The sequence below is a fragment of the Hyla sarda genome, chromosome 2, assembly GCF_029499605.1.
Source record: "Hyla sarda isolate aHylSar1 chromosome 2, aHylSar1.hap1, whole genome shotgun sequence".
NCBI lineage: Eukaryota > Metazoa > Chordata > Amphibia > Anura > Hylidae > Hyla > Hyla sarda.
In genome coordinates this window covers 306,306,230-306,378,318 of record NC_079190.1, presented here as the reverse complement: position 1 = coordinate 306,378,318, position 72,089 = coordinate 306,306,230, and positions in this window count along the sequence as shown.

Here is a 72,089-nt window from a genome sequence, read left to right as displayed (position 1 = left end):
GACACCATTTTAGAAACTTCAACCCTCAATGAACGTAACAAGGGGTACAGTGGGAAATAACACCTCACAGTTTTTTTTTTAAAAGTGGGCGATAAATAGAAAAATTTGATTTTTTTACAGTAAAATGCTGGGGTTACCCAATTATTAACATAATATGAGAAATTGGGTTACAAATTTTGGAGGGCTTTTCCCCCTGACTATAAAAATACATCCACATATGGGGTAACATGCTGGGCGGGCGCACAACAAGGCTCAGAAGTCATAGAGGTCACTTTGTATTTGTGGCCTTTGGCATATCAGTAGCTGACGGTTACATACATTCCGAGGAAAATACAAAAATGAAACACCCACATGTGACACCATTACAGAAAGTACCCACCCTGAGGAAAGGGTATAGGGGTAATTTTTAATGCACAGGTGTTTCCTAAATTTATTTTCCAGGAATGGATGAAGGGTAGCTTTTGAAAATTGCAATTTTCAACCTATGCTCTGCTTCATCTTTCTGGGAACAACTAACATGTGACTCCGAATTGTCGCCTGAAAATACGACAGAGCTCAGCGAGAACTCTTGCATTTGAGGCGGATGTTTGTTATGGACCTAAGTTACATACATTCAGAGGAAAATACAAGAAAGGAACACCCACATGTGAGAATACTACAAACAGTACACCCCCTAGGGAAGGTGTATAGGGTGAAGTGGAGATTTGGAACAAACGGGTGTTCCCTTCATTTATTTTCCAGGAATGGATGAAGTGTACTATGGGGGGAAGAAAATTGCAATTTTAGTACTGATATGCCAATTATTTTCCCAGAATGATGACCCAGAGTACAGCCAAAAGTAAAAATTATGCCCGCCCCAAACCCTATACTCTGAATCATCATTCTGGGAAGGGGATGTGTGGGGCCGTCCCTATTCTGTTACCTCAAATGCGCAACCCGCTCAGGTGGGGTGAGAGAGCGTTGCGCAATTGAGGCAACTGCAAACCTCCAATGCTGTTGACTCTGTGTCCCATGACCCATTTTTTAGGGGGAAGAAAAAAAAAAAAGATATTGGGCTATTGGGAAAAAGGTTTTGTTTTTTGGGGGTGTGTTTTGGTTTAAAATTTGGAAGTCAATGTACCCTGGACTGGTACATTGGAGCCGAATTCTGGGGAATGAAAATTAGGGCAAAGGATGGAAAATTTAGTACTCCATGGAAGTGTGATACTCCCTGAAGCAGCCTATGCAGAGGCCCGGATGATCGGGGCAAGTGTCACATTGAGTGGTGGTGTCCCTCCGTCTCCCCTTCTTGTGACACACTCTGCATTTCTTCTGGGTTCGTCCCGTCCTTCCAGTGTTGGGGATCACACCTGGAAAGTGTTGGCCGGGGACGATCCGGGGACCTAAAGTTCCAGAGGTGCTCTGACCCGCTCTTTGGCGGTCACCATAGATGAGGGCCTTTAGAATTACCTCTTGGAACTCCAGGTATGTCCCTGTGTTGCCAGCGTTCTGGTACAGTATAAAAGAGTTGTACATGGCAACCTGTACCATGTAGACCGCAACCTTTTTATACCATACGCGTGTTTTCCGCATGGCGTTATATGGCTTGAGGACTTGATCAGAAAGATCAACTCCCCCCATATACCAATTGTAGTCCAGAATACAATCGGGCTTGAGGACCGGTCCCACGGTACCTCGCACAGGGACAGGGGTGCTGCCATTCCCATGAATTGTGGTGAGCATAAAGACATCCCTCTTGTCCTTATACAGGACCAACAACAGGTTCTCATGGGAAAAGGCACGGGACTCACCCCGGGGGATAGGAGCATGTAGGGGATGGGGCGGAAGGCCTCTTTGATTCTTCTGGACTGTCCCACAAGCGACCGTGGATCTGGCGGCGAGGGACGTGAAGAGAGGGATACTAGTATAAAAGTTATCCACGTAAAGGTGGTAACCTTTATCTAGCAATGGGTGCAAAAGGCCCCAAACGATTTTCCCGCTAACACCCAGAGTGGGGGGACATTCTGGGGGTTCAAAACGGGAATCTGGTCCCTCATACACTATAAACTTGCAAGTGTACCCGGAGGTACTCTCGCAAAGTTTATACATCTTCACGCCATACCGCGCCCGCTTGGTCGGGATGTATTGCCGGAAGCTGAGTCTCCCCTTCAAGCTGATGAGAGACTCATCAATAGAGACCTCCCGCCCCGGGACATAGGCCTCCCAAAATCTGGCCCCGAAGTGATTGATGACCGGCCTGATTTTATACAGGCGGTCATACGCGGGATCAGTTCGGGGGGGACATGCCGCATTATCAGCATAATGCAAACCTCTCCGAATGGCCTCGAACCGGGAGCGTGCCATGGCCATACTGTAGAGGGGTGTCTGGTAAAAGACGTCCCCACTCCAATATTGCCTGACACTGGGTTTTTTAACTATACCCATATGCAGCGCGAGGCCCCAAAAGGTCCTCATTTCGGCTGCATCGACTGGAGTCCAGCCGCCGGGTCTAGCTAAAAGTGAGCCCGGGTTAGCGGCGACGAACTGTTGGGCGTACAGATTCGTCTGTGTAACCATCAAATTAACAAAGTCGTCACTGAAAAAATGACCGAAAAAGTCCTTTTCAGTGAACCCGGCGATGTTAATTTTGATTCCTGAGTCGCCAACAAACTCAGGAATCACGGGCTCGTGGTCCGCTGGCTCAGCCCAGTCAAGTTCTCCGGTACGATGTACCAGTGATCTTGGCAGGGGGGCTTCACTAGTATGAGCGCCAGGGGGACTCATACTAGCATGGGGCACAGGGTCAAGGGCAGAGGAGGTTTGCGGCACCGCACGGCGGCGTCTCCGCCGCCTTGGTGGCTCATCATCAGAACTAGATGATGAGGAGGACGATGAAATAAGGAAGGTGGGGTCTTCATCGTCCTCTGAGCCGCTCTCGGTGTCGGAGGCAATTAGGTCATATGCCTCCTCCGCCGAAAACACTCTGCGGGCCATTTCCCTACTCTAATGTGGATACGGGGGGGGGGGGGGGGAAACTTTATTGGTGTGTGTGCTGCGTGTGGTGTGGTGCGATATTACCTCCCTAACCCGCCCTAACCCTCCCTAACCTAACCTAACTAAACTAACCCGCCCTAACAGAAAAAAATATAAAATAAAAAGGAGCCTTTTTAAAAAAAAAAAGGGGGGGACTTCTAGCGCAAAAAAGCCCTGCACCAAAAAAAAGCGTTTATCTAATCAGTGGTGTGCGCACTGATTAGCGCTTGTGGCGGCAGGGGGCGCAGAAGTCAGTGGGGGGTCTGGCCACTGACCCCCACACAAAAAAAAAACTGAAAAAAAAAAACGCTTTACCCCGAAAAAAATGCACCCACCTGAACCCCAAAAAAAAAACGCTGATCAGTGATAAATCACCGACAGCGGTGAGGCACGCCGCACACACACAGGTAAGGTCCGGCCACACAGTACACGCCTGCTACTGGTGGCACGGACCGCCTATGGGTGCAAAAACACGCTAGAAAACCCGAAAAAAAGCGCCGGCACCACAAAAAAAAACGCTGATCAGTACTACGGGACTGATCAGCGGCGGGTGGGCTTTAACAAACGGTGGCGGACCGCTCTTTTATAACTAAGAGGGTCCGCACACACGCTTAGTGAAAAAAAAAAAAAAAGATCTGCGCCAAAAAAAAAAAGGCTGGCGGCAGACCACAGCGACCCAGCAGGGTCGGGGTCACGCAGCTAAAGGTGCTACGGACCCACGGACACCCACTGAGGTACGCTGAAAAAAAAGACAAAAAAAAACTTTTTTTTTTTTTTAACCCTAACCTGTCCCTACCTAATCTAAAGCTATCCCTGGCGATTTCTGTGCCAAGGGGCCACAGAAAGGGGGCAAGGGGCACTTTTTTTTGGACTCAGGGGATGGTGGGCAGCAAGGGGCTCCGTCCTGCACACCAGATCTCTGTGGAATGGTGGGCAGAACGGAGCAACGTGCTCCTAGCCCCCACCATCCCCTCCCATTACTATGTGATTGGTGTGGCCACTTTGGCCACCCAATCACAACTGTACTGAGGGGGGTGGCCACAATGCCAGCCCCCAGTACAGCATGGATGGTGATTGGTGGTGTATACTACACCACCAGTCACCATCTATAGCCGGGTCACAGGGTCACACGTGACCCTGATGACCCGGAACCGCTGCAGAACGCCGGTAAGTAGTTACCGGCGTCCTGCAGCGATCGCAGGTATAGGAGGTCCTCCGGACCTCCTCCTGCACACTGCCGGGATGTCTGCTGATAGAAATCAGCAGACATCCGGCTCCGATCCCCGCCCGGCGAGCGGCGGGGAACGGAATCGCAGCGCATCGCTCGTCTGAATTGACGAGCAATGCGCTGCGATCGCCGACATGGGGGGGCATAATGACCCCCCTGGGCGTTATGCCGCGATGCCTGCTGAACGATTTCAGCAGGCATCGGGCACCGGCTCCCCTCCGGCTAGCGGTGGGGGGCTGGGAATGGACAGGACGTACTCCTCCGGACCTCCTCCTGCACACTGCCGGGATGTCTGCTGATAGAAATCAGCAGACATCCGGCTCCGATCCCCGCCCGGCGAGCGGCGGGGAACGGAATCGCAGCGCATCGCTCGTCTGAATTGACGAGCAATGCGCTGCGATCGCCGACATGGGGGGGCATAATGACCCCCCTGGGCGTTATGCCGCGATGCCTGCTGAACGATTTCAGCAGGCATCGGGCACCGACTCCCCTCCGGCTAGCGGTGGGGGGCTGGGAATGGACAGGACGTACTCCTACGTCCTCGGTCCTTAAGGACTCGGAAACGGGGGTGTAGGAGTACGTCCATTGTCCTTAAGGGGTTAAAGGGGTACTCTGGTGGAAAGCTGTTTTTATTTATTTTTTATCAGCTGATGCCAGAAAGTTAAACAGATTTGTAAATTACTTATTTAAAAATGTAAATCCTTCCAGTACTTATTAGCTGGTGAATACTACAGAGGAAATTCTTTTCTTTTTGGAACACAGTGCTCTCTGCTGACACTTCTGTCCATTTTAAGAACTGTCCAGAGTAGGAGAAAATCCCCATAGGAAACATATGCTTCTCTGGACAGTTCCTAAAATGGACAGAGATGTCAGCAGAGAGCACTGTGTTCCAAAAAGATAATATTTTTTTATGTAGTATTCAGCAGCTAATAAGTACTGGAAGGATTGATTTTTTTTTTTTTTTTTTTTATAAATTTACACCGGAGTACCCCTTTTCCACCGGAGTACCCCTTTAACCCCTTAAGGACCCTTGACGTATGCCTACGTCATGACACCCTGGTACTTAAGGACCCATGACGTAGGCGTACGTCATGGAGAATTCCGGCCCCTGCCGTGCGCCGGACGGGGATCGGACCGGGATGCCTGCTGAAATCATTCAGCAGGCATCCCGTGCAAACACCCAGTGGGGTCATCAGACCCCCCCCCCCCCCCCCCATGTCGGCGATCGCGGAAAATTGCAAGTGAATTCACACTTGAGATTCTGGGTCATTACGGGTCTATGGTGACCCGGAATATAAGGGGGAGCGCAGTTGTCTAAGACACCCAGGATCCCCCTGAAGGGATAGGAGTGAGGTGGCAGGGGTGCCACTCCTCCTATCCCCGCTATTGGTGGTCTAGACGCGACCACCAATAGCAGATTGAGGGGGGGGGGTTAACTTTTGTTTTCACCCGTTCTGCCCACCCACAATTGGCGGGGCAGGACGGGGACCGGCGCCGAAGATCCACTTACCCATCAGGGTGGGAGACTGAGGCTGCGGGCAACGGAGATCGGCCAGCGGCGATGTCGTGCGGCTGGATCGTACGGAAGCCGGTGAGTTGCCTAGCAACATCTGGAGGGTACAGTTTGAGACCACTATACAGTGGTCTCTAACTGTAGCCCTCCAGATCTTGCAAAACTACAACTCCTAGCATGCCCAAACAGCTGTTTGCTGTGTGGGCATGCTGGGATTTGTGGTTTTGCAACAGCTGGAGGACCACAGTTTGGAGATCACTTTGCAGTGTTCTCTAAAATTGTAGCCCTCCAGATGCTGCAAAACTGCAAATCCCAGAATGCCCAAACAGCTGTCTCGGCATGCTGGGAGTTGTAGTTGTGTACCTCCAGCTATTGCATAACTACATCTCCCAGCATGCCCTTTGGCGATCAGTACATGCTGGGAGTTGTGGTTTTGCAACAGCTGGAGGCACATTGGTTGGAAAATACTGAATTAGGTAACAGAACCTAACTGAAGGTTTTCCAACCAGTGTGCCTCCAGCTGTAGCAAAAGTACAACTCCCAGCATGCACGGTCTGTCAGTGCATGCTGGGAGTTGTAGTTTTGAAACAGCTGGAGGTTTGCCCCCCCCCCCCCCCCCCCCCATGTGAATGTACAGAGTACATTCACACAGGCAGGTTTACAGTAAGTTTCCTGCTTGAAGTTTGGGCTGTGGCAAATATTTCACCGCAGAGCAAACTCCTAGCGGGAAACTCACCGTAACACGCCAGTGCGAATGTACCCTAAAAACACTACACTAACACATAATAAAGAGTAAAACACTACATATACACCCCTTACACTATCCCTGCCCAATAAAAATGAAAAACGTATTGTATGGCAGTGTTTACAAAACGGAACCTCCAGCTGTTGCAAAACAACAACTCCAAGCATTTCCAGACAGCCACTGACTGTCCAGGCATGCTGGGAATTTAGCAGCAGCTGGAGGCATCCTATTTGGGAATCACTGGCGTAGAATACCCCTATGTCCACCCCTATGTGATCCCTAATTTAGTCCTCAAATGCGCATGGAGCTCTCTCACTTCGGAGCCCTGTCGTATTTCAAGGAAACAGTTTAGGGCCACATATGGGGTATTTCAGTACTCGGGAGAAATTGCACTACAAATTTTGGGGGGCTTTTTCTCCTTATGAAAAGAAAAAGTTGGGGGCTACACCAGCTTGTTAGTGTAAAAAAATTAAAATGTTACACTAACATGCTGGTGTTGCCCCATACTTTTTATTTTCACAAGTGTTAAAAGGGAAAAAAGACCCCCAAAGTTTGTAACGCAATTTCTCCTGAGTACGGAAATACTCCATATGTGGGTGTAAACTGCTCTGCGGGCGCACAACAAGGCTCAGGTGTGAGAGTGCACCATGTACATTTGAGGCCTAAATTCGTGATTTGCACAGGGGTGGCTGATTTTACAGCGGTTCTGACATAAACGCAAAAAAATAAATACCCACATGTGATCCCATTTTGGAAACTACACCCCTCACGGAACGTAACAAGGGGTATAGTGAGCCTTAACACCCCACAGATGTTTAATGAAAATTCTTCAAAGTTGGATGGAAAAATGAAAAAAAAAAATGTTCCACTAAAATGCTGATGTTACCCTAATTTTTTCATTTTCACAAGGGAAAATAGGAAAAAAAGCCCCACAAAATTTGTAACCCCATTTCTTCTGAGTAAGAACATACCCCATATGTGGATGTAAAGTGCTCCGTGGGCGCACTACAATGCTCAGAAGAGAAGGAGCGCCATTGGGATTTTGAAGAGAAAATTTGTCCGGAATTGAAGGCCATGTGTGTTTACAAAGCCCCTATAGTGCCAGAACAATGTCCCCCCCCCCCCCCCCACATGTGACCCCATTTTGGAAACTACACCTCTCACGTAATTTAATAAGGGGTACAGTGAGCATTTACGCCCCACAGGTGACTGACAGATTTTTGGAACAGTGGTCCGTGAAAATGAAAAATGTAATTTTTCATTTGCACCGCCCACTGTTCCAAAGATCTTTCAAACGCCAGTGGGGTGTAAATACTCACTGCACCCCTTATTAAATTCTGTGAGGGGTTTAGTTTCCAAAATAGGGTCACATGTGGGGGGGAGGGGTCCACTGTTCTGGCACCACAGGGTCTTTGTAAACACACATGGCCCCTGACTTCCATTCCAAACAATTTTTTTCCCCAAAAGCTCAATGGCGCTCCTTCTCTTCTGAGCATTGTAGTGCACCAGCAGAGCACTTGACGTCCACACATGGGGTATTTCCATACTCAGAAGAGATGGGGTTTCAAATTTTGGGGGCATTTTGTCCAATTACCCCTTGTAAAAATTTAAAATTTGAGGGAAAACTAGCATTTTAGTGAAAAAAAAAATCATCTACACATCTAACTTTCACGAAAAGTCATCAAACACATGTGGGGTGTTAAGGCTCACTGGACCCCTTGTTACATGCCTTTAGGGGTGTAGTTTCCAAAATATTATGCCATGTGTTTTTTTTTTTGCTGTCCTGGCACCATAGTGGCTTCCTAAATGGGACATAACCCCCAAAAACCATTTCAGCAAAATTTGCTTTTCAAAAGGTAAATGTGACTCCTTCTCTTCTGAGCATTGTAGTTTGCCCGCAAAGCATTTTCTTCCTAACATGGGGTATTTCCATACTCAGAAGAGATGGGGTTACAAATTTTGGGGGGCATTTTGTCCTATTATGCCTTGTAAAAAAAATTTTATTTGAGGGAAAACTAGCATTTTAGTGAAAAAAAAAATCATTTACACATCCAACAACTGTGGGGTGTTAAGGCTCACTGGACCCCTTGTTACGTGCCATGAGGGGTTTAGTTTCCAAAATAGTATGCCATGTGTTTTATTTTTTCTGTTCTGGCACCATAGGGGCTTCTTAAATGTGACATGCCCCCCAAAAACCATTTCAGAAAAACTCCCACTGTCACTCCTTCCCTTCTGAGCCCTCTAGTGCACCCGCTGAACACTTTACATACACATATGAGGTATTTTCTTACTCGAGAGAAATTGGGTTAAACATTTTAGGAAGATTTCTCTCCTTTTAGCCCTTGTAAAAATTCAAAAACTGGGTCTACAAGAACATGCCAGTGTAAAAAATGAAGATTTTGAATTTTCTCCTTCAATTTGCTGCTATTCCTATGAAACACCAAAAGGGTTAACAAACCTTTTGAATGTCATTTTGAATACTTTGAGGGGTGCAGTTTTTATAATGGAGTCATTTATGGGGTATTTCTAATATGAAGGCCCTTCAAATCCACTTCAAAACTGAACTGGTCCCTGAAAATTTTCGTTTTTGAAAATCTTGTGAAAAATTGGAAAATTGCTGCTATAATTTGAAGCCCTCTGATCTCTTCCAAAAGTAAAAACATGTCAACTTTATGATGGAAACATAAAGTAGACATATTGTATATGTGAATCAATATATAATTTATTTGGAATATTAATTTTCCTTATAAGCAGAGAGTTTCAAAGTAAAAAAAAATGCAACATTTTTTCATCAAATTTTGGAATTTTTCACCAAGAAATGATGCAAGTATCGACAAAATTTTACCACTAACATAAAGTAGAATATGTCACGAAAAAACTCGGAATCAGAATGAAAGGTAAAAGCATCCCAGAGTTATTAATGTTTAAAGTGACAGTGGTAAGATGTGCAAAAAATGGCCGGGTCCTACAGTGAAAATTAGCTGGGTCCTTAAGGGGTTAATCACTACAAGATAGTGATCCTGTTAATTAACTATCTTATGGTCTTTTCATCCCAAAATAATATTGTAAATGATGTATTGTTCTTCTGTTTTAATGTTGCACCTCTCCCTAATGCTTTTTATGTGTTTTGACTTTTAATAACATGTTCATTATACAGGGTGGGCCATTTATATGGATACACCTTAATAAAATGGGAATGGTTGGTGATATTAAAGGGGTATTCTGGGAATTTTTTATTTTGACTATGCTACAGGGGCTGTAAAGTTAGTGCAGTTCATAATATTGTGTCTTTACCTGTGTGTGACGGTTTTCTCACAATTCTTATGTGATTTTCATCCCAATATTTATTTTTAACAGCATACAAAATGACTGCTGTCTCGGATTTTTCCCAGCTTGCAATGCGGTCGAGACCTGACTCACTAGTCAGCTGACGACAGGGAGCCTGTCTGCTTCAATGGGTGGAGAGAGCAATCTGCAAGTAATGCAACAGCTGGAGGCACTCTGATTGAAAACCACAGGTCTGCAGCTCATTTGTGTTTCAATGGGTGGGGTAGCTGATGTGTGGGAAGGAGGAAAATGGTATCATGGGATTTGTAGGCAAACAAGAAAACTGAAAACAGGAAATACAAGTTCAGAGAAAGCTAGCCACAGTGTTCTGGTAATCTCACAACATAGCCATTTAGCCCAAGACAAGCGCAGATCCTTCCTAAGCATGTCTGTTACTGTCTGCCAGTTACGTACTAAAATCACCTTATGCTGGATAACCCCTTTAACTTCCTGTTTGTGGCACATTAATATATGTGAGGGGGGAAACTTTTCAAGATGGGTGTTGACCATGGCGGCCATTTTGAAGTCTGCCATTTTGAATCCAACTTTATTTTTTTTCAATAGGAAGGGAGTTATGTAACACATGAAACTCATTGGGAATTTCACAAGAAAAACGATGATGTGCTTGGTTTAAAGGTAACTTTATTCTTTCATGAGTTATTTACAAGTTTCTGACCACTTATAAAATGTGTTCAATGTGCTGCCCATTGTGTTCGATTGTCAATGCAACCCTCTTCTCCCACTCTTCACACACTGATAGCAACACCGCAGGAGAAATGCTAGAACAGGCTTCCAGTATCCATAGTTTCAGGTGCTGCACATCTCGTATCTTCACAGCATAGACAATTGCCTCCAGATGACCCCAAAGATAAAAGTGTAAGGGGGTCAGATCGGGAGACCTTGGGGGCCATTCGACGACCAATCCACTTTCCAGGAAACTGTTCATCTAGGAATGCTCGGACCTCACACCCATAATGTGGTGGTGCACATCATCATGTAGCAATTTCGCATATCCAGTGGCCTTGAGGTTACCATTGATGAAGAATGGCCCACTATCTTTGTACCCCATATACCACACCATACCATCAATTTTTGTGTTCCAACAGTCTTGGAGCGATCTATCCAATGTGGGTTAATGGGTCTCCCGATCTGACCCCCTTAGACTTTTATCTTTGGGGGCATCTGAAGGCAATTGTCTATGCTGTGAAGATACGAGATGTGCAGGACCTGAAACTATGGATACTGGAAGCCTGTGCTAGCATTTCTCCTGCGGTGTTGCTATCAGTGTGTGAAGAGTGAGAGAAGAGGGTTGCATTGACAATCCAACACAATGGGCAGCACATTGAACACATTTTATAAGTGGTCAGAAACTTGTAAATAACTAATGAAAGAATAAAGTTATGTTAAAACCAAGCACATCATTGTTTTTCTTGTGAAATTCCCAATAAGTTTGATGTGTCACATGACCCTCTTCCTATTGGAAAAAAAACAAAAGTTGAATTCAAAATGGCCGACTTCTAAATGGCCGCCATGGTCACCACCCATCTTGAAAAGTTTCCCCCCTCACATATACTAATGTGCCACAAACAGGAAATTAATATCACCAACCATTCCCATTTTATTAAGGTGTATCCATATAAATGGCCCACCCTGTAGTATTGCAAACGGGTAATGTGAATGGGAAGTAAATCCTTTGACCCACCTGACGTTGTTGTAAGCCCGATCTCCCGTTTTTTTTTTTTTTAATTGAACATGCTAGAAATAAGGTGTTTTAGATGTATGGTACCATGACTTGAAAAAGGGAGCTGTGACTCTCGAAATGCGTTGTTGTATTAATAAATATCTGTTTATTATTTTAACCCATGGTGTCCGCGATATTCTTCGGGACCCCCGGCGCGTGCGCTCCTATAGAATTTTTTTTCACAGCCCTCTGGAATACAGAAGGTGGATTCTTACTCTACAGTGAGATCCAACCATTCAGATTTGTTTAGTAGATTAGCTCTGTTGAGGAGATGTCCAGTTTACCATGGATGGCTCTATCAGGGAGTCCAAAGTCTCTATTGACGCAAGGGGGCCCAATATATGTGGGGGAAAGTCTCGGGGAGGTGATGAAAAGCAAGGGCTAAGCTTGGGAAAGCTGAAGATCTCAGGGATTCTGTTCAGGGACACGAGGAGGTGTTTCAATTTAATAATTTGTTGTACACATGGGTATACATGTAGAATGGTATGCTGATGTACACTGCTGTGTATCTGAGCTGTTGTCATTCATTTCAATAGAATGAATGAAGTCTACAAGTGTATATTTTAATTTTTCAGGACTCCAAAGTGTAGATGGATGTTTTTTTTTAATCTCACAAAATTAAAGTATACACTCTAGACTGTTTGGTAGATTGAAATGGGTGCAGCTTAGAAATGCGGCAGTATACAGTACATAAGCATACTGTTCTGCTGAAGTATACAATTTTTTTTATTGCCTCTACCAAATGTGAACTTGGGCTAGGTTTACACCGATGAAGTTGGGCTGCTAATGTATGCGGGTAAAGAGTACCTGTCACCAAATAAAACTTTTAATATAGTGTTCCTTGTATAATTAGCAGACACTTTCCCATTCATTGCTTTTAAAATTATCAACATAAATATGTTTAAAATGTAATAGAAAAAAACAGCCACTAGGTGGCTCTGTTCTGTTCCCTGCTATAATTAATACAGTGAGTTTGGTCTCCTCCCGGCCTGGCAGGAGACTAAACTCAGGAAGTGTTTCTCTGCAATGAGCTTGATTGACAGCTGCACAGAGACTCACTAAAAGCTGCAAAGAGCCTCACTGAAACATGTACAGAGCTTGAGGTCTTCTATTTATCACAGCACTGCAACTGTTAAGGATTGGTTAATGTTCGGCCTTAATCTGTGTATGACTACTGCTGTACTATTTTTGCCGAGTGTCGACGTAAGAAAATTCACACCAAGCCAGGTTGGTATGAGTTCCCTCCTCGGTATCCCAGGGAGTTCTCTTTTAATTCAGGAAAAACAGTTGGTTTTTACATTGTGTAAAGAAGGAGGTTTAGGGAGGGTTGGTTATGACATCACAATTAATGTGTTACAGTTTGATTGGTTGTTCAAAATATTGTGTCCGTATATATAAGCATATCTAGTGTCCATTAATTTCTTGGCAAAAGTCCTCTGTTCGGCAGATGTTTTGTCTTTCTACTCCTGCATGGAATCGTCTCAAGGTCTCTATTCGGAGTCCCAGACAGATAGCATTCTGACGTATATGGGTTGAAGGGTAAAACTATGCATCATTCTATATGCTGATTAGTCATTTGAGCGTGCCATAAGTCTTTATTTTGCAAGGCTTCTAGCTTGATATTTCTCCATCGCCCAATGTTTAGATGTCTTGTCTCCATAGTCTCCATCTCAAGGTTCTAGTCTTAATTACGGGCAAAGAGCAGCTGAAATGTCTTGAAATAAGGAAAGCAAAGTTCTTCTGCAATATTTAGCAATAGCATTTTAGCAAAGGCATATGAGTACATTTTGTTCTTTAGGGTGCCTTTTAGTCGTTCAACTTTCCCACTGCTCTGGGGATGATATGGAGTTTGAGGTCTGTTCCCACCATCTTCCAAAATTCTCTTGTAATATCCGCAATGAAAGCCGGTCCTTGGTCGCTTTCAATTACTTCAGGGACCTCAAATCTGCATACCAGTTCTGTTAGTAGTTTCTTTACAGTAGTCTTTGCTGTAATATTAGTCACTGGGTAGGCTTCTGGCCACCCTGAGAACATGTCCACTGCTACTAGCATGTACTCGAACTTTCCACTTTTGGGCAGTTGCATGTGGTCAATCTGGATCCTCTGAAATGGGTAGCAAGGTTTGGCCAAATGTTTCTTCGGAGTAACTTCTGTTCTTCCAGGGTTGCAGGTGTTGCAAATGTCACATCCCTTGACATATTGGTCAACCGGTGTTGTTATTTCTGGTGCAAGGTAGATTTTGTTGATAGAAGTGATCATTTGGTTTTTTCCTCTGTCGGTGACTCCATGAGCCCATTGAGTCACCCCCGGATAAAGGGCTTGAGGGAGGCAATTTCTGTCTGCTTTCCTCCATAGGCCATCTGATTCATTTAGTTCAGCTCCCATTTTCTCCCACATATTATTTTCCTTGTCCAAGGCTTGAGTCTGGAACTGTTTCAGTGTCTTGAGTTCGGGGTTTTCCTTTTCCTCTTCCAGTTCTTCTGATCCTTTCTTCTGTTTTCTTGTCATTACGTATACACCTGATTCCTCTCGAGCAAAGGTCAGTATTGCAGTTTCTTTGGTTGCCTGGTCTGCCAAGAAATTCCCTTTGGCTTCTTCAGAGTCCAATCTTCCATGCGCTTTGACTTTGATGATTGCTACTTGTTCAGGCAATTTTAAGACTTCATTGAGGGTCCTGACAGTTTAAAAGTTTTTTGTAGAGGTTCCATTTGCAGTCATGTACCCCCTTAGGGCCCATTTTAATCTGAAGTCCAGCGCCACTCCATGCCCATAGAGTCCATGTAGATGTTGGCGGTTTGTTCTTCCGAGATGCAGCAAGCTTCAGTTAGGGCAACAAGTTCCGCCTCTTGTGCTGAAACACTGGAATGGAGTGGTCTTGCCTGCAGAACTTCCAACGGGCTAACTACTGAGTATCCCATGTGGAAATGGCCTCTTTCATCAGCATATCTGGACCCGTCTGTGTAGAGAGTAAAGGTTGCATTGTCCAAAGGTGTTTCTTGGACCGTCGGTAAATGTGATTTCTCCATTTCCATAACCTCTAAGCAATTGTGCTCAGGATCACCAAGGTCTCCATCATTTTGTTCAATTTGTTTTTCTTCCTCATCCCCCCTCGGGAGAGGAAGCAGGGCATGAAGGTCATGTACCATGTGGAACTTCTCAGGTTGTCCTTTTGGTGTCTTCTTCTTTACTGGAAACAAAGGAGTGGTTGCTGGGGAAACACATTTGATTAAGGCTCCATTTTTGAGTTGCTATTTGTTCAGAAAGAGAAGTTTCTTGGTTTGCTTTGAGCGGATACTGGGGTACTCTAGGTATCTTGGCTCCAGGTTTTGAGAAGACCTTAACAGGTGGAACAGGCAAGAGTCCAATATCATCTGGGCCTTTGGACCAGACACAGTCAGGGATTTGTTGTAGATAGACATCGGATATAATCTTTGTTTAGATATTCATGATCATCAGTGGAGAGGCTTGCAAAATACAGACTTCTTCAGGTGTGAGAGGTTGAGATAACTCATGGTGCATGCCATCATCCTCATATTTTATGGTGGCTTTAAGCTTCAGGAGTAAATCCGCACCTAACAGGTTGAGTGGGCAGGTATCTGATATAAGCAGCCTGGAAAGGATATCTTGATGTGCTTTAATAGGTATAGGGTGGGTGAGGTTTGAAGTAACAGGTGTGCCATCTACTCCCACACAAGAAAGACTATCAGAGGAGATAAAAGAAGTGCACAGTAAGTCTTTAGAGCGTATTACGGATCTGACTGCACCTGTGTCCACTAGGAAAGGTAGAGTTTTACCACTGACTGTAAGATTCACAAAAGAGGTCCTGATCTAGTAAAGCCGGTATGAGTGGCTACATGAGAAATCAGTGTGGGCACAGGCTTGCCAACGTCCTAGCGATGACCATATGGTAGTTGGTGAAAGTCTGAATAGTCGGAGGAGCAAGGATTATGTTCAGATCCGGGTTCTTGAGGATTTTTGCATCTGACATGATTAAGTGCATCCTGTTGAGTCATTCCGTCGTTGGGTGTCCATTGCTGATTCATCCTGAAGTGTGGAGAGTATCCAGCGAGAGGTCTAGATTGCTGTTGATCCATATTATAGTAATCTTGTGACATCCTTGGCCTTACAGTGTCTGAATTCATTTGGTAGTCGGAAGGAAGAGGTCTGGATCTGCAGTGACACTGGATATGTCCTATTTTACCACATCTGTAGCAATTGATGGGTCTGCCGGATGGTCTTCGTTGTGCATCATTCCGACCACGGTTCTGAGGAGAGACAATTCGTTCTTGAGGGACAAAATTCTGAACTGGGTATTGAGTAGTTTGCGGTTGGGTTGTTCCATTATACATTGTAAGTGCATCTTGACGGATTGCCACTTCAGAGGATTTTTTTCATTGAATTTTTTTAGCAGGTGAAACTTCTCTTTGTTTTTCTATAGCCTTAACAATGAGTAAGATTTGTTTTGGTTCAAGTTCCACATATTCATGCCTAGTATCCATAAGTCTCTTTTTTATATTTTCAGTCAGGCCACTAACAAAGGTATTGACGAAGGCTGATTTATGGAATTTGGTTTCCAGGTCATAGCCTTGATCCTGGAACAGTTTAAGCAGCCTGGAGAAGAATTTCTCAGCAGTTTCCATAGATTCTTGAGATGCATCAGATATGTTGGTAGTGCTGGAGGCTAGGCGGTCTCTGGCCCAAGCATGTAATTGTCTGCAGAATTCCGTCTCAGAAGAGTATGTCTCTTGGTTTATAATACGAGTGCTATCAAGACTTGTGGAGATCATAGGCCAGAAAGCGTCTCCAGCCTTAATAGAGGCCACATGCTGTAAATCCTTCCATACTGATGAGTAGGTTTGATGGATTTGCTTGATTCTCCTATAGAAAGGCATTGGCTGTTTCTCTGGGTCAGGGAGTTGGCCTAGTAAATTATTTACTTCCACTGGGGTAAATGGGACATATTTGTGATGGGTATTTAACAGTGCTCTTCCAGGTGCATTTGTTTCCCCACTAGGTGTGGATCCCATTGGCATCGTTTCTGGTTATCTAGGTCTTGTTTCTTGAGGTCTTGAAATGCGAGGCAATAGATCATCAGAGTTATTAGGCTGTATAGGCAACACTGTTGATAGAGTGAATTTAAGTAGGCATTTGAGTCATTTGATTCATCTTGTGGTATTGGTTGTTAACTTATTCAATAAACCTAACCTCTTGAGTAAACAGCATTCACCAACGCTTGGACAGTTTTGTACGTGTTAGAGATAAGCCTGATTTCTTGCAATGTTGGTATTGGTTGGTGATGTTTAATAGAGGACACTATTACACTGGCACAGATATCCGGAGGAAATCCGAAAAGACCAGAACTAATGGGTGGAATAGCCAAAGTGCAAATTTACCTTTTTGCAGCAAAATCAAGAATGCGGTGTATTGTGGACTGAAGCTCCTTTATAAAAGCATAATATTGTCCATAGGAATATCTGGGACCAACAGCATGTATAATCACGTCACAAGGTAGTGTCCCGGAACCTGTAACGGACAAATTGGGAGGTTAAAATGGGCCCTTGTTGTTTAACCAGCAGGTTAGAGTCCTGTTGGATACTATGCCCCCCTGCATTCACTAGGTAAGCGTCAAGTCCACCATTATGTTGAAGATATGAATTTGCAGGGTTGACTATAGCTTGCAGTCGCTGGGTTTCCATGGAACCCATGCCAATCTGGAGTAGGGGTTTATTCCAGATCTTTGTTCCAAGGGCTGGTTGAAAAGATTCAGACACCATATCTGCTATATTGGTTTGGTACATGTTACTGTTAGGAGGCTCAAGAAATTGCACCACAGTAGGTGTGATTGTATCAACAAGTGAAAGTAGTATGTTTTCTAGGGACTGATGATGATCATCATTGGTAGGAGAGTTAAACTGTTCCTGGAATTCATCTGTCTGTCTTCACTGGGTACAGAGGTCTGACTTCTTGGTGATGAACAGCAACTATCAGGAGAATGAAATACAGAGCTTTTCGGTGAGTGCTGATCTGGTGGTATGTAGGTTTGACTTGGGGATAGGCCAGTGATCTTGTCATTACGTACAAAGTAACCCCCATCCTGAGTCATTCCTGGAAAGAGATCAAGTGCTTCAGTACTAGAGGAAGTTCCATCTGGAAACCTTCCATCAACGGCCAAGTTATATTTGGATATACTGGATGAGGGCTCATTACATGGAGTAAGTAGATTGGGTGAACCAAAATGGCTGACAGCACAGGAAATGGATTTTGCCACGCTTCCTGGGCCTCCAAATGGCTGCCAGTGGAAGGAGATGACATGTGATATTGTGTGGCGGGGACATTTGGGTGGGGGCTGTTTTGAGAGTACATGGAGGATCAGTTAAGGGCCGGGCTTGGCTACAAGAAACACAATTCTCAGCTTAGGGCAGGTTTTGCTGGCCACAATGGGGACACACCCAACAGTTAGATTCACAGCCTTTATATGGGGGTGGCACATCTTTATCTTTGTAATACAAATATACAGTTATATTCTCTTTCTTATCTCTACATTCCATCTCTATAAATTTTTATTTTGTTATGGCACATGATGTGCGATACCAAGCTTGGGCAGCAGCCAACAAATTATTATCCTCCAATATTCCCTTATGCTGCTTAATGGCATCAGCCCATAAGTCTGGGTGCAATCTGCCCTTCTCATGAATGCCACATATAGACATAAGTTTCTTCATTTTTTTTTCAAGATGCTTCTTCCCTTCACGATGCATAACTATTGCACGTGCCTCTAAATATCCAGGGACAGAAGCAGTCTGACTTTTTAACAAAGACGGTACACTATTCATCTCTATCTCTAAAAGTCTATCAAATGCAAAAACTGAACAATTTCAAAGCTCTTTTAAAGTCTCAGGTAGAGAGAGGGTTGCAAATTACCCTATTAACGAAAACTCACAGTGGATTTGCCAAACAATTGATACTAAACACCAAACAGAAAGGGGGTGTCGGAGTGACAACCACAGTGTGTATCATGCTACTATAATCTGCTACTTTTATGCATTACTAATATCATTCAAAAGCTACGGGAGCAGCTAACCTTTTCTCCAGTACTATCTGAAGCTATTAGTAATGCCGTCCTCTAATCCAGAAAAAGTTACTGGCCAATACTATCTTCTGAAGCTATCAGCTTATCTGACATCCAGAAAAGTTATCGTGCCCACGTACCCCAAAAGATGTGATTAGAGAACCTAGAACTCAAAAATCTAAGTCACTTCGCTGCCTTGACTCAAATCCACTAGATTTAAAAAAAAAATCTAAAATTAAATTAAATCCGAACTATCAGGAAGGAGAGAAAAAAAAACTGGATTTTTTAAAGACTCAAAAATCCCAATGAGTCTTTCTCACAGTTAAATCCCCCTGTTTACATTATGAAACAGATGTGACCTTGCTACAGCACACCGTATCTGCTTCTCAGATAAGGAATTTACAGCTCAAGTAAGAGAGAAAAACTGTTGTTTTTATAAGCCTGCATGTTTGTGGCCAAAGAAAAGTCTCTGCTTTTGCCTTCTGAACCTATTTAAAGCGACATTCAATCACAAGCGACTAAAAAAACAGAGAACAAGAGAACAACACAGTGGGAACATCTCTGTCGCTAAGAGTTAAATCTAGGGGGTTGACCTGGGCTGTCCAGACTCCCACAAAACTACTCAAAAAACACAGATAAGACTACAGTTTCATAAAATCAGCAGACTTGCCGTGTTTCCGGGGGGTTGATCAGGCCCCTAGTTTGAGTAATAATGGGTTGCCTCGGGCGGCTCAAAGTGTCGCTCCACTGGATTTGTATCTTCCCTCGAGAGTGGTTCCGGCCGTCCCATGCTGCCACCAACTGTTAAGGATTAGTTAATGTACAGCCTTAATCTGGGAGTGACTACTGCTGTACTTTTTTTGCCGAGTGTCGATGTAAGAAAATTCACACCAGGCCAGGTTGGTATGAGTTCCCTCCTCGGTATCCCAGGGAGTTCTCTTTTAATTCAGGAAAAACTGTTGGTTTTTACATTGTACAAAGAAGGTGGTTTAGGGAGGGTTAGTTATGACATCACAATTAATATGTTACAGTTTGATTGGTTGTTCAAATATTGTGTCCGTATATATTAGCATATCTAGTGTCCATTAATTTCTTGGCAAAAGTTCTCTGTTCGTCAGATGTTTAGTCTTTCTACTCCCGCATGGAGTTGTCTCAAGGCCTCTATTCGGAGTCACGTGCAGATAGCATTCTGACGTATATGGGTTGAAGGGTAAAACTATGCATCATTCTATATGCTGATTAGTCATTTGAGCGTGGCATAGCATAAGTCTTTATTTTGCAAGGCTTCTAGCTTGAGATTTCTCCATCTTTCCACAAAGCCCAATGTTTAGATGTCTTGTCTCCATAGTCTCCATCTCAAGGTTCTAGTCTTGATTACGGGCAAAGAGCAGCTGTAATGTCTTGAAATAAGGAAAGCAAAGTTCTTCTGCAATATTTAGCAATAGCATATAGCATTTTAGCAAAGGCATATGAGTATAGATATAGTGATCAATATATCAAAATATTATAGACCCGACACAACGATGCGAGGGCAGAAATGGTCCCCCAGCAGGCTTCAGTGATGTCATGCCTGCTGGGAAACGCCCACTTACTCCTACTGGGAGATTGCACTATGTGAGCAAGAATAAAGTATGATACAGAGCTTTTTAAAGCTTTGAATTTTTTTTTTTTTAAGGGGGGGAGGAGTTTTCGGAGTAGTTAGGAAACATAGCCTGAGGTAGTTTAGAAAAGTTTATTTGGTGACAGGTACTTTTTAAACGAATGACAGTCATTTCAACTGCCTTAACAGTCACCTAGTGACTCAGTTTGGTCATATGCGTTATCTTAAGCAGACTGAAAAACGTGGTCAGCTGCATTATGCAGTCTGCTTAAAGTAAAGCTTGCATCCCAAATGAACTAGGTGACTCAGTTCCAACAATTGAAATAAATGGCTCCTGTACTAGGTACTAGTGTCCCATGGCAAATTCTCTCCACTACATCGAGACCACAATCGCCAATAATACCAGCATATAAGTAGGAATATTATCACCATACTGTTACTGATCAAATCCTGTGCACTTACCAATATACAAGGAACAACATTATCACCATGCATATTATCATCATACTGTTACTGACCAAATCCTGTATACAGTCCAATAATAACAGTACACAAGAAGGTATATTGTGACTATACATATCGACATCATACTGTTACTGACCAAATCTTGTTTATTCAGACCAATAATACCAGTATACAAGAAGGAAATATTATCACCATACATTTTACCTTCATACTGTTATTGACTATAGCCTGTATACCGAGACCAATATTACCAATAATACCAGTATACAAGGAGGAATATTAACATACATATTACCATCACTACTGACCAAATCCTGTATACTGAGACCAATAACACCAATAGGTGATGTATTCTCTGATCAGAGTCATTCACTTCTCCTTTTCTTCTATCTGGATCAGAACGCCATGATGACTTCTCCTGGCCAAGACTTGTCTCTGCAGAATCTGCCAGACAACATATTTTTTGGTTCCTCTCTATAGCACCATCCCCCACCTCTTGTACTGTGAAATACTAGGTATGGGCATAGTTCAGAGAAAAAAAAAAAAAAAAACTCCGACCGGACAACCCCTTCAACCCTGTACAGTTAAATCACTGTGGGAATATTAACCCTGTATTGTGATGTCACTGTGCATATTAACCCTGGACTATAAGTACAGTGATGTCACAGTACTGTGCACATGGGGGTAGAATAGTGGAGCTGAGCGTGGTTTTGAGGGCACAGACACTGGAACACACCTGAAACAGGCAGGCGGCAGCAGCAGCTATGGACAGCGTGATGAGGCTAAAGGGAGCTACTTCTTCTACTACTTAAAGTTCATTCTGGAAGTTGTAGTTTTTCAACAGCTGAAGGTTTGGGGTGCCCCCCATGTGAATGTACAGGGTACATTGACACGGGCGGGTTTACAGTGGGTTTCCTTCTACAAGTTTGAGCTGCAGCAAATTTTCTCACTGTGAACCCCCGCCTATGTGAATGTACCCTAAAAACACTACACTACACTAACACAAAATAAAAAGTAAAACAATACATGCACACCCTTACACGTCCCCGTCCCCCCAATAAAAATGGAAAGCGTTTCATACGGCAGTGTTTTCTAAACGGAGTCTCCAGCTGTTGCAAAACAACAACTCCCAGTATTGCTGGACAGCCATTGATTGTCCTGGCAGGCTGGGAGTCTTGCAACAGCTGGAGGCACCCTGTTTGGGAAACACTACTGTAGGGTTTTGGTGGAGAGAAGCCCAATCCTTGTATCCGGGTCCACCCCTATTGTAAATTCCTCATTTAGGCCTCAAATGCGCATGGCACTCTCTCACTTCAGAGCCCTGTATTTCAAGGCAACAGTTTAGTGCCACATATGGGGTATTTCTGTACTTAGGAGAAATTGTGTTACAAATTTTGGGGGGATTTTTCTCCTTTTACCCCTTATGGAAAGGAAATGTTAGGGGCTACACCAGCATGTTAGTGTAAAAAATAAACATTTTTACACTAACATGCTGGTGTTGCCCCATACTTTTCATTGTGACAAGAGGTAAAAAAGGAGAAAAAGACCCCAAAAATTCTAACACAATTTCTTCCGAGTACAGAAATACCCCATATGTGGATGAACTACATGGCTAAGGAGTGAGAGAGTGCCATGTACATTTGAGGCCTAAATTGGTGATTTTCACAGGGGTGGCTGATCGTTTCAGCGGTTCTGACATAAACGCAAAAAAAAAAAAAAAAAAAAACACACCCACATTTGACCCCATTTTGGAAACTACACCCCTCATGGAACGTAACAAGTGGTATAGTGAGCCTTAACACCCGAAAGGTCTTTGACAAATTTTCGTTAAAGTTGGTCATGAAAATTTAAAATGTGGTTGTTTTTTTTTTCCCCTGAGATGCTGGTGTTACCTCAAATTCTTCATTTTCACGAGGGGTATTAGGAAAAACAACAACTACATTAGCGTTGTCTAAAGTGATATGAGGTGCTCAACCCCAAGTGCAGTTGTGCACCTACGTTGGAGTGGAGGACATGCAGTTGTGGACCACAATATGGGTTCACTCCTGTGGTAGATGTAAACAATGACATTAGCTAACCCTCAAAACTGATGTAAAATTGAGACATTATGAGGGACATTTATCAATGTTTGCTTATGTATTCTTTTTTTTTTAGTAATTTTTTCCTTACTTTTTTTTGCTTATGTGCGACTTATTTATCAACTGGTTTCAGCCTGTTGATAATTTTCTTTCATGTAAACAATTTCTTCTTTTTTACTTTGGTTGTAGCTTTTTCTGCTCCATGTTTGAGCTGGAGTAAATTTAGTAAATTTTTAACCCTGTTGCCACTTTTTTTCCACAGTTGCGACTGTCGCAATTAATAAATACCTGACTACCCGTAGTCCATTTTAAAATTATTACTACGTAGTTAATTTTTGGAAAACTTGCTTTTCTCGTTTTCCAGTCAAAATGTTGCACGAAAAATCACGTAGTCGCAGTTGCGACAATTTTGCGACAATTATAGTAAAGAAAACCTGACTAAACCTGTTGATAAATGTCCATATATATCCTTATATAAAGGACATACCTGAGCCCGCACATCACGCCAAGGTTTCTCGAATGGTGCACGACCTAACACTAGCCTACCTGTGCCAGATGAGCAAAGCCAAATTACAGCAGCCTTAGGTCCGACTTGTAGACTGCTCCCCAGGTTACCTCCAGTGTGACTAACACAGATACAATGGGAGGTGGGAAGACAGGCTACAAGCCGCACCCTGGTTGGTTCATATATTGCCGGCCTCACAGGTGAAACCTTAATGCTACACAATACGATAAAAGGTGCATTAGTAAGCTTTAAAGGGGTACTCCGGTGAAAACCTTTTTTCTTTTAAATCAACTGGTGGCAGAAAGTTAAACATATTTGTAAATTACTTCTATTAAAAAAATCTTAATCCTTCCTGTACTTATTAGCTGCTGAATACTACAGAGGAAATTCGTTTCTTTTTGGAATGCTCTCTGATGACATCACGACCACAGTTCTCTCTGCTGACGTTAATAACGCTTTATTTATTGTTGTCCTTAGTGGGATTTGAAACCAAGTCCCCAGCACTGTAAGGCAGCAGTGCTAACCACTGAGCCACCATGCTGCCCTTAGCATACATCTGCTATGCATGGTTGCTAAAATGGACAGAGATGTCAGCAGAGAGCACTGTGTTCGTGATGTCATCAGTGTTCCAAAAAGAAAGGAATTTCCTCTGTAGCATTCATAAGCTAATAAGTACTGGAAGGATTAAGATTTTTTTAACAGAAGTAATTTACAAATATGTTTAACTTTCTGCCACCAGTTGATTTAAAAGGAAAAAAGGTTTTCACCGGAGTACCCCTTTAAGGATCAGTTTTAACCTGTTGGGGACGAAGGGCGTATGCATACGCCCTTGCGTCCTGGTACTTAAGGACGAAGGGCGTATCCATACGCCCGTGGGAATTTCGGCCCCCGCCGCGCGCCGGGCGGGGACCGGGCAGGGGTGACTGCTGATATCTATCAGCAGGCACCCCGTGCAAATGCCCAGAGGGGTCATTAGATCCCCCCATGTCGGCGATCGGCGCAAATCGCAAGTGAATTCACACTTGCGATTTGCGCCGATTCCGGGTCATTACGGGTCTATGGTGACCCGGTGACCCGGAATAGAAGGGGGATCGCGGGTGTCTAAGGCGGCGATGGAGATCTGCGGCGGCGTGCGGCAGAAGAGGACGGCTCCCGGATGCGACGGAAGCCGGTGAGTAGTTGCCTAGCAACATCTAGAGGGCTACAGTCTGAGACCACTATAGTGGTCTCTAGACTGTAGCCCTCCAGATGTTGCAAAACTACAACTCCCAGCATGCCCAGACAGCTGTTTGCTGTGTGGGCATGCTGGAATTTGTAGTTTTGCAACAGCTGGAGGTCTGCAGTTTAGAGACCACTGCACAGTGATCTCTATACTGCCCTCTAGATCTTGCAAAACTACAACTCCTAGCATGCCCACACAGGCTGTTTGCTGTCTGGGCATGCTGGGAGTTGTAGTTTTGCAACATCTGGAGGTCCACAGTTTGGAGATCACTGTTCAGTGGTCTCTAAATTGTAGCACTCCAGATGTTGCAAAACTATAAATTCCAGCATGCCCACACAGAAAACAGCTGTCTCGGCATGCTGGGAGTTGTAGTTGCGTACCTCCAGCTGTTGCATAACTACATCTCCCAGCATGCCCTTCTGTGATCAGACATGCTGGGAATTGTAGTTTTGCAACAGCTGGAGGCACACTGGTTGGAAAATACTGAGTTAGGTAACAGAACCCAACTCAGTATTTTCCAACCAGTGTGCCTCCAGCTGTTGCAAAACTACAACTCCCAGCAGGTACTGACAGACCGTGCATGCTGGGAGTTGTAGTTTTGCAACAGCTGGAGGCTCACTGGTTGGAAAATACTGAGTTAGGTAACAGAACCTAACTGAAGGTTTTCCAACCAGTGTCCCTCCAGCTGTTGCAAAACTACAACTCCCAGCATGTACTGACAGACCGTGCATGCTGGGAGTTGTAGTTTTGAAACAGCTGGAGGTTTGCCCCCCCCATGTGAACGTACAGGGTACATTCACACGGGCGGGTTTACAGCAAGTTTCCTGCTTCAAGTATGAGCTGCGGCAAATTTTTCGCCGCAGCGCAAATTCCTAGCGGGAAACTCACCGTAACCCGCCAGTGTGAATGTACCCTAAAAACACTACACTACACTAACACATAATAAAGAGTAAAACACTACATAAACACCCCCTTACACTGTCCCCCCCAATAAAAATGAAAAACGTATTGTACAGCAGTGTTTCCAAAACGGAGCCTCCAGCTGTTGCAAAACAATAGGGGTATTCTACGCCAGTGATTCCCAAACAGGGTGCCTCCAGCTGTTGCTAAACTCCCAGCATGCCTGGACAGTCAGTGGCTGTCCAGAAATGCTGGGAGTTTAGCAACAGCTGGAGGCACCCTGTTTGGGAATCACTGGCGTAGAATACCCCTATGTCCACCCCTATGCAATCCCTAATTTAGTCCTCAAATGCGCATGGTGCTCTCTCACTTTGTAGCCCTGTCGTATTTCAAGGAAACAGTTTAGGGCCACATATTGGGTATCGCCGTACTCGGGAGAAATTTCTCCTTTTACCCCTTATGAAAAGGAAAAGTTGGGGTCTACACCAGCCTGTTAGTGTAAAAAAAAAAAAATTTTTACACTAACATGCTGGTGTTGCCCTTTACTTTTTATTTTCACAAGAGGTAAAAGGAAAAAAAGACCCGAAAAATTTGTACGGAGATACCCCATATGTGGGGGTAAAATGCTCTCCGGACGCACAACAAGGCTCAGGAGTGAGAGCGCACTATGTACATTTGAGGCCTAAATTGGTGACTTACACAGGGGTGGCTGATTTTACACCGGTTCTGACATAAATGCAAAAAAATAAATACTCACATGTGACCCCATTTTGGAAACTACACCCCTCACGGAATGTAATAAGGGGTACAGTGAGCATTTATGCCCCACAGGGGTCTGACAGATTTTTGGAACAGTGGTACGTGAAAATGAAAAATTTTATTTTTTTGTTTGCACAGCCCACTGTTCCAAAGATCTGTCAAACGCCAGTGGGGTGTAAATGCTCACTGTACCCCTTATTACATTCCGTGAGGGGTGTAGTTTCCAAAATGGGGTCACATGTGGGGGGGGACCACTGTTCTGGCACCACGGGGGGCTTTGTAAATGCACATGGCCCCCGACTTCCATTCCAAACAAATTATCTCTCTAAAAGCTCAATGGCGCTCCTTCTCTTCTGAGAATTGAAGTTCGCTCGCAGAGCACTTGACGTCCAAACATGGGGTATTTCCATACTCAGAAGAAATGGGGTTACAAATTTTGGGGGGCATTTTCTCCTATTACCCTTTGTAAAAAAGTAAAATTTGGGGAAAAACCAGCATTTTAGTGGAAAAATATTTTTTTTTCATTTACACATCCGACTTTAACAAAAAGTTGTCAAACACCTGTGGGGTGTTAAGGCTCACCGTGCCCCTTGTTACGTTCATTGAGGGGTGTCGTTTCCATAATAGTGTGCAATGTTTTTTTTTTTTTTTGCTGTCCTGGCACCATAGGGGCTTCCTAAATGGGACATGCCCCCCAAAAACCATTTCAGAAAAACTCACTCTCCTAAATCCCATTGTTGCTCCTTCGCTTCTGAGCCCTCTAGTGCACCCGCCGAACACTTGACATACACATATGAGGTATTTTCTTACTCGAGAGAAATTGGGTTACAAATTTTAAGAGGATTTTTATACTTTTACCCCTTGTAAAAATTCAAAAACTGGGTCTACAAGAACATGCCAGTGTAAAAAATGATTTTGAATTTTCTCCTTCACTTTGCTGCTATTCCTGTGAAACACCTAAAGGGTTAAAACGCTGACTGAATGTCATTTTGAATACTTTGAGGGGTGCAGTTTTTATAATGGGGTCATTTATGGGGTATTTCTAACCAGAAGACCCTTCAAATCCACTTCAAACCTGAACTGGTCCCTGAAAAATTCCGATTTAGAAAATTTTGCAAAAAATTGAAAATTTTTTGCTGAACTTTGAAGCCCTCTGGTGTCTTCCAAAAGTAAAAATTCATCAATTTTATGATGCAAACATAAAGTAGACATATTGTATATGTGAATCAATATATAATTTATTTGGAATATCCATAATCCTTATAAGCAGAGAGCTTCAAAGTTAGAAAAATGCAAAATTTTCAAATTTTTCATGACATTTTTGAATTTTTCACCAAGAAAGGATGCAAGTATCGCCGAAAATTTACCACTAACATAAAGTAGAATATGTCACGAAAAAACAATCTCGGAATCAAATTTATGAGTAAAAGCATTCCAGAGTTATTAATGCTTAAAGTGACAGTGGTCAGATTTGCAAAAAATGCTCCCGTCCTTAGGGTCATAATGGGCTCCGTCCCCAAGGGGTTAAGCATCAAAGACGGCTTACATTAAACTTTAACGTGGTCATGTTGGGAAACAATCAACCCCAAGTGCAGTTGTGCACCTACGCTGGGGTGGAGGTCCTGCACTTGTGATCCGTTGCTATGGGCGAACCCCAGAATAAAATGCATACAATGGAGGATGCCTGCAGATGGTCACAAGTACCACAATGGCATCCTACACCAGATAAATGTGTATGTGGATGAGTATTTCATAATTTAGACTTTAAACAACTACATTAGCGTGGTCTAAAGTGATAAGAGGTGCTCAACCCCAAGTGCAGGTGCCCGTTTTGAGGGTTAGCTAATGTCATTGTTTACATCTACCACAGGAGTGAACCCTTATTGTGGTCCACAAGTGCAGGTCCTCCACTCCAAAGTACTGTATATACTCGAGTATAAGCCGACCCGAATATAAGCCCAAAATCCCAGGAAAAGTTATTGACTCGACTATAAGTCTTGGGTGGGAAATACATCATCCCCCCATGTAATCATCCAGACCCCCGTCATCATCCCCCCTGTCATCATCCAGACCCCTGTCATTAACACCCTCATCATCATCACCCTGTCATCACCCCCCCTTCATCATCACCGCCTGTCATCATCCCACCCCCCCTTCATCATCACCGCCTGTCATCATCCCACCCCCTCTTCATCATCACCGCCTGTCATCATCCCCTTGTCATCATCCCACACCCCCCCTTCATCATCCCCTTGTCATCAGCCCCCCCCCCCCCCTCATCATCACCGCTTGTCAATGTCTGTTACAGTGGTCTTGAACCTGCGGACCTCCAGATGTTTCAAAACTACAACTCCCAGCAAGCCCGGACAGCCAATGGCAGCCCGGGCTTGCTGGGAGTTGTAGTTTTGAAACATCTGGAGGTCTGCAGGTTCAAGACCACTGAGGGCGGAGAGTTCACTCGAGTATAAGCCGAGGCGGGGTGTTTTCAGCTGAAAAACTCTGCTTATACTCGAGTATATACGGTAGGTGCACAACTGCACTTGGGATTGAGCACCTCCTATCACTTTAGACCATGTTAATGTAGTTGTTTAATGTCTAAATAGTTTTAATGTCCAATAGTTTCAACATACAATGTTTTCTTTCTGGACCGTTGTAACTTGAAACCTGACTCAACATACAATACGGACAATCCAGATCTGTGAAACGTGTCACAACTGGAGGTACTGACCAATCAGAATGGGCATTTTACTGGTAAATCACCTGTATTACTGAAGTGCATGCACTGACTGGCTGTCTTGTAGCACCCCCTACAGTACAGGGAGGAACTACAAGTTCTGTACTACTCCTTACCTGTGCCAGGGTTAGCTGCTCCTTTGGACACAAAGTAAGGGTGGCTCCATTTGGGACACTGTGTGTACTGTATAGGACCCTGAAGAAGCTCCTGTCCTCTACATAAACCATTGTTCCCAACCTGGGTGCCTCCAGCTGTTGCAAAACTACAACTCCCAGCATGCTGGGAGTTGTAGTTTTGCAACAGCTGGAGGCACCCTGGTTGGGAAACACTGACATAGACAGTGGTATAAAGCTCCCAGCAGCTATTTCTTACTTTTATATGTAAGGATTTGCTTTATTTCTATTAGTTATCTATTTATTTTTCTTTAATCCTCACGTTTTCCTATTTTTGATGACATTTTGGTCATTTCAGAACCAATTACCAGGTTTCCATAGAGTTATGGTTTCAACATACAATGGTTTCAACATACAATGGTCATCCTGGAAACGATTAATATTGTAACTTGAGGTACCACTGTACACCTTTATCTGGTGTAGGATGCCATTGTGGTACTTGTGACCGTTTGCAGGCATCCTCCATTGTATGCATATTATGCTGGGGATCGCCCATAGCAACGGATCACAAGTGCAGGACCTCCACCCCAGCGTAGGTGCACAACTGCACTTGGGGTTGAGTGTCTCCTGCCATGACTACGTTAAAGTTTAATGTAAGCTGTAATAGGGAAAAAAAACTCAAAATTTGTAACACCATTTTTTCTGAGTATGGAAATACCCCATATATGGATGTAAAGTGCTCTGCAGGCAAACTACAATGCTCAGAAGAGAGGGAGCGCCATCAGGCTTTTGGAGAAAGAATTAGGCTGGAATTGAAGGCCATGTGCGTTTACAATGCCCCCATGGTGCAAAAACAGTGGACCCCCCCCCCACATGTGACCCCATTTTGGAAACTACACCCCTCACAGAATGTAATAAGGGGTACAGTGAGCATTTACGCCTCCCAGATGTCTGACAGTCGTCCTTAAAAATAAAAAAATTATTTTTTTTTTCCATTTGCACAGCCTTCTGTTCCAAAGATCTGTCAAATACCAGTGGGGTGTAAATGCTCACTGCACCCCTATTAAATTCTCTGAGGGGTGTAGTTTCCAAAATGGGGTCACACATGGCCCCCGGCTTTCATTCCAAAAAATTCTCTCTCTAAAAGCCCAATGGCGCTCCTCCTCTTCTGAGCAATCTAGTTTGCTTGAGGAGCACTTTATATCCACATATGGTGTATTTCCATACTCAGAAGAGATGGGGTTACACATTTTTGGGGCCTTTTTCTCCTGTTACCTCTTGTGAAAATGAAAAATTTGGGGTAACACCAGCATTTTATTGGAAAAAATATATTTTTAATTTTTACGTCTAACAAAAGTTCATCAATCACCTGTGGAGTGTTAAGGCTTGTTACGTTCCTTGAGGGGTGTAGTTTCCAAAATAGTATGCCATGTGGGTGTTTTATTTTTTTTACTGTTCTGGCATCATAGGGGCTTCCTAAATGTGACATGCCCCCAAAAACCATTTCAGCTAAATTCACTCTCTAAAATCCCATTGTCGTTCCTTCCCTTCTGAGGCCTCTAGTGCACCCGCAGAACACTTTACATCCACATATGAGGTATTTCCTTACTCGAGAGAAATGGGGTTACAAATTTTGGGGGGCATTTTCTCCTATTACTCCTTGTGAAAATGAAAAGTTTGGGGTAACACCAGCATTTTAGTTTAAAAAAATTAAATTTTTCATCTTCATGTCCAAATTTAATGAAAGTTCATCAATCACCTGTGATTGTACACCTTCTTACTTTCCTTGAGGGGTGTAGTTCTGGCATCATGGGGGCTTCCTAAATGGGACATGCCCCCCCCACTCAAAAAAAACATTTCAGCAAAATTCACTCTCCAAAATGCCATTGTCGCTCCTTCCCTCCCCTAATGCACCCACAGAGCACTTTACATCCACATATGAGTTATTTACTTACTCGAGAGAAAATAAATTACAAGTTTTGGGGGCCTTTTTACCTTTTACCTCTTGTAAAGATGAAAAAAATGGGGCTACAATAAAATTTTTGTGTAAAAATGGAGATTCAGATTTTTCTCCTCCATTTTGCTGCTATTCCTGTGAAACACCTAAAGGGTTAACAAACTTTTTGAATGTCCTTTTGAATACTTTGAGGGGTGCAGTTTTCATAATGGGGTCCATTATAGGGGATTTCCAACATAAAGACCCTCAAATTCACTTCTAAACTTAATTGGTCCCTGAAAAATTTTAATTTTGAAATTTTCGGGAAAAATTGGAAAATTGCTGCTATACTTTGAAGCCCTCTGATGTCTTAAAAAAGTGAAAACATGTCAACTTTATGATGCCAATATAAAGTAGACATATTGTATATGGGAATCAATATGTAATTTATTTGACATGTCCCTTTTCCTTTTCCTTTTCAAATTTTCCTGAAATTTTTAAATTTTTCACCAAGAAATTATGCAAGTATCGATGTAAATTTACCACTAACATAAAGTACAATATGTCACGAAAAAACAATCTCGGAATCAAATTTAAAAGTAAAAGCATCCCAGAGTTATTAATGCAGTGATTCCCAACTGCGGTGCCGCAGGATTTTGCTGTGATTTTTTACATTTAAAAAAAAAAAAAAAAAATGTCCCGCCCTGGCCTGATGGCGCACGGGGAAAGGAAGCCTGCGTGCGCACACAGCGTCCCCCTGCGTCCCCGCATCCTCCTCCGTCCCCCTCTCCGTGGAAGGAGTTGCATCTGCGCCGGATTCCCATGCCTGCCGTGGAACTGCAAGCTGCGCGGGCCGGCTTGCTTAAGGTACCGTACCCTTTCCACCCCTCTGTTACCCCTTCTCAACCCTGTCCAAACCCTCCCCCGTCACTCATGTCCACCCCCCCTGTCACCCATGTCCACCCCCCCTGTCACCCATGTCCATCTCCCCTGTCACCCATGTCCATCCCCCCTGTCACCCATGTCCATCCCCCCTGTCACCCATGTCAACCCTGTCCAAACCCTCCCCCGTCACTCATGTCCACCCCCCTGTCATCCATGTCTGCCTTATCCACCTCCCTGTCTATCCCTGTCACTCATGTCCACCCCCTGTCACCCATGTCCACCCCCTGTCACCCATGTCCACCCCCCCTGTCACCCATGTCCCCCCTGTCACCCATGTCCACCCCCCTCTCACACATGTCCACCCTTCTATCATCCCCGTCACCCATGTCCACCCCCCCTCACCCATGTCCCCCCTCCTGTCATCCATGTCCACCTTGTCCACACCCCTGTCCATCCCTGTCACTCATGTTTACCCCCCGTCTACCCCCGTAGTCTACCCTGTCACCCATGTCCACCCTCCTGTTCACTCATCTGTCCCTTTTGTCATCCCAGTCCACCCCTCTCTCTTACTCCTGTCCCTCTTTTACCCCCTTGTCCACCCCTCTGACCCCCTGTCTCCCATACACCCATCATTCACCCATGTACCCTCCTCTATACCCCTCTGTCACCTATGTACACTCCTCTATACCGCTCTGTCACGCATGTACACCCATCTATCACCCATGTACCCTCCTCTATACCCCTCTGTCACCTATGTACACTCCTCTACACCGATCTGTCACCCATGTACACCCATCTGTCACCCATGTACCCTCCTCTATACCCCTCTGTCACCTATGTACACTCCTCTATACCGCTCTGTCACCCATGTACACCCTTCTGTCACCCATGTACACTCCTGTATACCCCTCTGTCCCCCATGTACACTCCTCTATACCCATCTTTCACCCATGTATATCCATCTGTCACCCATGTACATCCATCTGTCACCCATGTACACTCCTCTACACCCATCTGTCACCCATGTACACTTCTCTACACCCCTCTGTCACCCATGTATACTTCTCTATACCCCTCTGTCACTGATGTACACTCCTGTATACCCCTCTGTCACCCATGTACACTCCTCTATACCCCTCTGTCACCATGTACACCCCTCTGTCACCCATGTACACTCCTCTACACCCATCTGTCACCCATGTACACTTCTCTACACCCCTCTGTCACCCATGTACACTTCTCTACACCCCTCTGTCACCCATGTATACTTCTCTATACCCCTCTGTCACTGATGTACACTCCTGTATACCCCTCTGTCATCCATATACACTCCTCTACACCCCTCTGTCACCCAAGTACACTCCTACACCCCTCTGTCACCCATGTACACTCCTCTACACCTATCTGTCACCCATGTACACTCCTCTACACCCATCCGTCACCCATGTACACCCATCCGTCACCCATGTACACTTTTCTACACCCCTCTGTACACTCTGCTACACTCCTCTGTACACTCCTCTACACCCCTCTGTACACTCCTCTACACCCCTCCCTACACCCCTCTACACCCCTCTGTCACCCATGTACACTCCTCTATACCGCTCTGTCACCCATGTACACCCTTCTGTCACCCATGTACACTCCTGTATACCCCTCTGTCCCCCATGTACACTCCTCTATACCCATCTTTCACCCATGTACATTCATCTGTCACCCATGTACACTCCTCTACACCCATCTGTCACCAATTTACACTTTTCTACACCCATCTGTCACCCATGTACACTCCTCTACACCCCTCTGTAACCCATGTACACTTTTCTACACCCCTCTGTCACCCATGTACACTTCTCTATACCCCTCTGTCACCCCTGTACATCCATCTGTCACCCATGTACACTCCTCTACACCCCTCTGTCACCATATACACCCCTCTGTCATCCATATACACTCCTCTACACCCCTCTGTCACCCAAGTACACTCCTCTACACCACTCTGTCACCCATGTACACTCCTCTACCCCATCTGTCACCCATGTACACTCCTCTACACCCATCTGTCACCCATGTACACCCATCCGTCACCCATGTACACTTTTCTACACCCCTCTGTACCCTCCACTACACCCCTCTGTACACCCCTCTACACCCCTCTGTACACCTCTCTACACCCCTCTATCAGCTATGTCCACTCCTCTACACCCCTCTGTCACCCATGTACACTCTTCTACACCTCTCTATCACCCATGTAAAAAAAAGAAAAAAAATGTGGATCATAATAGGTTTGTTTTGCAGGTTTAACGGTGAAGAATTGTGTGTGGAAGAAATCGTGATGATGGCCCGGACCAGATGTAGAAGAGAGGGCAATGATGCAAATTAGAGAAGACGTCATTTGTGAGTTGCTGTATAAAGCAGCACTTTAAACTACATACCCACTGATAAATAGATATAGTGCATTTAACATTTTTCCTTTTCTTTCTTTTTTTTGCTCGTCAACCTCGGTAGCGGTGCCCCGCGAAATTTTATTTCCCAATGTGTGCCCCGACCCGAAAAAGGTTGGGAAACACTGCCATAAAGTGATAGAGGTCAGATTTGCAAAAAATGCTCCCATCCTTAGGGTTATAATGGGCTCCGTCCTCAAGGGGTTAGACTCAGAAATGGCTGCTAGAAGCTACAAATCACTTTATTAATAGTGAGCAGGAACTTCTTCAAGGTCCTGTACAGAACACAGAGTACTTGAGATACAAAATGGAGCCACCTTCACTGGTTGTCCAAAGCACAGGTAAGAAGCAATACAGTACCCCTCTAAACTGTATCTAGGCTTACTAGACTTCAAGCCAGTACATGCACTTCAGTAATAAAGATGTTTTTCCAAGTGAAATCCATCTTGATTGATCAGATGTTCCAGCCGTGTGTCTGGCATTGTATATGTTGAGTATGGTCTCAAGTAACAGTGGTTCAGGAAAGAACATTGTATTTTAAAAATTTTGTTACCATGAAGCCATTGTATCTTGAGGGTTCACTGTAATGATAGATGTCTGCTTTTTATGGTTATCTACCATATAGATATCTGACACATCAATATCCTTTATTTCACCACTCTCTGTAATGGATGCCTTATAAAGATGCGTATAAAGGCACTTAAAGGGGTACTCCGGTGGAAACCAACTCAACTGGTGCCAAAAAGTTAAACAGATTTGTAAATTACTTCTATTTAAAATCTTAATCCTTCCAGTACTTATCAACTGCTGTATGGCCCAGAGAAAATTCTTCTTTTTTTAATTTCTTTTCGGTCTGATCACAGTGCTCTCTGCTGACACCTTTGTCCATTTCAGGAACTGTCCAGAGCAACATATGTTCTGGACAGTTCCTGACATGGACAGTGGTGTCAGTAGAGAGCACTGTGGTCAGACAGAAAAGAAATTCAAAAAGAAAAGAATTTGCTCTGGAGCATACAGCAGCTGATAAGTACTGGAAGGATTAAGATTTTTAAATAGAACTAATTTACATATCTGTATAACTTTCTGGTAGCACTTGAATAAAAAAAAAAAATTACACCAGAGTACCCCTTTCAGTCTAGTTGATGAATGATCTGGCATCATTAAGTGTAAGTTAAAATTAATTTGCTGATGTCGATATTCATATAAAAAAAAGTGCCACTAGCTTTTGCATAATTAAAACTCCCAGCATGCACGAACAGCCAAAGGGTATGCTGGGAGTTGTAGTTATGTGCCTCCAGTTGTTGAATAACTACAACCCCCAGCATACCTTTTGACTGTCCTTGCATGCTGGGAGTTGTACATATGCAACAGCTGTTGGCACTTTTTTCTATCAAAAAGTGTGCCTCCAGCTGTTGCATAACTATAACTCCCAGCATGCATGTACAGCCGAAGGGCATGCTGGAAGTTGTAGTTATGTAGCAGCTGGAGACACACAACTATAACTCCCAGCATGCCTTTTAGCAGACAGTGCATGCTGGTAGTTGTAGTTATGCAACAGCTAATGGGAAAAAAGTATCGCTCGCTGGTGCATAACTACAACTCCCAGCATGCACAAACATTCAAAGGGCATGCTAAGAGTTGTAGTTATGTGCCTCCAGCTGTTGCATAACTACAACACCCAGCATACCTTTTGACTGTCCGTGCATACTTTGAGTTGCTCAAGTGCAACAGCTGTGGGCACTTTTTTCTATCAAAAAGTGTGTGTGCCTCCAGCTGTTGCATAACTACAACTCCCAGCATGCACGTACAGCCGAAGGGCATGCTGGAAGTTGTAGTTATGCAACAGCTGGAGGCACACAACTATAACTCCCAGCATGCCTTTTAGCAGACAGTGCATGCTCTGAATTGTAGTTATGCAACAGCTAATAGAAAAAAAGCAGCACTCGCTGGTGCATAACTACAACTCCCAGCATACCTTTTGACTGTCCATGCAGCTGGAGGCACATAACTATAACTCAGGTCCCGCCACCATCACGCTATGAAGAAACTGCCAATGCCGCTGCTGGTAACCGATCCCAGTCACCGCCACACACTAACCGGCACCCGCTCTCGCCCTCCGGACTATGGGCAGAGTGGGTGCAGTCAGGCCGGTCCCAGCCAACCAATCATGTTGATTGTAAAGTGGCACCAGTGCCACCTCACTCCTTCTGGGCATGGGTGATTAGTGCTGTCTTGAACGGCACCAATCACCCTTATTTTCCAGGTCAGTGACCTGATTGGTCCGGAAAAGCCTTGATTTGCCGGTCAGAATTGACAAGGGGGGATATGCCGTGGGGGATATGCGGGGGTGGCTGGTGTTAGATAACAGCAGCCAACCCGACACGATCAACGCATCCAGTGACGCGGTAGTCCCGGAACACCATGTTGTAAATGTACAGTGATGTGAGTTAAGATGCACTCAGCAGCGCCGTATGTCATTTACAATGGAGCATACGTGTGGGTAGGAATGGCAGGGATGGCACCAAATGCTTAACACAGGCAACAGATAGGCATACAGCGAGGTAAGCATACAATCGAGCCAGCAATCGTAAGGGCCGGGTGGAGGTGCTAGGATAAATGAAAGGGTAGGTAGAAATATCAAATATCAAGAAATATCAGGTACGAAGAAAGAAAGTGTCTATCCGCACTCGCCACCGGATTCGGCAACGGGAGCTCCTATGTGGAATCAATCTTCTGACCAGAGCATAGGAATGTCTTTGTGTGCTCAGAGGCGATGACCGGTCAATTCGCGCATGTGCGCTTCATCCGGCCTCAGTCTACGTCATCACGCAGAGAGTTTTATCCTTGCAGGTGCACAGGTGTGGAGAGTCACATGATCACTCAGGTAAGTGATTTGACTTAGAAGGTGACTCAAAGAAAACAAAAATTAGTGCATGTTAATAACAAAACTAGTTGTGAATAATGTGGAAACATAGTAAAATGAAACATTAAAGAAAAACTGCCATGTCCATTTTATCATTAAAGCCCAGTGGACCTTGCGCTTCCAGGAGCATGATCCAAGTAGCTTTGGCTCTAAGGAGTCTGGTATTCCTATCCAATGGTGAGTTGGATTGCTTAACTAATTCCAGCCCTCCAAATTTTAACCCTTCAGTGGAACTGTTATGTGTGTCTTGCATATGCTTGAAGAAACGGGGAGCACCAACTCCAGTTCTAATAGACTGGATGTGCTCTCTCACCCTTATTCAAAGCTGTCTAATTGTTTTCCCTATATAAAATAGGTTGCAATTACACATTAAAAAGTGACCGAATACCTGTCTAAATATATTGATTGGGCACTAAGACCCTTACTTACTCATATGCCCACGTACATTAAGGACACCTGCGACATTATTCTATTCACTGAAACATTCCATTGGCATGACACTTATGCTTTGGCCACTATAGACGTTAAGAACCTGTACACCCGCATCCCACATGATGCGGGTGTACAGGCTATCTGGTCTCTACTAGAGCGTACTAATAAAAGCCATACATTTATCGATTTTTTATGCGGTGCTCTTTGGTTCATATCATAACACTTTCTTTTTCGAATCCCAGTGGTTCAAACAAATCTCGGGAACTGCTATCAGGAGTGTCACATCATATTCTTATGTAAATCTCTATCTTTAATTTTTTGAAAAAGAATATATTTACAGTCATAATAACCCATACATCAAGCACATCAAGACCTTTCTACGATATGTAGACGATGTTCTAATAGTATGGGAGGGCAATGAAACACAGTTTAACAACTTCATTCTTTAACTAAACACTGTAAATACTCTCCACATGCTCTTTACAAGTTCCTATGGAGGAACTGAAATCCAATTTCTCGACCTCTCTCTTTATGTGGACAATAATCAGCTATATACTAAAGGCTACAGGAAACCAATAGTGAAGAACACTATCCTCCATTATTAGAGTTGCCATCCAACTAAAACTAAAGACTCCATCCCATACGGTCAATTTATCAGATTGAAGAGAAATAATAAAGATCCTTTGATATATACACAACAAGCCCAAGAGCTATCAACTCGTCTCCTCAAAAGAGGATATCCCCACAGAGTAATTAAGAATTCCCAAGATAGAGCATCTACTATATCGAGAGTCTCTCTTAACCATCCAAGCTCCAAAAAAAGCACTCCGAGTCCATGGAACGTTTTTGTCATGAATACTACCATCAATACTGTCATCAGTAAAAACTGGCATATCATTGAAAATGACATTGATCTTGCACCCATAGCTACTAACAAACCTATTATTGCTTTTCAAACAACTTTCACAACTTCCTGTGGAACATAAAACAGCTGATAAATACTGGAAGGATTAAGATTTTTTTTAATAGAAGTAATTTACAATTAAATTTTAACTTTCTGGCACCAGTTCATTTAAAAAAAAAGTTTTTTTTTACTGGAGTACTCCTTTAACCTCTTCAGGACATAGGGCGTATGGATACGCCCTGCATCCCGAGTCCTTAAGGACCGAGGGCGTATCCATACGCCCGTGGGAATTCCGGCCCCCACCGCTAGCCGGTTGGGGACCGGAGCCGGATGCCTGCTGAAATCGTTCAGCAGGCATCCCGGCATATCGCCCAGGGGGGTCATTATGCCCCCCCATGTCGGCGATCGCCGCAGATCGCTGGACAATTCAGTCCAGCGATCTGCGGCGATTCCGGGTCAATCGGGTCTCCGGTGACCCGGAATTACTGGCTGTTCGGGGCCGTCTCTGACGGCCCCGAACAGCCAGAGCCTGCAGGGGTGAGGTGGCACTGGTGCCACCTCACGATCGCCCTGATTCGTCGGCCGGATTACCGGCCGACCAATCAGGGCGCCTGCTGCGGGTGTCACTCCCGCACCCGCTCCGCCCCTCTTCCGGAGGGCGTGAGCGGGTGTGGGAAGACGACCCCCGGTGCTGGGGACCCCGATCCCCGGCGCCCCTGTTGGGATCGGGGCCCCAGGAGCAGCTGCGGCGGCGAGGGACAGTCCAGCGATGAAGCAACAGCAGGAGGTGAGTTACAGCCTCCTGCTGTTGCTTAGCAACAGCTCCCAGCATGCAAAAAGGGCATGCTGGGAGCTGTAGTTATGCAACAGCAGGAGGCAGACCACCACAACTCCCAGCATTCCCTTATGGGCATGCTGGGACTTATGGTTTTGCAACAGCTGGAGGCACATTATTTCTATGGAAAAGTGTACCTTCAGCTGTTGTCTAACTACAACTCCCAGCTTGCACAAACAGCTAAAGTGCATGCTGGGAGTTGTAGTGGTGCATCTGCTGGTTGCATAACTACAACTCCCAGCATGCCCGTTGGCTGTCGGTGACTGCTGAGAGTTGTAGTTTTGCAACAGCTGAAGGCACACTGGTTGTGAAACTCAAGAGTTTTTTTTTACCTAACTCAGTGTTTCACGACCGGTGTGCCTCCAGCTGTTGCAAACTACAACTCTCAGCAGTCACCTTACACCATGCACCGTACATGCTGGGAGTTGTAGTTTTGCAACAGCTGGAGGCACACTGGTTGTGAAACACTGAGTTAGGTCACAAACTCAGTGATACATAACCAGTGTACCTACAGTTGTTGCAAAACTACAACTCTCAGCAGTCACCGACAGCCAACGGGCATGCTGGGAGTTGTAGTTATGCAACAGCTGGATGTCCCCCCCCCCCCAATGTGAACGTACAGGGTACACTCACATGGGCGGAGGATTACAGTAAGTATCTGGCTGCAAATTTGAGCTGCCGCAAACTTTCTGCTGCAGCTCAAATTGCCAGCGAGAAACTACTGTGAACCCCCCGCCCGTGCGACTGTACCCTAAAAACACTACACTACACTACCACAAAAAATAAAATAAAAAGTAAAAAACACTACATATACACATACCCCTACACAGCCCCCCTCCCCTCCCCAATAAAAATGAAAAACGTCTGGTACGCCACTGTTTCCAGAACGGAGCCTCCAGCTGTTGCAAAACAACTCCCAGTATTGTCGGACAGCCGTTGACTGTCCAGGCATGCTGGGAGTTTTGCAACAGCTGGAGGCACCCTGTTTGGGATTCACTGGCGTAGAATACCCTTATGTCCGCCCCTATGCAATCCCTAATTTAGGCCTCAAATGCGCATGGCGCTCTCACTTTGGAGCCCTGTCGTATTTCAAGGCAACAGTTTAGGGTCACATATGGGGTATCGCCGTACTCGGGAGAAATTGTGTTACAAATTTTGGGGGGTATTTTCTGCTTTTACCCTTTTTAAAAATGTAAAATTTTGGGGAAAACAAGCATTTTAGGTAAAAAAAAAAAAAAAATTTTTACATATGCAAAAGTCGTGAAACACCTGTGGGGTATAAAGGTTCACTTAACCCCTTGTTACGTTCCCCGAGGGGTCTAGTTTCCAAAATGGTATGCCATGTGGGGGTTTTTTTGCTATCCTGGCACCATAGGGGCTTCCTAAATGCGGCATGCCCCCAGAGCAAAATTCGCTTTCAAAAAGCCAAATGTGACTCCTTCTCTTCTGAGACCTGTAGTGCGCCAGCAGAGCACTTTTCACCCCCATATGGGGTGTTTTCTGAATCGGGAGAAATTGGGCTTCAAATTTTTAGGGGTATTTTCTGCTATTACCCTTTTTAAAAATAAAAAATTTTTGGGAAAACAAGCATTTTAGGTAAAATTTTTTTTTTTTTTTTACATTTGCAAAAGTCGTGAAACACCTGTGGGGTATTAAGGTTCACTTTATCCCATGTTACATTCCCCGAGGGGTCTAGTTTCCAAAATGGTATGCCATGTGGTTTTTTTTTGCTGTTCTGGCACCATAAGGGCTTCCTAAAGGTAACATGCCCCCCAAAAACCATTTCAGAAAAACGTACTCTCCAAAATCCCCTTGTCGCTCCTTCCCTTCTGAGCCCTCTACTGCGCCCGCCGAACATTTTACATAGACATATGAGGTATGTGCTTACTCGAGAGAAATTGGGCTACAAATACAAGTAAAAATTTTGTCCTTTTACCCCTTGTAAAAATTCTAAAATTGGGTCTACAAGAACATGTGAGTGTAAAAAATGAAGATTGTGAATTTTCTCCTTCACTTTGCTGCTATTCGTGTGAAACACCTAAAGGGTTAAAACACTTACTGAATGTCATTTTGAATACTTTGGGGGGTGTAGTTTTTATAATGGGGTCATTTATGGGGTATTTCTAATATGAAGACCCTTCAAATCCACTTCAAACCTGAACTGGTCCCTGAAAAATACTGAGTTTGAAAATTTTGTGAAAAATCGGAAAATTGCTGCTGACCGTTGAAGCCCTCTGGTGTCTTCCAAAAGTAAAAACACGTCAATTTTATGATGCAAACATAAAGTAGACATATTGTATATGTGAACCAAAAAAAAATGTATTCGTAATATCCATTTTCCTTACAAGCAGAAAGCTTCAAAGTTAGAAAAATGCTAAATTTTCAAATTTTTCATCAAATTTACGGATTTTTCACCAAGAAAGGATGCAAGTATCGACAAAAATTTACCACTATGTTAAAGTAGAATATGTCACGAAAAAACAATCTCGGAATCAGAATGATAACTAAAAGCATTCCAGAGTTATTAATGATTAAAGTGACAGTGGCCAGATGTGCAAAAAACGCTCCGGTCCTTAAGGCCAAAATGGGCTCCGTCCTGAAGGGGTTAAAACATTTTGTTTGCAGTAGATTCGTATAGGTTACTTTCTTGAAAGTTCTTCCATAGAATATTTTTAGATTAAGTTGGAAAGAATTTGATTCTCCGTTGTACCATACTTGGCAGGGACACTTAACCCCCTAAGGACATAGCCCATTTTGGCCTTAAAGGAGTACTGCAGTTTTAGACCCTTATCCCCTATGTAGTGGCTGGGATCCCCTGCGATCTCCCCTATGGGGAAATGGCATTGCCCCGGCTAATGCGCATGTTGTCGATCTCACTGAGGTCGACTACATGCCCCTTCCATACAGCTCTATGGAAGAGGCGGGATGAACGAATGGTGCAACTCTGCCTCTCCCATAAAGATACATGGAGGGGGAGGGGCCTTGTGCAGGTGATCCCTGGAGGTCCCCCCCCCCCCTTGCGATAAGACACGAATCCCCTATTCTGCAGATAGGGGATACGTGTCTAGGGCTGCAGATCTCCTTCAAGGACACAGCTGAATTTTGCAAATCTGACCTCTGTGACTTTATGCTTTAATAAGTATGAATTAAAATCTTAGACCGTTTTTTTTTTTGTGCATGTTTGTGCATGTGCATGTTTCCAAATATGAAACTCTCTGCTTGTACGGAAAATGGTCATGCCAAATAAATTACATATTGATACACATATACAACATCTACTTTCTGTTGACATCAAAATTTTTTCACTTTTCAAAGACATTAGAGAACTAAGTTCAGTAATATCTGTACCCCTGTTCATTATATTTAGAGATTCACTGGTGTCTGGTATTGTGCCAAGGGACTGGCACAAGGCTAATGTGGTGCCAATCTTCAAAAAGGGCTCTAGGTCTTCCACAGGAAACTGTAGACCGGTAAGTCTAACGTGCATTGTGGGTAAATAGTTTGAAGGACTTATAAGGGATTACATACAGGAATACATAGGGGATAATTGTATTATAAGTGATAGCCAGCATGGGTTTACTAAGGATAGAAGTTGTCAAACCAATCTAATTTGCTTTTATGAAGAGGTGAGTAGAAGCCTTGACAGAGGAATGGCTGTGGATATAGTGTTTCTGGATTTTGCTAAAGCGTTTGATACTGTCCCTCATAGACGTCTGACAGGTAAGTTAAGGTCTTTGGGTTTGGAAACTTTAGTTTGTAACTGGATTGAACTCTGGCTCATGGATCGTAGCCAGAGAGTGGTGGTCAATGATTCGTACTCTGATTGGTCCCCGGTTCTTAGTGGTGTACCCCAAGGTTCAGTACTGGGCCCGCTGTTGTTTAATTTATTTATCAATGATATAGAGGATGGTATTAACAGCTCTGTTTCTATCTTTGCAGATGACTTCAAGCTTTGTAGCACAGTACAGTCTATAGAGGATGTGTATAGGTTACAAGATGACTTGGATAGACTAAGTGTCTGGGCATCCACTTGGCAAATGAGGTTCAATGTGGATGAATGTAAAGTTATGCATCTGGGTACTAATAAAATGCATGCGTCGTATGTCTTAGGGGGGATTAACCCCTTAAGGACCAGGCCATTTTACACCTTAGGACCAGAGCGTTTTTTGCACATCTGACCACTGTCACATTAATAACTCTGGGATGCTTTTAGTTATCATTCTGATTCTGAGATTGTTTTTTCGTGACATATTCTACTTTAACATATTGGTAAAATTTTGTGGTAACTTGCATCCTTTCTTGGTGAAAAATCCAAACATTTTATGAAAAATTTGAAAATTTTGCAATTTTCTAACTTTGAAGCTTTCTGCTTGTAAGGAAAATGGATTTTGAAAATCATTTTTTTTCTATTCACATTTCCAATATGTCTACTTTATGTTTGCATCATAAAATTGACGTGTTTTTACTTTTGGAAGACATCAGAGGGCTTCAAAGTTAAGCAGCAATTTTCCAATTTTTTACAAAATTTTGAACCTTGCTTTTTTTCAGGGACCAGTTCAGGTTTGAAGTGGATTTGAAAGGTCTTCATATTAGAAATGCCCCACAAATGACCCCATTATAAAAACTACACCCCCCAAAGTATTCAAAATGACAATCAGTAAGTGTTTTAACCTTTTAGGTGTTTCACAGGAATAGCAGCAAATTGAAGGAGAAAATTCACAATCTTCATTTTTTACACTTGCATGTTTTTGTATCCCCAATTTTGAATTTTTACAAGGGGTAAAAGGAGAAAATGTATACTTCTATTTGTAGCCCAATTTCTCTCGAGTAAGGACATACCTCATATGTCTATGTAAATTGTTCGGCGGGCGCAGTAGTGGGCTCAGAAGCGATGGAGCGACAAGGGGATTTTGGAGAGTACGTTTTTCAGAAATGGTTTTTGGGGGGCATGTTGCATTTAGGAAGCCCCTATGGTGCCAGAACAACAAAAAAAAAACCACATGGCATACCATTTTGGAAACTAGACCCCTTGAGGAACGTAACAAGGAATAAAGTGAGCCTTAATACCCCACAGGGGTTTCACGACTTTTGCATATGTAAAAAAAATATATATTTTTTTCACTAAAATGTGTGTTTCCCCCCCAAATTTCACATTTTTGCAAGGTTTAATAGCAGAAAATACCCCCCAAAATTTGTAACCCCATCTCTTCTGAGTATGGGGGTACCCCATAAGTTGACCTGAACTGCACTATGGGCGAACTACAATGCTCAAAAAGGAGGAGCACCATTGAGCTTTTGGAAAGAGAATTCGTTTGGAATGGTAGTCAGGGGCCATGTGCATTTACAAAGCCCCCCCGTGGTGCTAGAACAGTGGACCCCCCCCCCACATGTGACCCTATTTTGGAAACTACACCCCTCACAGAATTTAATAAGTGGTGCAGTGAGCATTTACACCCCACTGGCGTTTGACAGATCTTTGGAACAGTGGGTGTGCAAATGGAAAATTTAATTTTTCATTTTCACCGATCACTGTTCCAAAAATCTGTCAGACACCTGTGGGGCGTAAATGCTCACTGTATCCCTTATTACATTACATGAGGGGTGTAGTTTCCAAAATGGGGTCACATACGGGGGGGGTCCATTGTTCTTGTACCATGGGGGCTTTGTAAACACGAGTGGCCTTCAATTCCGGACAAATTTTCTCTTCAAAATCCCAATGGCGCTCCTTCTCTTCTGAGCATTGTAGTGCACCCATAGAGCACTTTACATCCACATATGGGGTATGTTCTTACTCAGAAGAAATTGGGTTACAAATTTTGGGGGTGCTTTTTTTTTTCCCCTTGTGAAAATGACAAATTTAGGGTGAGACCAGCATTTTAGTGAAAAAAATTTTTTTTTTCATTTTCCCATCCAACTTTAATGAAAATTTGTCAAACACCTGTGGGGTGTTCAGGCTCACTATACCCCTTGTTACGTTCCGTGAGGGGTGTCGTTTCCAAAATGGGGTCACATGTGGGTATTTATTTTTTTGGGTTTATGTCAGAACCGCTGTAAAATCAGCCACCCCTGTGCAAATCACCAATTTAGGCCTCAAATGTACATGGTGCGCTCTCACTCCTGAGCCTTGTTGTGCGTCCGCAGAACATTTTACGCCCACATATAGGGTATTTCCGTACTCAGGAGAAATTGCGTTATAAAGTTTGGGGCTTTTTTTCCTTTTACCTCCCGTGAAAATAAAAAGTAAAGGACAACACCAGCATGTTAGTGTAAAAAAATATTTTTTTTTTTTTACACTAACAGGCTGGTGTAGACCCCAACTTTTCTTTTTCATAAGGGGTAAAAGGAAAAAAAAGCCGCCAAAATTAGTAGTGCAATTTCTCCCGAGTACGGAGATACCCCATATGTGGCACCAAACTGTTTCCTTGAAATACGACAGGGCTCTGAAGTGAGAGAGCGCCATGCGCATTTGAGGACTAAATTAGGGATTGCACAGAGGTGGACATAAGGGTATTCTACGCCAGTGATTCCCAAACAGGGTGCCTCCAGCTGTTGCTAAACTCCCAGCATGCCTGGTAAGTCAGTGCTGTGAGTTGTTGTTTTGCAACAGCTGGAGGCTCTGTTTTGGAAACACTGCCGTACAATACGTTTTTTATTTTTATTGGGGGGGACAGTGTAAGGGGGTGTAAATGTAGTGTTTTAACCTTTATTATGTGTAAGTGTAGTGTAGTGTTTTTAGGGTACGTTCACACTGGCGGAGGTTTACAGTGAATTTACCGCTAGGAGTTTGCGCTGCGCCGAAAAATTTGCCGCAGCTCATACTTGAAGCAGAAAACTTACTGTAAACCCTGTACATTCACATGGGGGGGGGGGGGCAAACCTCCAGCTGTTTCAAAACTACAACTCCCAGAATGTACTGACAGACCGTGCATGCTGGGAGTTGTACTTTTGCAACAGCTGGAGGCACACCGGTTGGAAAACCTTCAGTTAGGTTCTGTTACCTAACTCAGTATTTTCCAACCAGTGGGCCTCCAGCTGTTGAAAAACTTCAACTCCAGGCATGTACTGATGGCCGAAAGGCATGCTGAGAGATGTAGTTATGCAACAGCTGGAGGGATCGCAACTACAACTCCCATCATGCAGAGACAGCTGTTTGCTGTTTAGGCATGCTGGGAGTTGCAGTTTTGCAACATCTGGAGAGCTATAGTTTAGAGACCACTGCACAGTGGTCTCCAAACTGTGGACCTCCAGATGTTGCAAAACTACAACTCCCAGCATGCCCAGACAGCAAACTGCTGTGTGGGCATGCTGGGAGTTGTAGTTATGCAAGATCTGGAGGTGCACAGTATAGAGATCACTTTGCAGTGGTCTCAAACTGTAGACCTCCAGCTGTTGCAAAACTGCAACTCCCAGCAAGCCTAAACAGCTCTCTGGGCATGCTGGGAGTTGTAGTTTTGCAACATCTGGAGGGTTACAGTTTAGAGACCACTATAGTGGTCTCAGACTGTAGCCCTCCAGATGTTGCTAAGTAACTCACCGGCTTCCGTCGGATCAAGGAAGCTGCGTCGCCGTCCTCTTCTTCCAGCGATCGTCGCCCGCTGTCGCCGCTGATCGTCGCCCGCTGCCGTCGCCGATGGGTAAGTGGATCTTCACCTCTGCCACCTCACTCCTATCGCTAGAGGGGGATCGTGGGTGTCTAGGACATCCGCGATCCCCTTTATTTTCCGGGTCACCATAGACCCGTAATGACCCGGAATCGGCGCAAATCGCAAGTGTGAATTCACTTGCGATTTGCGCCGATCGCCGACATTGGGGGGGTCTAATGACCACCCCTGGGCATTTGCGCGGGGTGCCTGCTGATAGATATCAGCAGTCACCCCGGCCCGGTCCCCGCCCGGCGCGTGGCGGGGACCGAAATTCCCACGGGCGTACAGGTACGCCCTTGGTCCTTAAGTACCAGGGAGCAAAGACGTACCTGTACGCCCTTGGTCCTTAAGGGGTTAAACTGGCAGAGTCACTGGTAGAGAAAGATCTGGGTGTACTTGTAGATCACAGACTACAGAATAGCATGCAATGTTAGGCTGCTGCTTCCAAGGCCGGCAGGATATTGTCATGTATAAAAAGAGGCATGGACTCGAGGGACAGGGACATAATACTCCCCCCCCCTTTATAAATTGGTACAGCCTCACCTGGAATATGCTGTTCAGTTTTGGTCACCAGTCCATAAAAGGGACACTGTGGAGCTAGAAAGGGTGCATAAACTAATATGGGGCATGGAACATCTTAGCTATGAGGAGCGATTAAAAGAGTTAAATTGTTTAGTCTTGAGAAGAGATGTTTAAGGGGGGATATGATAAATGTATATAAGTATATTAATGGCCCATACAAAACTGTTCCAGGTTAACCCCCCCCCCCCCCCCCCCCCCCCCAAAGGACGAGGGGGCACTCCCTCCGTCTGGAGAAGAAAAGGTTTAGTCTCAAGGGGCGACACGCCTTCTTTACCATAAGAACTGTGAACTTATGGAACAGTCTACCTTAGGAACTGGTCACAGCAGGAAAATTTAACAGCTTTAAAACAAGGTAAGATACATTCCTGGAACAAAATAACATTAATGCTTGTGAAGAGATATAAAATCTCATCCCTTCCCCAATATGGCGCCACACCCCTACCCTTCAATTCCCTGGTTGAACTTGATGTATGTCTTTTTTCAACCGTACTAACTATGTAACTATGTATTACAGGGCTTCAAAGTTTAGCAGCAATTTTTCAAAATTACGAAAATTTCATAATCTGATTTTTTCAGGGACCAGTTCAGCTTGAAGTGGATTTTAGGGGCCTTAATGTTAGAAATCCCCATAAATGAACCCATTATAAAAACTGTACCCCTACAAGTATTCAAAGTGACATTCAGAAAGTTTAACCCTTTAAGGGGTTTCACTGGAATAAGTGGAGGTAAAACGTCAAAATCTCCAATTTTTCATTTTCACAAGAGGTAAAAAAATGAAAAAGCCCCACAAAATTTTTAACACAATTTTCCCATAATACGGAACCTATGACCATATGTGGACGTAAATTGCTCAGTGGGCGTACAGCAGGGCTCAGAAGGGAAGAAGTGTAATTTGGCTTTTGGAGAAAGATTTTGGCTGAAATATATTTTGAGGGCCATGTTGAATTTACAAAGCCTCCATAATGCCCATAAGTTGAAACCCCCCTCATGTGACACCATTTTTTAAACTAAACCCCTCAAGGAATGTAATAAGCAGTGCAGTGAGCATTTGGATACCACAGGTATCTAACAAATATTTGGAACAGAAAGATGAAAGATTTCCTTTTCTTCCCCGCTAGCATGTTGGTGTAGCCCCATACTTACATTTTTACAAGAGGTAAAATGAGAAAAAGCACCCCAGAATTTGCAACCCGAATTTCTTCCAAGTATGTAAATACCCCAAATGTGGACGTAAAGTGCTCTGCGGGTGCACGGCAGAGCTTAGAAATAAAGGAGCAACATTTGGTTTTTGAAGAGAGAATTTGGCTGTAATGGATGATGGAGGCCATGTCACATTTATAAAGCCCCCATGGTGTCAGACCAGTAGAAACCACTTTGTGTGACCCCATTTCAAAAACTACACCCCTGGAGGAATGTAAAAAGGAGTGTAGTGAACATTTACACCCCACAGGTGTTTGACAGATTTTTGGAACTGTGGCCCATAAAAATTAAAAATGTAATTTTTCATATTCACAGGCAACTGCTCCAAAAATCTGGCAGACACGTGGGGTGTAAATGCTCACTCCACCCCTTGTTACATTCCTTAATAGGTGTAGTTTGCAAAATGGGGTCACATGTGGGTGGTTTTTTTTTCGCGTTTGTGTCAGAACCTCTGCAACATCAACCACCCCTGTGCAAATGCCCAATTTAAACTTTAAAGGAAAACTGTCACATATTTTCTCCCGCACTATCCACAGGTATTGGTGGATAGTGCGGGAGACGCTGATTAAAACGAGCCCTAACTCTGTATGATCCGTGCCGCCGTTCGCCCGCAATTGTAGTTTTAATCTCTGTGTATATCCTGCCTAACTGGCAAAGGCGGGCTTCTGTGGGCTAACAGACACTGACATCAGCGCCGCTCATAAATATTCATCCCTCCCTCTGGTTAGGAGCGGCGAAGAGAGGGAGAACAGGAGGGATGAATATTCATGAGCGGCGCTGACGTCAGTGTCCGTTAGCCCGCAGAAGCACCGCCTTTGCCAGTTACAGCAGGATATACACAGAGATTAAAACTACAATTGCGGGCGAACGGCGGCGCAGATCAAACCAAGTTAGGGCTCGTTTTAATCAGCGTCTCCCGCACTATCCACCAATATCTGTGGATAGTGCGGGAGAAAATATGTGACAGTTTTCCTTTAAATGTACATTGTGTTCTTTCACTCCTGAGCCATGTTGTGCACTCAGAGATCACTTTATGTCCACATAAGGGGTATTTCTGAATAATTTGCATTACTTATTTTGGGGGCTTTTTCCCCTTTTACCTCTTGTTAAAATAAAAAAAACTAAAGGAAAAACCCAGCATGTTAGTGTAAAATTTTTTTTTTTTTTAAACTAACATGCTGGTGGAGCCTCCAATTTTTTCATTTTTGAAAGTGGTAAAAGGAGAAAAAGACCCCCAAAAACTGTAACACAATTTATCCCGACTACAGAAACACCCCATATGTGGCCCTTAACTGTTGCTCTGAAATATGATGGGGCTCTGAAGTGAGGGAGCTGTATGCGCATTTAAGGTCTAAATTAGTCATTTTTATAAGGGCAGCTAAGACCATGTTTAGACGATGGATAGTCTGCACGGAAAATTTCCATGTGGAAATTTCACTGACAGCGGGGCACCGGCAGCTATGACTCCTCGGAAGTGCGCAGTCTCATAGACGGCAATGCATTTCTGTGCAGACTCCGCAGAAAGAATAGACATGTCTATTCTTATTGCAGACTCCAGAATTGGGATTTCCGCAGTAAAAACATCTGCCACAGAAATTCTGCTGTGTGCACAAAAAAGCATTGAGATGCTGGGTCCCACAAGTTTGTTTGAGCCGCCATTAAATTGACAAAGTCGTCACTGAAAAAAAAACATAAAGTCCATTTCAGTGAGGACTGTGGGGTCAATTTGAATTCCTGGGCGGCTGAACAAACCCAGAAATCAGTGGCTCATAATCATCTGGACTGGGGTCCATGCGGGGTCACCAATTTGGAGGGACAGGGAGAATTGTATAGGGGACAGGGTCACTAGTATGGGGGCCATGGCGTATGCCTCCTCCACCAAAAAGAGCCTTCAGGGCATTTATATTTTATGGGGGGGAGGGTTGTAAATGTAGTGTTTTCACTTTATTTCAGTGTGTAGTGTAGTGTAGTGTAGTGGGGTGCTTTTTACTAGAGATGAGTGAACTTTTGAAAAATTCAATATGGCCGATTTGCCTAATTTTGTAAAAAAAAATTAGTTTAGGTCCGAATTTATTTTAACGCCTATTTCTGGCCTACAGAGATCCTCAATAAGGGTATAGAACACTTTGCCTTATTCTAACATGCATAGGTAGTGTACTGTGTTAGTGAAATAATACAGTTATTACATGCAGATTGAAGACATTGCTGTTAGAATCACTGCTGCAGAGCATCTGGATGTGGCAGCATGGAGACCACATGGTGTCAAAATTGAAGAGAATAAAGAGATTTTTTATGTAATTTTTTTTTTTTTTTTTTTTTATTTATTAAAATTTTTTGATTACCCATTCTGGTCGGCATCGAGCTGGCGGTCCTCCTCCAGGCGAGATACCACCTGTTCCAGCCCCTGCCTCTCAGCACACCCCCTGACTGTGAAAGTGCAAATGTTTAATTAAATCAGTTATGGTTTATTGTTATCGCTCCAAGCTGTTTCATTGGATTCTTGTGATAATTCCACAGGTAATTTGACGTTGACGACCATAGGGCATCATTCTTGAAAAAAGATTACATTGTTTTTTTTTAATTTAAATTTAAGATTTATATTCCCAAGTTTAATGTCCCGGTGTTTACTTTGAACTAATACTGTATGTCCACAAAACCCAATCTAACAAGGAGTCACATGGCGGCACAATGACAGAGCCTAGAGGTGGCAGCAGCATGAGGAGACCATAATCTGTCAGAATGACATAGCCTCGAATTGGCGGCAGCACGAGGAGACCGTATAGTGGCTGAATAACACAGCCTGGAGTTGGCGGCAGCATGAGGAGACCATAGGGCCAAACAATCCCTAAGATTAAAAGATGAATTTTCAAATTTAAATTGAAGTTTTATGGTAGCTAGTGCTACCATAAAATATTTTTAGGTAATGTCCCAGGCCCAGCAGCATAAGTAAATCATATAGTGGCTGAATGACACATCCTGGAGCTGGCAGCAACATGAGGAGACCATAGGGCCTTACAATCCCTAAGATTAGAAAATGAATTTTCTAATTTAAATTGAAGATTTATGGTAGCTAGTGCTATCATGAAAAATGTAGGTAATTGCCCAGGCCCAGCAGCATCAGTAAACCATATATTGGCTGAATGACACAGCCTGTAGGTGGAGGAAGCATGAGGAGACCATATAATGGCTTAATTGCACCACCTGGAGTTGGCTAAAGCAAGAGGAGACCATATAGTGGCTGAAGCATGAGGAGACCATATAGTGGCTGAATGGTACAGGCTGGAGATGGCTGAAGCATGATGAGACCATTTAGCTGCTGAATGGCAAAGCCTGGAGTTGGCTGAAGCATGAGGAGACCATATAGTGGCTTAATAACACAGCCTTGAGTTGGCTGAAGCATGAGGAGACCGTATAGTGGCTGAATGGCACAGCCTGAATTGGCTGAAGAATGAAGAGACCATATAGTGGCTGAATGGCAGAGCCTTGAGTTGGCTGAAGCATGAGAGACCATATAGTGGCTGAATGGCACAGCCTGGAGATGGCTGAAGCATGAGGAGACCATATAGTGGCTGAATGGCACAGCCTGGAGGTAGCTGAAGCATGAGGAGACCATATAGTGGCTGAATGGTACAGCCTGTAGGTGGCTGAAGCATGAGGAGACCATGAGGAGACCATTGGGTAAATGTTGTTCCTGCACAGCCACAACAGCAACTTGGACAGGTCACATCACTTCCTCCTCCACGCTCTCGCTCCCAGGCAGTTGGTCCTTTTACAGTGTGCGCCTCCTCCTCCTCCTCCCCCGTGTCCTCGGCCTCAACTGCACGTCCAAATCTAGGTGGCCCTTCATCTTACCACGTGAGTAGGGCACAGCGGTGTCAAGCCGTCCTTCACATGGTTTGCCTTGGCGAACGGAATCACACAGGGGAGGAACTGCTGAAGTTCATTAGGGAAGAAATCAGAGTATGGCTTACTCCACGAAATCTGGAAATGGGAACCATGGTGACCGACAATGGGAAGAACATTGTGGCGGCGCTGCGACAAGGGAGTGTGAACCATTCGCCCTGCATGGCACACGTGTTGAATCTGGTTGTCAAGAAGTTCATCAAGTCTTCACCCCATTTGCAAGATGTCCTGACAATGGCAAGGAAACTGTGCATGCACTTCAGCCACTCGTACACCGTCAAGCACACTTTGCTTGAGCTGCAGCGTCAGAACGGTATCCCACAACAGTCTCATTTGTGACATTGCCACACGTTGGAATTCCATCCTCCATATGTTGGACAGACTATACGAACAAAGAAAAGCCATCACAGATTTTTTGATGATACAAGCAGATAGGAGTACTCCCCTGTGTAACTTCAATGTGAATGAGTGGCAGCTCATATGTGACACCTGCCGTTTGCTGAGGCCCTTTGAGGAAGCCACATTTTTTGTTAGTCGCTCGAATTACATCATGAACGACGTAATTCCACTCCTACATCTACTCCAAAAAATGATTGAAATCATGGCTGGTCACGGCAATGGAGACTTTGCGCCTACATCAGAAGGCTAGATGAGTCCTGTGGGGGATGAACTGGAGGAGGATGGTGAGGGGCAGAGCGGAGCACAGTTTATGGTGGATGAGATGGCCGGTGTTTCTGGTCATTGGACAGGAGAGGAGGAGCAGGAGCAGCCAGAGGAGCTGGAGGGTTATTACGAGGGAGGCGAGACAGAGGACCCAGACACACCGTGGCAGTGGAGATGGAGGCAGGTAGTCCCAGCGAGTCACTGTCACAAATGGCACGATGCATGCTGAGTTGCTTGCGTAGTGACCCCCGAATTGTCAAAATTCGTCAGTGCAATGACTTCTGGATCTCCACCTTATTAGACCCTCGCTACCGGCCCAGAATGGGGGCCTTTTTTACACCCACTGAGAGGGAGGACAAACTGACCTACTTCAGGGAGCTTCTACGTAGTCGGTTGGCCGATGCCCATCGGCCACATGGTTAATCCACTCGCAGGTCTGACTCGGGGGGCCCTCTGCACTCACCTTCCACTGCCACGGCTGCTGGGAGGGGAGGGGTGGCAGGAGCAGTACCGACTCAATCAGCAGCAGCCTGAGTCTACAGTCGCTGATGAGTAGCTTCCTTCAGCCACATAGTGAAGCTACTCATCAGCAGCAGGTGGACATGGAGCAGGACCTGAACCAGCAGGTGGTGGCTTACCTCGACATGACCCTCCCAACAACCGTGGAAGATCCGCTGGACTTCTGGGCAGCCAAACTCGATTTATGGCCGCAACTAAGGGAGTTTGCCCTGGAAAAGCTGTCCTGCCCGACCAGTAGCGTGCCATCAGAGCAGGTGTTTAGTGCGGCCGGGGCCATAGTCACAACAAGGCGAACTAGTCTGTCCACTAAAAATGTGGAGAGACTGACGTTTGTCAAGGTGAATCAGGGAAGGATCAGCCAGGATTTCCAGCCACCAATGACAGATGGGTCTGAGTAGATTGACCATGCTCCTACAACAAAATTTTCTCTATTGTGGTTGGTTATGAAACCCTCTGGGGCAGACCTGGGCATTGTACGGCCCGCTTGCCACATACGGCCCTTTGATTGGCTCTGAGCGGCCTGCGCTGATTGGGGGACAACTATGCTGCCTAATCTGGGGGACAACTATGTTCCTTATCTGGGGGACAACTATGCTCCTAATCTGAGGGACAACTAAGCTCCTAATCTGGTGGACATCTATGCTGCCTAATCTGGGGGACAAGTATGCTCCTACTCTGGGGGACATCTATGCTGCCTACTCTGGGGGGCAAGTATGCTCCTAATCTGGGGGACATCTATGCTGCCTAATCTATGTGACATCTATGCTGCCTAATCTGGGGGACAACAATGCTCTTAATCTGGGGGACATCTATGCTGCCTAATCTGTGACATCTATGCTGCCTAATCTGGGGGACAACTATGCTCTTAATCTGGGGGACATCTATGCTGCCTAATCTGGGGGACAACTATGCTCCTTATCTGGGGGACAACTATGCTCCTTATCTGGGGGACAACTATGCTCCTAATCTGGGGGACATGTATGCTGCCTAATCTGGGTGACATCTATGCTGCCTAATCTGAGGGAAAACTATGCTCCTAATATGGGGAAAACTGATGCTTCTGGCCTGGGGCCTATAATTTTTTGAAGTTTAGCAGTAGCAAAATACATGCTTAATGCAAATGTCAACATTGATCTTTAAATGTAAGGGGTTATGAAACCCTCTTGGGTACTGCGAATGACTGCTCCAGACTCATTATGTGTCTTTCACAAACTACTTGCCTCCCTGGTGCCTCAGCCCTTGGGCCTATCATTTTTTGAAGTTTAGCAGTAGCTAAATACATGCTTAATGTAAACATTGATCTTTAAATGTAAGGGGTTATGAAAACCTCTTGGGTACTGCAAATGCATGATCCAGATTCATTCTGTGTCTTTCAGGAACTACTTGCCTCCCCGGTGCCTTTGGCCTTGGGCCTTACATTTTTGGATGTTTAGCAGTAGCTAAATACATGCTTAATGCAAATTTCAACAATGATCGTTAAATTCTCAGCGCTCTGCCAGGGCCTTCTCCTACCACGCCTGGGCCGATCCGAGGACCTCACTAACCAACTCACTAACTAATCCAATCGCTTATAGAGACGGGCGGTGTGTACAAAGGGCAGGGACTTAATCAACGCCAGCTTATGACCCTCACTTACTGGTAATTCCTCGTTTTTAAGGTTAAATAATTGCAATCCCAGATCCTTATCACAAACTGGTTTCAGCGTGCAACACGCTCCTGTCCTTGAAAGATAGAGACACGCTAATCCGTTCAGTGGAGCGCGGCTGCGGCCCCGGAAATCTGAGGGCATAACACACCTGGTATTGCTCGATCTCGCAATTGATCCTGCAAAGGTAGGGGGTTATTAAAGCCTCTTGGGTACTGCTGAGGCCTACTCCTGACTGCTCCTGGTGTAATGTATGGGGTAATTAAACACTCTTGGGTAGTGTTTTTTTATTTACTGATAATTTTATCGTTACACAACGGAATGCTTGTTGCGTGTGATTTTTTAATGAAAATTAAAAAAACAATAATAATACGGACAGGGATTAACTCTGCTTCATCATTTTGGGCGAAAAAAGTCCTTTGGTGATCTGATCTTTTGGAGACAGATGCGCTTACACACATATTGAATTCGTTTTTGTAAAAAACATTTTAAACATTGTGTGGTTTATTTTTTGGGAGAAGAATGTCTTCGGGTGGTCCACCGTCCTGCATTATAGAGTCTTGTGAACTGTTGGATATGCGCTTGTTCTTACACAAAGGTATTTCTTGAAAACATTTCTAAAATGTTGTTGTTTGTACTGGTGCATCAGCCAACTCCAGGCTGTTTCCTTCAGGCAATATATGGGTTCCTGATGCCGCAGAGGTGGGGCCTGGGTCTGGAAATTTCTAATTTTTGGATAGCGGGTGCTACCTATGAGAAAACTTTGGCAAAAATTTCATATATTGTGTTGTTTTTTGGGGGGGGGGATTGTGAAGCCCTGGTGTGTAGTGTACTAGTGTATCAGCCAACTCCACGCTGTGTCATTCAGCCACTAAATGGTCTCCTCTTGCTGCCAACATGTCCACGCTGTGTCATTCAGCCACTATATGGTGTCCTCATGCTGCCAACACCTCCACGCTGTGCCATTCAGCCACTATATGGTGTCCTTATGCTGCCAACACCTCCACGCTGTGCCATTCAGCCACTATATGGTGTCCTCATGCTGCCAACACCTCCACGCTATGTCATTCAGTCACTATATGGTCTCCTGACACTGATGCCACCACCAGGCTCTGTCATTGTGTTACTGTGCGGCAGTGATTCTAAGAGCGATGCCGGTAATCTGCATGCTATTCTGAATAACAGTATTATTTCACTACCCCAGCACACTCCATATGCGTTTTAGGACACAGCAAAGTGTTCTATACCCCTATAGAGGCTGTATGTAGGCTAGAAATAGCCTTTTTTAATATCGATTTGCCGCGAACAAATTCGGATCGAAACAAACTTTTCGGGAAAATTCGGTGAGTCGGCCGAATCGAATTTTTGAAAAGTTTGCTCATCTCTACCTATTAGTGTTGCTCACGAATATTCGCAATGCAAATTTTAGCACTATATATATTCGTAATTACGAATATTCTTTTTTTTTTTTTTTTACAGTACACATCACAGCGATCACCCCTCTCTACTTCCAGCTTGTGTGGTGTAAAGAAGGCTCTAATACTACGGTGTGAGACTGTCGTGCGAATTTTCGCATATGCAAAAATTAGCATATGCTAATTTCGGCATATGCGAATTTTCACTTATGCTAATTTTTGTATTTCCTAATTTTCGTATATGTTAATTTTCGCATACGCAAATTTTCGTATATGCGAAAATAAAACGAGAATATTACGAATATGCAAATTTAGCGAATATATGACAAATGTTCGTCCATATATTCGCAAATATTCGCAAATTCGAATATGGCCTATGCCGCTCAACACTAGTGCCTATCTCTTTATCCAATTCTTGTATAAGTTCTCGTCTCCTTTTAATAATAAGTTGCACTAATTCTTTCGATTGTTCCCTAAGTTTAGTTTCCCATAATTGGTTAAAATCTACACCATCCAAATCTCCTGCTGGTATTTTAGTAATTAACAAACCTTTAGGAATAACATCTATGTCCAAGAGATGTGAGAGGCTTTTAACCTCCTACTGATTTCGAAGTCTCTTGGACAAGATGGTTTCTAATTTTCTATGGATTTGAGTTAAATTGATAGTTGTTGTATGTGTAACTTCAGTATCTTGATCAAATGTATACATATCTATTGATAATTTTTTCTTTTCCAAATGGGACCACACATCCATCGTATTTCTGGAGCACTACACCAATGGGTGAAGTAATAAAAAATATAAGTAAATAGATATGGGTAGCTCACAGAAAAAATTTACGAGGTTAACTGAGATATATACATCAAATTTTTTTAAAGGATAATCAGGTGCAAATTTTAAACCCTTATAGAGAACAATTTCCTGTTCCCTAGTAAGGGTATGGTTACTTAAGTTAATGATGGTATTTTCTAGTATGTCTTCCCTATTTTTGACGGTGGTTGTATTCTGTTGTCTCTGTCGTCTTGTTCTCCTATGTAACCTCTTTTTTGTGGGGTTGTGTGGTGGACAGGGTCCAGCTGTCTGAATCAAAGACTACATAGGATGTCTCTGTAGTGGGTCAGTTTGTCCTCCCTCTCAGTGGGTGTAAAAAAGGCCCCCATTTTGTGCTGGTAGCGAGGGTCCAATAAGAAGGAGAGCCAGAATGGTGACAATTCAGCGGTCACTACGCAAGCAAGTGAGTATGCATCGTGCCATTTGTGCAAGTGACTCGAAGCTATTCCCTTCCTCCATCTCCACTTCATACTGCCACGGTGTGTCTGGGTCCTCTGTCTCACCTTCCTCATAACCCTCTAGCTGCTCCTCCTCTCCTGTCAGATGACTAGAAAAACTACCCATCTTGTGAAACCTAAACTGTGCTCCACCATGGCCCTCCCCCTCCTCCTCCAGTTCAGCCCCCACAGGGCTCATGTGGCCATGAAATGTAGGCGCCACGTCTCCAGTGCCCTGACCAGCCATTGTTTCCAACACATGTTGTAGTAGATGAAGCAGTGGAATAACGATGTTCATCCCGTAATCCTGGTGACTGACTAATACTGTGGCTTCCTCAAAGGGCCTCAGCAAACGGCAAGTGTTGTGTATGAGCTGCCACTGGTTGACATTGAAGTTACATAGGGGAGTCACCCTATCTGCTTGGATCATCAAGAAATCGGTGATGGCTTTTTTCTGTTCGTATAGTCGGTCCAACATTTGGAGGGTGGAATTCCAACATGTCGAAACGTCGCAAATCAGACTATGTTGGGGGATGCCATTCTGATGCTGCAGCTCAAGGAGGGTGTGCTTTGCGGTGTATGAGTGGCTGAGGTGCATGAAAAGTTTCCTTCCCATTGTTAGGATGTCTTGCAGATGGGGGAAACACTTCAGGAACTACTTGACAACCAGATTGAACATGTGTGCCATACAGGGCGCATGTCTCAGGCTTCCTTGTCGCAGCGCAGACCAGATGTTCTTCCCGTTGTCGGTCACCATGGATCCCATTTCCAGTTTTCATGGAGTAAGCCATGATTTGATTTCTTGATGAATGACTTTTAGCAGTTCCACCCCTGTGTGACTCCATTCGCCAAGGCAAACCATGTAAAGAACAGCGTGACACCGCTGTGTCCTGCACACATGGTATGCTGGAGGGGCACTGAGACTTGTCCGTGCAGTGGAGGCTGAGGATAAGGTGGAGGATGAAGAGGCAGAGTCGCACACTTTCACAGGACCAACCACCTGAGAGCGTGGAGGCAGAAACAGGCAGGGTGTGACCCGTCCAAGTTGCTGTTGCTGGGGCTGTACAGTAACCACATTCACCCAGTGGGCTGTAAAGGACATGTATTGTCCCTGACCGTAGTTACAGCTCCACACGTCGGTGCTGCGGGGCACAGGCTCAAGGACTGGCCCACCTTCTGTTCCACAAAATTGTGCAGGGCTGGTACTGCCTTCTTCGCATAGAAATGACGGCTCGGCACAAGCCATCAGTTCTCTGAAAGGTGCAGATTCCACCACTTGAAAAGGGATCATATGGAAATTCCTCTCTCCAAGGTAATTATGTAAATAGAGAATATAGTGGTATACAGACCTCTAGGTATATATTAAATAAAATTGTATTAGATGAATATTAGAATTGAGATGTGAGGTAGGTGTGTATGTGCAAATAGACTAGCAGTAGATAATATGAGTAAAAATTTGTTTATTAATGTAAAATATAGTAGTCCTAGCAGGGCCCTTGCTATGGATCTACTAAATATATTAGCAACGAATTTGTACAAAAACAGTTAAAAATAATATTACGTTGTGCAAAAAATAATAAAAAATATTAAAATCTAAAGTAAAATTAAATAATGGGGCAGTCACCAATGGTATAGGAAATTGTGGACAGTTATAACGCTTTGTAATCCATAGAAATGCTTTGTAATCCACAGAGATACTTTTAGAGTATACTTCAAGTATAGTTGCAGTCCACTGAAGTTTTAGCAAAATAGTAAAAAATACAGTATCAAATAAAGTATATGCCGATGCTTCTGCACCACTCACCGCTCCGCTGTGTGCAGGAAACCTGGGATGGAAGCCCCTATTTCGCTGGGCTCCGTATCGCAGACTGGCTCAGCTTGGCAGCCGGCTCAGTGTGGATGTCTGCGTGATAAGTCAGAGGATTTCCCAATTCTGATGGATTTCCCAATTCTGATGGATTTCCCAAGGATGCGGTGTGTGGCTGGTGAGTGGATACAGGTGCAGATTAGCAATGCTGAAGGCGTTGTCCTTGTGTTTGAGAGCACATGTATGCACAGTGGTCCCAAAAGCAAGGGATTCCAGCTGTTGCAAATGGTAGGATGGTGTTAGGCTTCCAATGGTGATCTGAATGCTGGGGGTGGATAAGGTAGACGCGTTTCGGGAGTGACCCCTTTTTCAACCTCACATCTCAATTCTAATATTCATCTAATACAATGTTATATAACATATACCTAGAGGTCTGTATACCTCTATATTCTTTATTCCCTTTCTGGCACGTAGGGTTACGTGTAACACAGAAACCTCAGTACAAATTAGCACAGTGTGAGCCCCCCAAACTCTTGTTTTCTTCAATTATGTAAATAGAATGAAGGTCATTTGCCGGTGGTTATGGGTATGGGTAAAGTACAATACTGTGATATACACCATAATTAAGAATAATATAAAATAAATCCTAAGACACTTGGGTATATTACATCATAAATAATTATTTGACTATGAACACTAGATAAGATGGAAGAGGTCATTGTAGTCATAATGAAATTATATAGATAATACCGCAAGTATAGAATAGATAATAGAAGGCGTTACTATTATTCACAGGTATAAAACAACAGAATGCAGTATGAACAGAGAAGATATAAGGAAGTTCATAAGTGCAGTATGAGTTTGCATACTGACTTAGTTCTAAGTCCTTACACTAACCATAGTTTAAGTTTGCACACATGCGCAAGCAGTATAGAGGCCAGGATCCGATCATGTGATCGCTTCACATGACCAGGAAGCACACAGATGTGCGGTGCAGAAGGATGTGGTCACAGATAAGGTAAGCAAATTATAAGGTAAGCAAAGATAGCCTTATTGGCTTGTCTCCCTACAGGTGAATTAGCAGCAAGATCATGATTGGTGCCCTCAAGAAAGAATAGGTGATTGGCAGATAGATAGGCGCTGTATATGAGGACGGGAGGCCCACGTGGAGAGATGTTTGCCTTTATATCCTCCTGAGGATGGTGCTAAGGCACCGAAACTAGTAGCGGGGGGGGGCAAAATGTAATGGTTTTAAAGTGTGTCACAGCTGTCGAATGATAAGGAAAACTGCAGTTCCCTATATACAAATTACTTCTAGTTTACTTCTGCTCCTGTGACACTGATGTTTTAACCTTTTTGTCACTTTGATAATTTTGATATTTTATATATTAACCAATAAAAGTTACATTTTAAGGGAGTTGTCCCTAAAGGCATCTTGTGCCCCGGGTATAGTGCCCTGGGTTTTGGAAAATTTTATACCCATCTTCTGTTGCTCCAGATGCTCCTGCCCCTCCTACATCGAGTCAGTCATTCCACCAGCCATCCATCGGCGAAGCCATGTCCAAGAGACAACAGTATGCGCCCACTCATCCAACAGCGCAGAAGCTGAATGTGCTCCTGTCCAAGTTGCTGTTGCTGCAGTCCCTCCATTTTCAAGTGGTGGAATCTGCACCTTTCAGAGAACTGATGGCTTGTGCCGAGCCATCATTTCTATGCGAAGAAGGCAGTACCAGCCCTGCACAATTTTGTAGAACAGAAGGTGGGCCAGTCCTTTTGGGAAATTGCATTGAAAAGTGGTCCCTGGCTCCCTAAGGGGATCCTTGTTGTCTTTTTTTTTTAGAAGATGGGCATGACACACAGCTCCATTTAGCTGAGGTGGTCCCTGGCTCCCTAAGGGAATCCTTGTTGTCTTTTTTTTTAGAAGATGGGTATGACACACAGCTCCCTTTGGCTGAGGTGGTGGAGCCTTGGCTGGCTGAAACAGGGAGCGGTGTGCCACTGGGTGATGCAGCAGGCTGGACCACCACATCAGAGCCACGGTTCTCCCAGTTCACTTTATGGTGATGCTGCATATGTTGACGCAGTGCCGTGGTGCCAACATTGGGACCCTGGCCACGCTTCACCTTCAGCCAAACACATCTTGCATGTGGTCAGGTTAATATCCTCCGGATGCTTGATGGAAAACTGCCACACCACCGAGTAGCTGATTTTCCATCCAACAGTCAGCACTGATTGACTGACTGCTACTGCCGCCGACTCCAGGAACCCCTGTTTCACTACCTCCCGGGAAGGTAGGCTTCCGCGAAGCAGGTGGTCTACCCCAGGCATGTTTGGTTACAGACTTTCCAATTCTGACACCATGATGAATGCCAATCATGCTACCACCTTGCTGGCTAAGCTGTTGCCTCATGGGCAACCTGCAACCCTCTTCTCCTGATGATGATGAAGCCCCTTCTGCACCCAGCACCCAGCTCATCATCGAGTTGTGTCTGCATGTCACTGATGTCCCCCTCAGGTTCCTCAACAGTGTCTGCTTCAGGAGCCTGAATGCTCGCAACACCACTTCCCATGCCACTTTCCTCATCACTACTTGGCCGCGTAACATAGGAAGCAGCGGATGTCTCCTCCAATTCTTGGGTGGGCAGTAGCTGCTGACTGTCCTCTAGATTGTCCTCACTAAATAGTGGAGTTAAACCTACAGCATAAGATAATTCTGTGGGGGAGGGAACAGCATAGGACAGAGGCAATGGGAGGACAGGGACTGCTCACGGGCCATGCCAACTGAGGGTTGTGTCTGAGGAACCCACTAACTGTTGACTGGGGGTGTCAGATATCGCTTGTGATGAAGTGGATGACCATGTTAACCAATTGATGACGGCAGATGGGTTGCTGGTCGAGACACAACTGCTAGCTGATACTGGGAGCTCAGGCCTCTTGCTGCGACTCCTGAATCAGGGTCAGGAGATGGTAAGACAACCTATTCGGCAATACCTTAGCGAAAAGTGTCAAATTCCAACAGAATAGGGCAATAGGCCTGTAGCTAGCACAATCGTGTAGATCTTTGTCTGGTTTAGGTAGACTTATCTATTGATATACCATTACGTTAATAAACTTGTTTTTAGTACAACCAGCTATTTAATCTAATTATTTAACATTATATTTATATCTAGAGGTCTGTATTGCTACATTGTCTTTATTGTATTTGGTTTGGCACGAAGGGTACGTGCAACACAGCACCTCGATATATATATATATATATATATATATATATATATATAACCTATTTATACATTTTATATAGTGCGAGCCCCCCTAATTCCTGTTTTTTTACTGCTTCTAGGAATAGAAAGACAAAATATCTGACGAACAGAAAACACTGGAATTTCCCAGTAGAGAAACTTCTGCCAAGCTATTAGCTTCCCACATTAGGTGCAGTATAGTTCACAACATTAGGTGCAATATAGTTCCACCACAGACATACAGCCTTCAGCCATATACAGTGTATGGCTGGGGGCTGTATGTCTGTGTACTGCCCCACTTCAGTGTTCCGACCAACGGTCCTCCGGTCCGGGGTCACGATCTACTGCTATGGCCTATGGACCATAGCAGTAGGTCCCGGGACCGGAGGAGCGGTGGTCGGAGCACCGAAGATGACGTGCTGCCAGCTGGTGCTGGTGACTTACCATGCCGGCGCGCGTCCTCCTCGATGCTCCGCTCCTCCTTTGCTATGGGCGCACGCATGGCACATCAGTGACGTCTCCCGGTGGCCCCTGCGTTTTTAAAGTTAATGCGGGGCCGGCTGCAGAAAGGTAACAGGGACATCCTTGTGTCCCGAAAAGATCTTTCGGGACACAGGGATGTCCAGAATGTGACAGGTGTTTGTTAACCCTTGCTATTCGTGATGCCAGGGTAAGGGCTCCTCAATAAAGCTTTTCCTACCACCGTCCTTCCCAGGAACGATAGGGAGGTAGATGATACTGAGTTTAAGTGGAGAGTAATAATGGATTGTCAACAACCGGAAAGCTTCTGCAAACAACGGTAACTTTACTGAAGATTTTCTGTACACTTCATTAACATAAGTCTCTCATCAATACAACAGCTTCCTTTTGGAGATTGACAATGGTTGGGACTTTAGCTTTAAGATTCTCTAGTATATTGCGATGTTCCACTGGATTTAGGGGAATTAGTTGCGGTCCAGTAGTTAGGCTAGTATTAGCAGGAATTAGAGTAAGACTCACGAATTTTGGTTCTGCTGAGGCCGTAGGTTTTGAGGCCTAGCGTGTCTTTGAAAGTTGCGTAGCACACCGTCCTGTTAGTCTGGAATCCACGAGAGCAACAACCCAAGAGAGCGATAATTGGACGCAGCTCCCTTATATGGGCAGGGGCTGGACTAACGCTAATTGGTCCAAACTGATGTCAATCCCCTTAACAGAGATTTGTGGGTAACACGTGACCCAAGGAACTCCTAAGGTCCTGCAACATACTAGCATGATCACATGACCGAAGGTCCTGCGACGCTACAACAAGGTAAGCACTATACATTCCTATACATTTGTATACAATTATAGATATAATTACTAATATATACATTTATGAACATGAAAGTTAGAATTAATGAGAGGCGACTAGGGGCTGTCCCACCTGAGGAACCCTACCTGAACGTAGTTACTTTGACTTTGGGGACCTCTACACTAGGTACTGGATGCAATACGGTACCAGGACACCACAAGTGCATCTCACTTCTGTTTGGAGCCGAGGGCAGTGCAGTATCCTTAGACTACGGCTTTATGCGCCTCCCACAGAGTGGCCAAGGAGGAAACTGACCCCTCATTGGTAGCAAAATACTCATCAATAGAGGCCTGGATCTAGTCCTGGGAAGGAAGTCATTAAGACGCCAGTGACAGCATTTGGGTGAGGAGGTGAAAATGGAGAAAAACACAACAACTGGCTCATGATCTGACCAAGAAATGGGTTCTAGGAATGCCCTAGAGAGCATGTGGACCATATGAATATTAACAAAAAAGTAATCGGGTGATTTATATGCCAAGTTCATAAAGTGAGGAGAATCAAATCATACACCTGAAAAGTGTCGCTAAGCGCAACTGTGGCAGGGAGGAGAGACCTGCAGCAAGACAGAGACGATCAGAGACGAGGGAGAAAAAATCTAATTAAAATCACCTCCAAGGAGCCAAAGAACCCTGCGAATAAAGGGAATTTGGCCTGTATTTGGGGGCATATACATTACAGAGCAAAATAACTATCACAAATCTACTACCCAGGTTGAGAAAGGAAGAAACTACCTGAAATGTGCAGGACCTGGAGATCAAGATAGCAACCTCAGCTTTCTTACTATCAGAGGTAGAAGAGAATACCTGAAGGTACAAATGCTGGAGAAATTTGAAGTTACGGGCATGGTCACAGTGTGTCTCCTGAAGAAAAGCAATATCAGCCCTCAATGAGGCCAACTACCTTTGAGCAAGGCAACGCTTGACAGGTGAGTTCAAGCACTTAATGTTCAAGAAAACACACCAGGAATCCGGGGGCGTGGCTAGCCATGTAAGGAGACGACTGCAGGACTTTAGAGCTCCGTCCTTGCGGCCGAATTGAGGGGGATTCTTGTACTCCACATGGGCTCCAGAAAGTCTGGGAGACAGAGGCACCGCTTCGGACCCTCTCAGGAACCGGGTGTCCCTATTTCTTACTTTTTTGGGCTGCTACAGGCACTGGAAGAAGAGCATCTCGGAATGGCTGGACTCTCCAAGATGGCGCCACCACACCAGCCGACATGCGCCTCTGCTCACCCCATGCAGAAGGGGAAGCAGGGAGCGTCCAGGACTAGTGCAGGAGCACTGAAGAAGTCCTTACCAACACTGAGGGATCTTCCGGCGAGGGAGAAGACTGGCGGCGCCCCTCAGCTGCAGCTCCGGTGTCGCCGGCAGAGACGCGGATGGTGACTCAGCAGGATTTGCGGCGCGCGCCTCAGTGTGCCGCGGTCGCAGCGCGGGAGGCCTCCACTGCTACACATCAGAGGCAGCCGCTCTCCCCCTCTGCTGCCGCGAAGGAGAGGATGGAGCTAGCTGTGAAGACTCCATTGCCTTGCAGTGGGGAGGAGGTAGGTGGCCATGAGAACATCTCTGAATCCCACCATCAGGAGGGCCCCCCCTCCCCTGAGCCCCGAGGCCGGTCCACTTCACCGGCCTTCCGTATACCCTCTATCTTTAGGATCCCACCTGACTCCCCTGAACAGCATCTGTCTCCCTCTGGGGGGGACTCTGGCCGTAGAGGGACTTACACTAAGCAGGCCACACAGCTGCGCACACTGTCCTCCACCCACCAGTGTGCAGAGGAGACAGCACCTTAGAGCCCTCAGGTGCTGATGCTATAGGACTTCCCTTACAACCCCCCCAAATTATAGGGGCTATGGACTTATTGTACCAACCGTCAGCTTCACCTCTTACCGCTTCTCAAAGACTGAGTACCCCAGACCGACCGCTATGCTCACCTCTGTGCTACCACCACCTGATAAAGCTGTTGCTCTTCTCAGAGGTCATCCTGAACTACAGGCCCTACTAGCTTTGTTGCCAACTAAGGCTGATATGTCCTCTCTTGCTCTTGATATGAAATACGCCTGGCGCCAGGATCTCCAACCCGTTAAGGATGATGTGTCAGCAGTGAAGGAGAGGGTCAGCGCATTAGAGGACTTCCAGACCTCTGTTCTTGATACTATAAAGGACATGCAAACCACTATGCTCTCTCATACTTATATTCAGCAAGCTCTCGCTGCGCATTTGGATGATATTGAGAACCGGAATCGCCGCAACAACGTGAGAATCCGAGGGCTCCCGGAGGCCACCCGGACTCAGGATCTACTCCCCACGGTCACTGGCATCTTTAACATGATTTTAGGTCGCCCGCCTGACTCTTCTATTGAAATTGACCGTGTCCACAGGGCACTTCGGGCTTCTAGTTTGGACCATGACCACCCCAGAGATGTGATCTGCAGAATTCATTGTTACTCCCTGAAAGAACAATTGATGCATAAAGTACGCCTGAGAGGTGATTTGGACTTTGACGGAGCCACCATTCAGATTTTTCCTGACCTGTCAAACCCTGCACCAAAGGGCCATGTTGAGACCTCTACTCCGCATTCTGCAGGACCGCCGTATTGGCTATAGATGGGGCTTTCCATATGCCTTACATGTGAACTCGGGGGACACTTCTGTGACTTTGAAAACACCGGATGATCTCCCTCGTTTCCTAGCCACACTTAACCTGCCACCTCTGACTCTCCCGGAATGGGAAGCTTGACAGCCGAACTTCCCTCATCCTGGCATACCCAGATTGCCTGGAGGGTCCCTCTGAACTGTTTGTATTGAGTATTACTAATGACTCTCTGCCGCCCCGCTGAGCAGTTATTGCTTCCCATGTACCTTTCTAATCTAGTTTCAACCCCCCCCCCCTCATACATTATATTGTTCATCTGATCCAGGCCTAGGATCAGATTCATAGTTTCCCATCGCCGTGGACGGTTTTCGCTGTCCGCTAGCAATTTTTCATTGTTGTTTAGCTTAATTGGTCTTGCACCTGTTCTCCTTTGATAACACCCCCACTTAGGGCGAGTGTGCGTTTTGTACACTCATTTTGCAGATAGATATCCTGCACTTAGACTACTTAGCAAGAACACTTGCTTCTTTTGTTGTCCCTAATTGAGTTGTTGAATTTACTCATCTTATCTTACATTCTCACCAACCTCTATCTTTCTGTGTTTTTTCTTTCCAGCCTCTGGACATCCCGGACCGTCCCTCGGCCGACCTGCCTTAACCCCTTAAGGACCAAGGGCGTACAGGTACGCCTTTGCTCCCTGGTACTTAAGGGCCAAGGGCGTACCTGTACGCCCGTGGGAATTTGGGTCCCCGCCGGGCGGGGATCGCGCCGGGGTGACTGCTGATATCTATCAGCAGGCACCCCGCGCAAATGCCCAGGGGGGTCATTAGACCCCCCCATGTCGGCGATCGGCGCAAATCGCAAGTGAATTCACACTTGCGATTTGCGCCGATTCCGGGTCATACGGGTCTATGGTGACCCGGTGACCCGGAATAGAAGGGGGATCGCGGGTGTCCTAGACACCCACGATCCCCTTGTAGTGATAGGAGTGAGGTGGCAGGGTTGCCAACCCCTCCTATCTCTGCTATTGGTGGTCTAAACGCGACCACCAATAGCAGATCGGGGGCGAAGGGGTTTACTTTCGGTTTCCCCGTCCTGCCCACCCACAATAGGCTGGGCAGGACGGGGAAACCGACAGGGACCGGCGCCGAAGATCCACTTACCCATCGGCGACGGCAGCGGGCGACGATCGCTGGAAGAAGAGGACCGCGACGCAGCTCCCTGGATCCAACGGAAGCCGGTGAGTTACTTAGCAACATCTGGAGGGCTACAGTCTGAGACCACTATAGTGGTCTCTAAACTGTAACCCTCCAGATGTTGCAAAACTACAACTCCCAGCATGCCCAGAGAGCTGTTTAGGCTTGCTGGGAGTTGCAGTTTTGCAACAGCTGGAGGTCTACAGTTTGAGACCACTGCAAAGTGATCTCTATACTGTGCACCTCCAGATCTTGCAAAACTACAACTCCCAGCATGCCCAGACAGCAGTTTGCTGTCTGGGCATGCTGGGAGTTGTAGTTTTGCAACATCTGGAGGTCCACAGTTTGGAGACCACTGTGCAGTCGGGTATTAAGGCTCACTTTATTCCTTGTTATGTTCCTCAAGGGGTCTAGTTTCCAAAATGGTATGCCATGTGTTTTTTTTTTTTTTGCTGTTCTGGCTTCCTAAATGCGACATGCCCCCCGAGCAAAATTTGCTCTCAAAAAGTCAAATATCACTCCTTCTCTTCGGAGCATTGTAGTTCGCCCGTAATGCACTTCATGCCAACTTATGGGGTGCCTCCATACTCAGAAGAGATGGGGTTACAAATTTTGGGGGGTATTTTCTGCTATTAACCCTTGCAAAAATGTGAAACTTGGGGGGGAAACACACATTTTAGTGAAAAAATTTTTTTTTTTTTACATATGCAAAAGTCGTGAAACACCTGTGGGGTATTAAGGCTCACTTTATTCCTTGTTACGTTCCCCAAGGGGTCTAATTTCCAAAATGGTATGCCATGTGGGTTATTTTTGCTGTTCTGGCACCATAGGGGCTTCCTAAATGCAACATGCCCCCCAAAAACCATTTCTGAAAAACGTACTCTCCAAAATCCCCTTGTCGCTCCTTTGCTTCTGAGCCCTCTACTGCGCCCGCCAAACACTTTACATAGACATATGAGGTATGTGCTTACTCGAGAGAAATTGGGCTACAAATATAAGTATACATTTTCTCCTTTTACCCCTTGTAAAAATTCAAAAATTGGGTTTACAAGAACATGCGAGTGTAAAAAATAAAGATTGTGAATTTTCTCCTTCACTTTGCTGCTATTCCTGTGAAACACCTAAAGGGTTACAGATTGTCTTACAGATTGTCATTTTGAATACTTTGGGGGTGTAGTTTTTATAATGGGGTCATTTGTGGGGTATTTCTAATGGGAAGACCCTTCAAATCCACTTCAAACCTGAACTGGTCTCTGAAAAAAAGCGAGGTTCAAAATTTTGTGAAAAATTGGAAAAGTGCTGCTGAACTTTGAAGCCCTCTGATGTCTTCCAAAAGTAAAAACAAGTAAAAACAATTTTATGATGCAAACATAAAGTAGACATATTGGAAATGTGAATAAAAAAAATATATTTTGAATATCCATTTTCCTTACAAGCAGAAAGCTTCAAAGTTAGAAAAATGCAAAATTTTCATATTTTTCATCAAATTTGGGGATTTTTCACCAAGAAAGGATGCAAGTTACCACAAAATTTTACCACTATGTTAAAGTAGAATATGTCACGAAAAAACAATCTCAGAATCAGATTGATAACTAAAAGCATTTCAGAGTTATTAATGTTTAAAGTGACAGTGGTCAGATGTGCAAAAAACGCTCTGGTCCTAAGGTGTAAAATGGCCTGGTCCTTAAGGGGTTAATCCGCCTCCTTTGACCGCTCCTCCAGCTGACTGTGATTATGACTGACATAAAACTGGCCACACTTAATGTACAAGGGTTCAACGTCCCAGAAAAAAGGTCCAAAGTCCTTTACCACCTTCACAAACAGAAGAAACACATTGTCTGCTTACAAGAGACACACTTCAAGACAGACCATATCACCGACAGGCTTAACCGCTACGTCCCCACCTGGTTTCATGGCTGTAATGCAGATTCACGCACGAAGGGTGTTTTGATTGGTATTGACAGTTCGTTGCCCTTTGAAATGCAAGCAGCACGCTCGGACCCGGAGGCCCGCTACTTATTCGTACGAGGCCGAGTCTTGGACCAGGTGGTGACAGTGGCGCTGATATACGCTCCCAAATCTGACCAGATCACTTTCTTGACACGTGTACTAGAGGACTTATCTTCCATCTCTCAAGGCATGCTGTTGCTTTGTGGGGACTTCAATATCCAGCTGCAGCCCTTGCTGGATACGTCCGCCCAGTGCTCGGCTGTTTCTTATAGCCGTCTCAGCAGGCTTGGTCGTCTCTTACACTCGCTACAGCTTTGCGATGTGTGGCGTCTCCAGCATCCTGCAGATAGGGACTATACCTATTTCTCAAGTCCCCATGGAACATATAGTAGATTGGACTACATATTCCTGCCCCACTTCTACTTATCTCGCCTCTCCTCTACCATGATAGGTAATATTTATCTATCCGATCACGCCCCGGTCTTCTGTACTCTACACATCCCCTCACTTAGTCCCCCACGATTCATGTGGCGACTCAATGAGCCCCTTCTCCTTGACACAGTGTGTGTTTCGGAACTGAAATCAACAATTGTGCAATTTCGAGTGGATCATGCCTCTGATCAGACCCCCTCGCCAATACAATGGGAAGCTCTTAAATGTGTGTTGCGAGGGGTGCTGATCAAACATGGGTCTCACCTTAAAAGAGAAAAACAAGCAAAGCTGAAGCGTCTCTTTGACGCCCTCGCTGATTTAGAAGCCTTGCATAAACAATCCTTGATGGAGTCTACCTTGAGAGAGATCATCAGGACGCTACACGACATCGACACCATTCTAAACAACTCATACAAATATTACTGTTAAACTGAGCGCTCCGGGTCCCTGCTCCTCCCCGGAGCGCTCGCGTCGTTCCTCTCTCTGCAGCGCCCCGGTCAGACCCGCTGACCGGGAGCGATGCACTGACATTGCCGGCGGGGATGCGATTCGCATAGCGGGACAAGCCTGCTTGCGAATCGCATCCCAAGTCACTTACCTGTCCCGGCCCCCGGCTGTCATGTCCTGGCGCGCGCGGCTCCGCTCCTTAGGGCGCGCGCGCGCGCCAGCTCTCTAAGATTTAAAGGGCCAGTGCACCAATGATTGGTGCCTGGCCCAATCAGCTTAATTAGCTTCCACCTGCTACCTGGCTATAATACCTCACTTCCCCTGCACTCCCTTGCCGGATCTTGTTGCCTTGTGCCAGTGAAAGCGTTTAGTGTTGTCCAAAGCCTGTGTTTCCAGATCTTCTGCTATCCACATTGACTGACTACGAACCTTGCCGCCTGCCCCGACCTTCTGCTACGTCTGACCTTGCCTCTGCCTAGTCCTTTCGTCCCACGCCTTCTCAGCAGTCAGCGAGGTTGAGCCGTTGCCGGTGGATACGACCTGGTTGCTACCGCCGCAGCAAGACCATCCCGCTTTGCGGCGGGCTCTGGTGAATACCAGTAGCATCTTAGAACCGGTCCACCGACACGGTCCACGCCAATCCCTCGCTGACACAGAGGATCCACATCCAGCTAGCCGAATCGTGACAGTAGATCCGGTCATGGATCCCGCTGAGGTGCCGCTGCCAAGTCTCGCTGACCTTCCCGCGGTAGTCGCCCAGCAATCGCAGCAGATTGCCCAACAAGGACAGCAGCTGTCGCAGCTGACCGCCACGTTACAGCAACTTCTGCCACTGCTACAGCAGCAACCATCTCCTCCGCCAGCTCCTGCACCTCCTCCGCAGCGAG